Source organism: Nomascus leucogenys, chromosome 18 (genome assembly GCF_006542625.1).
Source record: "Nomascus leucogenys isolate Asia chromosome 18, Asia_NLE_v1, whole genome shotgun sequence".
In the NCBI taxonomy this organism is placed as follows: domain Eukaryota; kingdom Metazoa; phylum Chordata; class Mammalia; order Primates; family Hylobatidae; genus Nomascus; species Nomascus leucogenys.
In genome coordinates this window covers 21,993,691-22,064,381 of record NC_044398.1, presented here as the reverse complement: position 1 = coordinate 22,064,381, position 70,691 = coordinate 21,993,691, and the positions used below count along the sequence as shown (strand labels likewise).

Here is a 70,691-nt window from a genome sequence, read left to right as displayed (position 1 = left end):
CTCTGTCACCCAGGCTGGAGTGCAGTGGCTCCATCTCCGCTCACTGCAGCCTCGATGTCCTGGGCTCAAGTGATACTCCCACGTCAGCCTCCTGAGTAGCTGGGACTACAGGCATGTGCCACCATGCCTGGCTAATTTTTAAATTTTCCGTAGAAATGGGATCTCACTAGGTTGCTCAGGTTAGTCTCCAACTCCTGTCCTCAAATGATCTTCCTGCCCCGGCCTCCCAAAGTGCTGGGATTACAGGTTTGAGCTGCTGCATCCAGCCTCTTTTTAAGCTCTTTCTGCATTATGTCATTCAAATCTCACAACATTCACAACGTTCACAAGTTCTTAGGGATGAGAAAACTGAGGCTGAGAAAGGGACAATCACAAGCCCCAGGTTGCCCAGCCAGGGAACCACTGTGAGCCGGGACAGGAACTCAGCTCAAGGGAATGTCAAAACTGTGTTCTTAACCACAGTCAGCCCAAACATTGGGTCCCTAAGCCCATGGCTTCAAGCCGGCCCCTCTTTGTGGGAGAGTAGCAGCCCTCCCATCTGCTGCTGTTTCTCTCTACCAGCCCCTCAGCATCTGGCCAAGGCAGCTGACACCTTCCACGTGCCCACATACCTTGGTAGCAGAGGGACCTCTCAGCATTTTTACTGGCTTTTCGGATTAAAAAAAAAAAATTAGCCAGGTGTGGTGGTGGGCGCTGGTATTTCCAGCTGCTTGGGAGGCTGACGCCTGAGAATTGCTTGAACTCGGGAGGCGGAGGCTGCAATGAGCCGAGATCGTGCCACTACACTTCAATCTGGGCGACAGAGTGAGACTCCATCACAAAAAAACCCCAAAACAAAAACAAAAACAAAAACAAAAAAACTGGGAGAAGAAAGAAATGGGGAGGGGTTGAGCGGAGGCTCAGGAGAGTCAGGGAAATGAACCACAAGAAGCTGGGAGAGGGGCTGATCTTTCCGTCTCCTGTGAAGGCAGCCGCGACATCCTCCACTGGAAGGATGAGTACCTGGGGCTGGAAGGGGTTGCACAACTTGCTCAAAGCCACCAGCCTTGTTCCTGACAACCTGACACCCTCACAGACCCACCGTCGTCCCCCTGCCCAGAGCCCCAGCATTGAGTGGGGTGAGGCGGGAGGTGAGGCAGTGTTTGCAACAGCTCAAGGCCGCAGTCCAGGGTGACCCTCTCTCCCCTTAAGCTGCCTGCCCAAGAAAACAAACACAAGGCTGCCGCCAGAACTGTTTGTTCCAGCCAAGCCCCGAAGATAGAGCCCCTGCTCCCACTCTCCGTAGGAAGATAGGAGCCTCACTCCCATGGCGCCGGTTAGCATTGGACCAAGCTCCTTCTCCTGGGTTTTTGTAATGTTTCACTTTATCCCATCCATCCTAATACACGCACACACACACACACTCACAGGAGGCCTGGCCAGGGTTCCCTGCACATGACCCCCATATTTTGTAGGGGAAACAGGGATTCATTTCGGATCATCCACTCTTTCCTCCCTCCTAAGACCGCGTTCCTCATATTCTGCCACCTCAGAGGAGGTGGGGCTCAGGCTTTGTTCAAGCCGTATTGCTTCAGCCTCGTAACGTCAAGACCTTGAGCAAGTTACTTTATACCTCCAAACCCTGGTTTCCTCATCTGCAAAGTGGGAATAATAAAATAATCTAGTTTGCAGAGTTGCTGAGATATTGTTTTATTTTTGTTTTGTTTCTGTTTTGTTTTGCTTTTTTTGAGAAGGAATCTCGCTCTGTTGCCCAGGCTGGAATGCAATGACGCAATCTCGGCTCACTGCAACCTCTGCCTCCCGGGTTCAAGTGATTCTCCTGCCTCAGCCTCCCGAGTAGATGGGATTACAGGCGAGCACCACCAGGCTGGGCTAATTTTTGTATTTTAGTAGAGATGGGGTTTCACCATGTTGGCCAGGCTGAACTCCTGACCTCAGGTGATCCGCCCACCTCAGCCTCCCAAAGCGCTGGGATTACAGACGTGAGCCACCCTGCCCGGCCAAGATTGTTTTATGTCAACAGCGAAACAGTATCTGGTACAGAGTAGGTGTTAAACAAATAATTGCTATTGTTATTTTGTTATTATCTGGTCCTCACCTCTATCCTCAAAAATATCTCCAGTTGACTCAGTTATTCCTCTTTTATAAATCACTACCAAAACCAACACTTATCAAAACACCACTCTGTATCCCATAAATATGTACAATTACTATGTGTCAATTGAAAATAAAAGGGAAAAAAACCAATACAAACAAATAAAAAACACCCAGGTATGTTTCAGCATCTCTCGTCTCCTTGGGGCACTAACTCCTTGCCACACTTCACCTGCATGAGAGCTGAGTAAGCTTCTGGAGCTTTGGAGAAAGTCTGGGGTCAGGAAAGTGGGAGATGTTACTGGCACCTGAGAGGGGGAAGCTGTGAGGGGGAACAGGAGAGATTGCCCAGCTGCAGCTCAAGTCCAGAGTGGTTCAAGGGGCGTGGCTGGGGGACAGAAAGTATATACTCCCTTGCCTCCTCTACTAGTGCGGGAACTGTGAAATAGGCATTCAAATATGCAACTGGCAGGAATGTCATTTGTACAACCATTTCAGAACATTGGTTGGTAGGCCGGGCATAGTGGCTCAGGCCTGTAGTCTCAGTACTTTGGGAGGTTCAGGTGGAAGGCTCACTGATTGAGCCCAGGAGTCAGAGACCAGCCTGGGCAACATAGGGAGACCCCATGTCTATTATTTTTAAAAAACAAAAACAACAACAACAAAAAGAACATTAGTTGGCAGTATGTATTGAGAAATACTAAAATGTAGATTTTTGTTGTTGTTGTTTTGAGACAGAGTCTCACTCTGTCGCCCGGGGTGGAGTGCAGTGGCGCGATCTCGGCTCATTGCAGCCTCTGCCTCCTGGGTTTAAGTGATTCTCATGTCTCAGCTTCCCAAGTAGCTGGGATTACAGGCATTTACCACCACATCGGGCTAATTTTTGTATTCTTAGTAGAGACGGGGTTTCACCATGTTGGCCATGCTGGTCTCGAACTCCTGACCTCAGGTGATCCACCCGCCTTGGCCTCCCAAAGTGCTAGGATCGCAGGCGTGAGCCACCACACCCAGCCTAGATATTCTTTGATGCTAAAATTCTGTTAACAGAAATGTATCCTAGGAAGATAATAGAGTACATAAGGAAAAAAACCCCAGAGATGCAGATTGAGTTTTTTACATAAAGAGGTTCATGTTATGTTATTTAGAATAACAACAATTTGAAAGTAAATCTAATGTCCCAAATTAATGAGTAGTGGCACCAAGTGTGACACCTCTGATTTAGCAAGGATTAGATTTAGTCTTGAGTAATAGAACACCCAAAATTACAGCAACATTGTGAAACACAAACTTCACACACATTCCAGAGATAGGCTGTCCAAGGCTAGCGTGGTGCCTCCATAGTTATCAAGGACTCAGAAGACTTCTATCCAGTTCTGCTGTCCTCAGTGAGGGGCTTTTACCCCACGCTCCAATATGGTGGCTTGAGTCTTGCCATTATGTCTGCATTTGAGCTATCACGGGGTGGAAGAAGCAAAAAGGTGTACCACTCTCCCTTTATGAAATCGCACCTAATGCTTCCACTTACTTTCCATTGGTTGGACATTAGTCACATAGGTACACCTAGCTGTAAGAGATGCCAGGAAAGACGATAAGACAATAAAGAAACATCTTTCTTTTTCTTTTTCTTCTTCTTCTTTTTTTTTTTTTTGAGACAGGTTCTTGCTTTGTCGTCCAGGCTGGAGCGAGGTGATACAATCATGACTCACTGCAGCCTCCACCTCTTGGGCTCAAGTGATCCTGCCACCTTAGCCTCCCAAAGTGCTGGGATTACAGGCATGAGCCACCGCACCCAACCTAGACAGTTGTCTTCTGACCCAGAGCCCCAAGAGGTCAGGGCTTCGGCGCCTTACAGCGTTGGGGTTTCAGTCCATTTTTGTACCACAAATAGGTCTACAATGATTTTGAGTGTGACTATGCCTTTTATTTTCTGAAAGAGGGGTGCTTTTAAATTTTCCCTTTTAGAGGTGGAGGTTGCAGTGAGCCGAGATCACACCACTGCACTCCAGCCTGGGCCACAGAGCCAGACTCCATCTCAAAAATCATAAGTTAAAAAAATTAAAAAAATAAATTTTCCCTTTTAATGTTTTGCCCATTTATTGCTATTTCTGGGACCACAGGGCCTCAAAGCATGGATGTGAAACTAACCTGACTGGAAGCCCTCCTCACCTCCCTTGCCTGCATTTTACAGATGGTAAAACAGATTCAGAGAGGCTGCGGGGCTGCACAAACCCAGTCATAAAATGATTCACAGGACTATTGACACCTAGACTTTAAAACTTTCCAGCAATTTTCCTCCCATCTGAGATAAGGGGAATCCTACAACAATTCAACATTTCTCTCTCTCTCTCTCTCTTTTTTTTTTCAATTAAGCTGGGAGGCTCCCTGGGGGAGGTTATGGGCAAAGATGAAGATTTAAGAAAATGAAGATGGAATCTGTGTGCGCTGGGGCTGGGAAGACTGAGGGGTAGGAATCTGTGGGGAGAGGGCAGGAAGGTGTGCAAATCAACACACGCATGAACACAGGCACACACCCACCTGTATGCACATACATGAGCATTTACACGTGCCCTTTTGCCAGTTCCCACTCGGCTTGTTTGTATCAGACCCAAGGAGGCAGGATAGGTCAGCAGTCACGTCTTCTAGCTCAAGGTCTGACAGCACCTACTCTGGCATCATAAGGATTACTTTTTTTTAATTTTAATTTTTTTTGAGATGGGATCTTGCTCTGTTGCCCAGGCTGGAGTGCAGTGGCATGATCTCAGCTCACTGCAACCTCTGCCTCCCGGGTTCAAGCAATTCTCCTTATAGGCACTTGCCACCATGCCTGGCTAAGTTTTGTATTTTTAGTAGAGACGGGGTTTCTCCATGTTGGCCAGGCTGGTCTTGAACTCCTGACCTCCTGATCTGCCCACTTCGGACTCCCAAAGTGCTGGGATTACAGGCGTGAGCCACTGTGCCTGGCTGTCATAAGGATTAATTAGGCTATTGCCTATAAGTGCCTGGCCCAGGAGAGGTGAGATGTGCATGTCTTCCTCCCCAGTCCTCACCGTGGCTGCTTGGTCACTGGCTTGCCTGCCTAGTTTCTCTTTGAGGCTCCTCTGAGTAGGATTGGCCAGCATCCATGGGCCACTCCCTTCCTGAATGTACTGGGACCCAGTCTGCAATGAAGTCATTGTTTGAAGCATCTGCTCTTTGTTTGGTAAATCTTCCCACAGGGGGCTGGAAGCCCACAGCTCCCCTCTGCCAGGCCTCGACGGGAGGCAGGGCGCACAGTCTTGCCTTGGCATCCTTGTGATTTATGTCCATGTGGGCCTGGCCAGGCGGAGGGATAAGGGTCATAGGATATCAGCTATTCCACAGACCAAGGCGAGTCGCTTTCTATCTGCTCAGTCGTAAGGAAGGCAAGTCATTGGGGATCTCTGCACATAGACAAGATGAGGGAATGTTTCTCCCAGGACAAAGGAAAGAAGGGGAGGCACTTGAGAGAAAATCAGAGCAATAAGATGTCAAGGAAACTGCAGACTCAGCCAAGAGGTGCCACCAAGCACTCCTGCCCCAGAGCTCAGCCAGGCGGGGCCACATGGAGACGGCTCCTGCAAAGCTGCAGAGGGGCTAAGACCAGGATGTGGAAAGGGAACAGGAGTTAGATGAGGTTGAAGCAGCTGGAGCTTACCAAGTACTTAACTGAGAGCTGGATGTTTCTGCTTATTTCTACTTTTATGTTATTTATTTTTTTTAGAGTCCATGTCCTGCTGAAAGTGCTTATTTTAATAATGTGCTCTTGTAGTAGGTTCTCCATAACTGGCCTTGGTGGTGTGAACCATGGCTCTTCTGGGATACCCTGGGTGCTTTTAAACAACAGCTGCCAAAGAAACCCCACTCCAAACCAACCAAATCAGTTTCTGAGGACTGGCGGAGGGTGGTGGTTCTCAAAGCTGGACCCGGGGACCAGCAGTGTCAGCATCACCAGGGCACTTGTTAAAGTGCAAACTCTCAGGCCCCACCCTGACAACAGAATCCAAAGCTGTTAGGGTGGGGTCCAGAGATCTGTGTTTTAACAAGGCCTTCAGGAGCAGGGCGTCGCATACCCAGGAAAGTGTGAGAAATAGTGGGAGATTTTAACTTGTGTCCAGTGCTGAAAACCACTGGATTTGTTTAGTATTGAGTTTGGGGACTCTTTCTTCCCTGTAGAGGGCCAGAGTTCAGAATGAGGAAAGCTGGTCTCTTTCTACTCCCTGTTGGGGAAGGGGTATAATGACTTTACCATTCATTGAACATCTACATACATAAGTGAGAATAAGAAAAATCGATTGCCACAATTAATGTCCCTGACCACTGTTCTATCTCCAACAGAAGAGACCCACCCCACCCCCGTGCAGGGCAGCCTTGCCAACTCTCCTGTAATGCTAAGACGTCCAGGACCCTGTCCCATAGCTGCGTCATGGAGAGCTTCTCTTAAGCCAAGTTCATACCCTGCAAACACAAAGCCTTTTTCTTAGGTTTTGGCACCTCCTTCGCAACCCTGATCCCGAAGGAATTAATTTCTCATTTGGAGTAGTGGAGTTGTTGTGGGAAGTGGGTGGAGTGGGAACTTCTAGGAATCACAACTCCTTTCACTCACTTCTTTCTCTCATTTTCAACCTGATGCTCCCGTCAGCCCTTCCGACGTGCTCGCCAGCCATAGTCACTCTGCTTTGTCTCGGGTCATGAGACATCCACAAGCAGAGGAGCTACAGCATCCCTACAGGCCAGACCAACAGGAGGAGGGACTCTAGCTGAAGCTTCATGACCCTTCTGCCCTCCCAGTCTGGGAGGAGGGGGCGTGTGTATGTGCGTGTGTGTGTGTGTGTAACAACTACAAAGTGTCCCAAATCCTGTCCTCCCATATCTGGAAAATCTGTGACCTATATAAAGCCAGTTCCTGCCTAGTGAGGGACAACAGGAAAGCATAGAAACCAAGGGCAGGTGGTCACTTCTGGAGGCTGCTGCTGGCTTCAATGGGCATGCCTCTGTCTGGCCCATAATCTTGATTTCTGAACACACGGGTCTCAGCTCACCTGCCAGATGCGCCCCGGTTCCCACTTGGCTATTCACCATCCTCCTCTTTCCTGTCTGTCTCTTTGCCTCTATGGGTCCTTGCTGCAACCCCACAGGGTTTCTCCTTGGCTTCTTCTAAGTCTGCTGGGCAAAAGAAGATGTCTTGGATTTATTAAAATCAGCCCCATATTGGGGCCAGATGTTCCACAGCAAATGAGGTGGTCAGGACTGAAGTCAAGAAACTAAGTGAGGAAACAAGGAGGCCCCAGTGATGAATGATGGTCTCTCCTCAGCCCTTACTGAAAAATCTCCTTTCTGTCCTATTTTTCTCTCGGTATGAGCTCTGCTCTTCCTCTCCTCCCAAATCAAACATTTGGTGATGCATTTCTGCAAACTTCCACGTCTCGCTCTGGGGCCAGGAGACTGGTGTTTGCTGGGCTTTTTCTTCCAAGCCCTCTCTGCAGAAAAGGGCACGGAGGAGAAAACACGGGAGTTCTGGCAAGTGTGGGCTGAAGGCCTCACAGCAAGTCTGAGAGCGAGCGCCAACCTGGCGGGGAAGAGCTGGTGGGGACAGCTCTCGGGGACTCTGGGTGGCCAGAGGATATGGGCAGAGGCCAAGGTTTCTCACCTTCCTAATTGCAAAGGTTATATTAATAATTATAACAGTAATTAGTCATGGTGATAACAGTAACAGTAATGGATAACTGTGGGGCACTGTGCCAGGGGCAGCACACGGGTTGTATCATCTCACTTAGAGCCTTCCAACACCCTCCAAGCCAGGGTCTTGGCTTTATTATTATTCTCTCCATTTTGTACTTGAAGACTGCAGCTCAGAGAGGTCTCAGCTAACCCAGGATGGAATTGGGATTTGAACTAAGGCAGCCTAACTCTGAAGCCCAAGCTCTTAACTGCTATGTGATGACACAAGGAATACGTGTTTGTTAAAGAAATTGTTAACAATTCAGATAAAGAGAGGGAAAACCATAAAATACTCACCATCTACTGTCAACACTTTGGTTTCTTTTTTTTTTTTTTTGAGACAGTCTCGCTCTGTCACCCAGGCTGGAGTGCAGTGGCGCCATCTCGGCTCACTGCAAGCTCCGCCTCCCAGGTTCACGCCATTCTCCTGCCTCAGCCTCCCGAGTAGCTGGGACTACAGGTGCCCGCCACCACACCCGGCTAATTTTTTTTTTTTTATATTTTTAGTAGAGACGGGGTTTCACTGTGTTAGCCAGGATGGTCTTGATCTCCTGACCTCGTGATCCGCCCGCCTCGGCCTCCCAAAGTGCTGGGATTACAGGCGTGAGCCACCGCGCCCAGCCTTGTCTTTGTGTTTTAACTAGCATTTCACGTTTTTATCTCTCTCTGCTGCGTTCTGGGTAGTTTATGCCATGAGAATTTATTCAGCGTTCTCTTCTAGATTTATTATTTTCTTTTTAGTTGTGTTTAATCTACATTTGTTTTTTTTTTGGATGGAGTCTCACTCTGTTACCCAGGCTGGAGTGCAGTGGCGCCATCTTGGCTCACTGCAAGCTCTGCCTCCCAGGTTCACACCATTCTCCTGCCTCAGTCTCCCGAGTAGCTGGGACTACAGGTGCCCGCCACCATGCCTGGCTAATTTTTTTTTTTTTTTGTATTTTTAGTAGAGACAGGGTTTCACTGTGTTAGCCAGGATGGTCTCGATCTCCTGATCTTGTGATCCGCCTGCCTCAGCCTCCCAAAGTGCTGGGATTACAGGCGTGAGCCACCACTCCCGGCCGTCAACACTTTGGTTTCTATCGTTCCAATCATTTATCTGTGCGGATATATTCACATTAGAGATAATACTTCATTTCACAAAAATGAGGTCATATGGTGCTTGTTGTTTTACAGCCCACTTTTGTCATCTAATGAATCCTAAACATTATTAATTGTCATGAAAAAAACTGCATGATCATTTTAATGGCTGCAGAGAATCCATCATATGTGTAACCATAATTGACGTAACCAGCCCCTTGTCATTCAGCACTTGAGTGGTTTTCCAGTTTTTCACTATTATAAACAACATTTAATGTTTAATAACATTAAATATTAGCATTCAGCCACAGTTACTTCCTTAGGATAAATTCCTGTAACTGGGCCAGGTGTGGTGGCTCACGCCTGTAATCCTAGCATTTTGGGAGGCCAAGGTGGGCAGATCACTTGAGGCCAGGAGTTAGAGACCAGCCTGGCCAACACAGTAAAACTCTGTCTCTACCAAAACAAACAAACAAACAAACAAAAATTAGCCAGGCATGGTGGCATGTGCCTGTAGTCCCAGCTATTCGGGAGGCTGAGGCAGGAGAATAGCTTGAACCCGGGAGGCAGAGGTTGCAGTGAGCTGAGATCGCCCCACTGGACTCCAGCCTGGGCGACAGAGTGAGACCCTGTCTCAAAAATAAAATAAAATAAAATAAATTCCTGTAACTGGATTTGCTGGATGAAAGGGTATGAAACATGTTAAGATGTTTGATATACGTCACCAAACTGCCCTTCAGAAGTCTCCCATCAAAAGAATGAACGTTTCCTCACACCTTCACCAGCACTGGGTTTTGCTTTTCTCTTTTTTTTGAGACGGAGTCTCACTCTGTTGCTCAGGCTGGAGTGCAGTGGCACGATCTTGGCTCCCAAAGTGCTGGGATTACAGACGTGAGCCGCCTCGCCCAGCCGGGTTTTGCTATTTTTTTTAAAAAAAACATTGCCAGTGTAAGAGGTCACCGTTATTTGGGTTTGCCTTTCTTTGATCTCCACTGAGTCTGAGCTTTATTCCTGTGTTTATTTTGGGCTTGCATCTGGAGTGGAACAGGAGACTTTGTCTAGGAGCTCTTCATGTGGTGTTTCCCTGCCTTTGCACAGCATCACTGGCATCAAAAGCCAAGTTCTTTTTTTTTTAATTTTTTAAATTTTTTTTTTATTTTGAGACAGACTCTCACTCTGTCCCCCAGGCTGGAGTGCAGTGGTGCCATCTCGGCTCACTGTAACCTCCGCCTCCTGGGTTCAAGCAATTCTCCCTGCCTCAGCCTCCCGAGTAGCTGGGATTACAGGTGCCAGCTACCACGCCCAGCTAATTTTTGTAATTTTTAGTAGAGATGGGTCTTCCACCATGTTGGCTAGGCTGGTCTTGAAATCCTGACCTCAGGTGATCTGTCTGCTTTGGCCTCCCAAAGAGCCAAGATTACAGGCGTGAGCCACTGTGCCCGGCCACAATCTTGTCATTTTTGAAACAGACCCAATTATCCCATAGAACTGACATTTATGGCTTCTTTGGAATAAATATTGAAATGAAACCTCCCAGTCTTGAAACTTGGCAAAGTTACATTTGTCTTATCTGAGTTCATTTCTCAGGAAACCAACCATCAGACCTCCCAGATAGTATCAAGGAATTGAAACTCACCAGATCTGGACAATGAGATGCCAGACCTCTCACACTTCATGATTTCCTAAGCCAACACCTGCCTGTTGTTGACCAAGTCCTCTTCCTTATCCGTCTCTAATTCCTGTTTTCCTAGATGTAGTTACATTTCTTCCTTGCTATATAAACCCCTAAGTTTAGTTGGTCAGGGAGATAGAGTTGAGACTGATATCCTTGGATGTGGTACACAGTTGAAGCCTTCTTCCCTGGCAATCCTCATTGTCTTAGTGATTGGCTTTCTGTGTTGTGAGCAGCAGGACCTAGCCCGAACCCCTGTGGTTTCAGTAACAACTTCTGGAAAGAAAAACCATTAGAACTGCCTGTTTTACCCTCTTTACTTCTACCTCCGGCCAGGCTCTTAGCATAACAGTAATCATTTCTGAGTGCTTACTATGTGCCAGTTAATTTTCATGTATTAACTTAATATTTACAACAACCCCATGAGGTAGATACCAGCTTTATCCCCATTTCACAGATGAGGAAACTGCAGCAAAGACAGGCTGGGTACTTTGCCATAGGCCACACAGCCATGAAATGGGCAGAGCCAGGACTTCAGACCAGGCAGACTGGCTCCAGATTCCACACTTATCTTCCATGTCATACAGACACTGACATTTGCAAAGATAGTGCACCATTGTATATTTAAAAAGACATGGCTGGGTGTGGTGGCTCATGGCTGTAATCCTAGAACTTTGGGAACCCAAGGCAGGAGGATCACTTAAGCCCAGGAGTTCGAGACCAGCCTGGGCAACATGGCAAAACCCCTTTTCTACAAAAAAATTAGCTGGCTGTGGTGGTGTGTTCCTGTAGTCCCAGCTACCCAGGAGGCTGAGGTGGGAGGATTGCTTAAACCTGGGAGGTTGAGGCTTCAGTGAGCCACGATCATGCCACTGCACTCCAGCCTGGGCAACAGAGTGAGACCCTGTCTCAAAAAAAAGTTCTTATTCCAAATGCTTCTTGAACTTTATCACCATTAATTAATTAATTCATTCACCCACTGATCTTGCTGGGTCAGGCACAGTTGCAGGCTATGTGAATGCTGTGGTCAGGGACCGAGGCTTAAACACCCCTCAAAGAGAAAGAGAAAGGCAGTGGCATCTAGAAGTAAGATGTCAGGAGCATTCCCCTGTAATGGGCGTCTTGGATTCCTGCTTCCATGAGCAAGTCTTGATACATGTCTTCTCAACTGTTTCCCTGCTCCCCAGCCGAATAGGACACTTGTCAGGAAGTGGTGGGTCAGGCCAAGTGTGAACATGCCACTGTTTGGGCTAGCCAGACCCCTCAAGAGCCAGGGCTGGAGGGAGAAGCACTGCCCATCAGCCAATGTTTTGAGTGAACTGATTTAACCCAGGGTCTTCTTGGTTCTAAGTGTTGGTCTCTCCACTGATAGAGACAGAGGCAGAGGGCATTTTTTCTTGGAAGGGAAACTGCCTAAATAAATCAACCTCAAGTCAGGGGAAAGAGAATGTTAAAAAAACAGAAGTGGAATGAATGAACACTCCCAAAAGGAATGAGAAAACTCTCCCCTGCTCACTTGTCCAAACTCTGGGAATTGCTCCATGGGGTGTCTCAGAGTTGGTCCCTGGAACCTCCGTTCTGGTTTTCAGTATTTGTCCTGCAGTATTTGTCCTTTCAGTATTTGTCCAGGTTTACAGCCTGCCTGCCTGGGGCAGATGCCGAGGGACTCATTCTATGTGGCCCTAGGTTCCATTATAAGCTCTTCTTGGGCCTCCATTTCAGACTTCAAAGTATTTGTTGATTCAGGCTCACTGCAAATCAGGCATGCTCCATGCAGCACCCTACCCTTCCCATCGATGTTATCCCCTATTCTTCACGTGAGCCAGCCGAGGCTCAGAGAGGGCAAGTCACTGGTCCAAGGTCACACAGTTAGGACACATTGTTGCTATTCAAGCTTGGAGAAGAGCAGACTCGGGGCAGACTTTGGAAAGTTGGCACCCAGGAGACGGCTGGGGCTTGCCCTGTATGACCCCAGAGGGAAGCCTGTGATTCTGGCTTGGCTTTCATAGCATGTACACAGTGTCTTCATCCAATTGTGTTGCTATTAGGTTGGTGCAAAAAATTGCAGTTTTTTACATTAAAGTAATGGCAAAAAAACCCATGACTTTTGCACCAACTTAATATACTAAAATACCACAGACTGGGCAAGTTCTAAACAATAGAAATGTATCTCTCAAGTTCTGGAGGCTGGATGTCCAAGATCCAGGTGCTGCAGGTTTGGTGTCTGGTGAGGGATGTTCTCTGCTTCCTGTCTTATTCTGGCTTCTTCTGGAAGGGATGAGTGCTGTGCTGTCACATGGCAGAGTACAAAAAGGAGTGATTGCTAGTTTCCTCCAGCCCTTTCATAAGGTTGCTAATTCCATTCTTTTTTTTTTTTTTTTTGAGACGGAGTCAGTCTGTCTCCCAGGCTGAAGTGCAATGGTGCGATCTCGGCTCACTACTACCTCCACCTCTCAGGCTCAAGCGATTCTCCTGCCTCAGCCTCCCGAGCAGCTGGGATTACAGGGGCCCGCCACCATGCCCAGCTAATTTTTGTATTTTTAGTAGAGATGGGGTTTCACCATGCTGGCCAGGCTGGTCTCAAACTCCTGACTTCATGATCTGCCCACCTTTGCCTCCCAAAGTGCTGGGATTACAGGCGTGAGCCACCGCGCCTAGCTGCTAATTCCATTCTTGAAGGCTCTCTCCTCATGATTTACTTTCTAAACGTCTCACTTCTTGACACTATTACATTGGTGATGAAGTTTCAACACATGAATCTTGGGGGACATTCAAACCATAGCACGCAGACCATGGGGTCTTAATACATCGGGTGGGAGGCATGAGGCAAAGGATAGGACAGGAGGATCTAGGCCTGGAATCCAAGGATGAGTGGCGTGGGTTCGCGTTCTGACGCTGCTGGTCATTTCAGCTCTCCGTGCCTCACTCTTCTCTCTGTAAAATGGAATACAGTTGATCAGACCAAACCACTCTGCTTCACTCTGCCTTTCAATGGCTCTCTATAGCTCTTAGGAGCAAGTCGAACCTCTTTTCCTTAGTACATTCGGGCCCCAGTTTTCCTCTCCAGCTTCCTGTCTCGTTACCGTCTTGGCCAGAGCAAACTGCTTCTTGGTCTCCAGACTTCCCAGGTCCCCTTTATCCTCCAGGTCTTTGCATACACAGTGTCCTCTGTCACTCTGTTGAGCTTTCCTGTGTGAGAGAGAATGGAGCAGCATTTGAGCCCAGGCACTGGGAACTGCCATGCTGATCACAGTGAGCACATGCTCAAGGGGTCTGTGTGCCCCACAGAGGAGCATGCCCCACTGTGTGCACCGAGGCAGAAATGAGTTGAAAACATTCCGGGGGCAGCTCTGGCATGGACTGGATGCAGGCCTAGCCCCGTTCACCTCCAGGTGGGCAAAACCAGCTGTCCTCTTCTTCAGTGTTTATTCTGGCCACCTGCTCAGGTGGGCGGGAGAAGTCTAGGTAGGTGCCGTGAGAGATGGCCAGGGGGTGTTGAGTTCCATGGTGTGCAGACCAGGGAGAGCAACCACCTCATTCCTGAGGTCTAAGCATTAAGAAGCCTAGAGTGTATTTGTCTTTTTTAGTAGAGACACAGCTACTGGGGAGGCTGAGGCAGGAGAATGGCGTGAACCCAGGAGGCGGAGCTTGCAGTGAGCCGAGATAGCGCCACTGCTCTCCAGCCTGGCGACAGAGCGAGACTCTGTCTCAAAAAAAAAAAAAAAAAAAAGAAGCCTAGAGTGAGTATTGTCAGGAAAGCCAGCCCAGACCTTAGCATTCCAGGACTTTAAGCCAGGGCTGCAAACCCAAATGCCTGTAGTGGCTGGGGAGCTGTCACAGTGAATGGCTTGGGAGCCGTTGCCCTCTTGGCCTGACACTTTCTCACACTGGACAGACATGAATTCACAGAGAAGATACTGTGTTGGAAGTCAAACATCAGTGCAAGTGCTTGATACATGGCAAAGGGCATTGCTGCCTCAGTAATTGGGGAGATGGGGGGATGGGCAGGTGGGGACCCTGCCCTTCTCCTGTTAAAGAGGCTGCTGCTGCCTCCCACCAGAGCCTATTTTTCCTGTGGGAATGAGAGCACCCCAGGGCATAGATGTTGTCAGCCCGTGCCCTATCCCCTACACCTAACCTTTTACTGTGCTCTGGAAACTTCCAGCCACCTGTATCTTCACCTCTGAGTCTAATGGCTTGTTCCAGAGTTTGGGAATGCTGTTCTGCTGGGGCCAGCGGCTGTGCTGTGAAATTAATACTCTCCAAGAGCAGTCTCAGCCAGAGGCTGACAGGCACTGGTGTAGGAACCTTCAGACTCCCTCCCCTCACCCCAGGGTGGAGTGAGTCCAAGGCACGGGCTTTGCACCGTGGTTCGCAGAGGGATTCGGCTCCAGTTCCCCAAAGTGGCAGCTGGCTCAGTGGCACAGTTCTGCTGGCTGCCTGCCTCCTCTCCTCCCTTGCCGGACCATCCACAGCTCCTAAAGAAACCATTTTGCCTTTGTCCCAGTGTCAGCTGCCAGTGTAACCCAAACCAAGACACCTGATTTTCAAGAGGAGCCAAGTCTGCCTTTTACATAAAACCCCTTCATTTTTGAGTGTTGTCCTCGGATGCCAACTGTTTGTTTTTGAGACAGAGTCTCACTTTGTCACCCAGGCTGGAGTGCAGTGATGTGATCACAGATCACTGCAGCCTCAACCTCCTGGGCTTAGGCAATCCTCCCACCTCAGCCTCCTGAGTAGCTAGGGCTACAGGCACGCACCACCACACCTGGTGAATATTTTGTTTTGTTTCTGTAGAGACAGGGTTTCACCATGTTGCCCAGGCTGGTCTCACACTCCTGGATTCAAGTGATCCACCTGCCTTGGCCTCCCAGGGTGCTGGGGGTTATTGGTGTGAGCCACTGTACTGGACTGCCGATTGTTAAAAACAGAGACAAACGTGGTGTGAGCCACATATCCACGGGGCAAATTAGCCCCATGGCCAAAGGTGTACAGGACTGAGTGTACCTGGGCTTGGCCTGACCCTCTAAACTCTTGGGCACTGTGGCTGTGGCTATCCCCAAGGGTGTACTTTTCAACAACTTGGCTGTCTTCCTCCTCTGCATTGGCATGAAATGCATCCCACTGTCACCCTGCCTCCCTTCCTCTTTCCCTTTTTTTCCCCAACCTTCCCCTCCCTTCCTTCCTCTTTCTTTTTCTTCTTTTTAGGAGGTGGGATCTTGCCATGTTGACCAGGCTGTTTTCGAACTACTAGGTGCAAGCAATCCTCCCATCTCAGCCTCCCAAAGTGCTGGAATTATAGGTGTGAGCCACCTCACTCGGCCTCTTCTTCCCTTTTTTCCTTCTTTCCTCTTTTCTTCCCTCTCCTCCCTTCCCCTCCCTCCTTTCCTTCTAATTTTCTAGGGTGGGCCTCTCCTGCTGGGCACTTACTACCTGCTTCTTCTTCCAATAAACGGCCCACAGCATTCAGCAAAGCTTTTACTAGCTACTAGAGGATTACACCTCCAGGAAACCTATTTACTGCTGGTAACCTTTGTCCCACTGTTTCAGAAATGGCTCCTTTAAGAGCAATCTCAAACTCCTATTTCTCAGATAAATAGTATCCCGTGGTGTTTATACCTGGCCTGGTTCTCCAGAGTTCCCACTCTCTGTGGGGGGTTCCACATCTTTTGGGTCATGCCACGGAGGCCCCACAGTGTGGGTTGAGTTGAGGAAGCCAAGAACCAGGGAGGTTTGGGGACAGCAAGTCTCAGGGCCTTGAACCCTGGCCCTCAGTGCCCCTGAGGCTGCTGCAGTCTCTGAGGGCTCCTCTTAGCCTGGCAGCTCGGGGAGGATGGCGTGAAGGGGGATGGGCCTTAAACCCAACCCTAGATTTTTTTCTCCCAGCCAACTCACCCACCACCTAATGTCTGCTTAGGGTGGCTTTTGGTCCTACACACTTCCAGCTGCAGGCTGCTGGTAGCTACTAACTCTTTTGCAGAATGATGGAGTCTTGGCTGGGTGTAGTGTCTCATGCCTATAATCCCAGCACTTTGGTAGGCTGAGGCCAGCAGATTGCTTGAGTTCAGGAGTTCAAGACCAGCCTGGGCAACATGGCGAGATCCCATCTCTACAAAAAATACAAAAAAGCTAGCAGCTGTGGCACATGCCTGTAGTCCCAGCTACTTGGGAGGCTGAGGCAGGAGGATTGCTTGAGCCTGGGAGGTCCAGGCTGCAGTAAGCTGTGATTGCGTCACTGCACTCCCACTTGGGTGACAGAGTCTTAAAAAATAAAGAAGGCCAGAGTCTTGAAAAAGACTGTTGTTTGGGAAAAAGTTTTTCATGATAAAGGAATTCCATAAAAATGGGTTCTTTCTAGGAGGTAATCCTTAATGCAGGGTGAGTCAAAGGAAAGCGGCCTACCTGGAGCCTGTAATCGCAAATGTACACTGTAACTTCCCAAGAGCAATCCTGTGACCAGTTTCTCCAAACACACTTGAGGACGCTGCTGCAGGCTCCAGGGCTGGGCCAGTGCTGGGCCTGACAGGGCTCTGTGTGCAATGGCACAGGTCCCTGACCCCAGCCCCCTGCTGACCAAACTGCTTTCCAGAGAGTCCCAGCAGACTCTCCCTGTCCCAGAGAGCCCACGGGGCACTTGACTCATCTCCAGGGTTGAGTAAATTGGGGTGTAGGAAGGAAGATTGAGGATCCTGAAGGGGACTGGCGGTGGGGGAAAGGGGGAGGAGAGACGTTTCCGGCCTGGCGGCTGAGGGGTGGGTGGGTGGGGAGGCGTCCAGGCTTCTCTGCTCTGTGATTAGTGCAATTTGTTTCCCCAGGGGGTCATTTGTGGTAGGAAACACAGCTCCAAAATTAAACTAACTATATCCAGCCCCCAGCGTAGGGGAGACAGCAATAGCACCTGACTGGGGTGGGCAGCTTCTGTTCAGGTTGAGATGACAGGCACTGGCTCAAATACTTTAAAGGGTGGGAGGGAGCTGGCTTGAGTTCCCAAGCCTGGACTGGGTGAACTGGCAGAGACACAGGTTAAGATTTGGGGAGGGGAGGCCTGTTCCCTCACATTGAGCCTCTCTGAGTCTTCATTCCCTCACTCCAGGAGCCATTGTCCCCATGCTCAGCCCTCCTCTGTCTCTTCCTGCAGCTGCTGTTCCTGCTATCCCCGTGTCCTGAGACCCACAAAGCCCTACTAGCTCTGGCTTCTGTGCTCCAAAATGAGCTCTCTCCCTTCTCCCCGGGGAAACACTCATGCTCTGTAGGCAGCTCTTGGGAGACAAGCAGGGCTGAAATGTGGTAAGAACTGAAGTTGTTATGACGGATGTAACTGCAATTTGAAAGCACTCCATTCAATTTCTTAGCTGAAAGCGTCCTTGGCAATCTTCTCATGTGTTTTTGGAGATTTAGTTGAAGGCCAAATAAATCTGAAATGAAATCTGAACATGTAAAGCAGATCAAAACGCACAGCGACTCTCATTGAGAGGGTGCCGCCTGCCCTTTCAGCTGACTTTTGAATCCCTAATGGGGCTTTTTGGGAACAATGTTTGTGAACAACTGATTACACCTTCATTCTAAAAGGAAACTGGTGTCCAAGTAAGGGAAGTGACTTATCCAAGGTCACACAGCCAGACAGTGGCAAAGCTGGGACTCATCCCCAGGCCCCCTGACTGCTGGCCCAACACTCCTGTCTCTGCCCCCAGATACCTGGGTTTTCTCTCTCTCCGCCCAGTGCAGCCTGGTAACCTAAGATACATCCATCCTGCCCCATATTCCCCTAGTGCCTTTGGTCCCTTGGGAATGGGCAGGGGGATTCTCTGTCCTGCTTCATGCTGGAAGTCACCTCCCTTCTACCACTGTTAATTAAAAAAAAAAAAAAAATTATGACCCAATTGCTGCTGAGAACAAATGCAAAGGAAAAGGCAGAGACACGCTGCAGGTTTTGCTTGTTGCATGTTTTAATCTTTAATTAAATAAGTCAAGTAGGCCATCAGGAGATGGGTTCACATTCTATTCTGCAAAGCAGGCCCTGACTGCCGGTGGCTGCCAGCTCTCTGAAGGGCAGCCCCAGCGTTTCCAGGAGACGGCAGATTGTCTGTGGCCATGGCAAGGACATCTGGGACGACAGTGACAGCAGTGGGGCTGGGAGCAATGTGGAATGGTGCCAGAAGCTGAGCTGAATGAGCTACATGCTACACATACACACACGTGGATGCATATGTACATACCATGGCAGTGTATGCCATGAAGGGGTGTCTCGTACCATGCAGACATGAAATAGCACACAGGGCTGAGGTGTTGGCAAAAAGACAGTGTGCAGGATCTGGGAGGGAGCAGGGGAGCCAGGCAAATTTGGACTAGAATATAGAGCTGAGATGGACACTTCAGGGGGTGCCCAGCTCAAGCCAATGGCAGAAGACGCAGACCACATGGGTCATTGTATCCCCCCAGCAAAGTACCCGATCCATGACATGAGCTAGGCCCGTGAGGATGGCACGTCTGTAGCCTTGGAAACACGTAACAAATTTGTCCCCAGTCCAGTTATGGGGTGCCAAAGGACACCAGACCAAAGGATCTTGAAGCTCTTGAGACATGTGAAGTTGCCAATTCTGCTTTGTGCTTTTGAGGTAAAGAGCAGCTTCCACTGTCTCTGAAACTGCAGCGAGTTGAGAGGTGATGTGGCTGCATTTAGGAAGCCCTGGACCCTCTCCCTTCCATCTGGCTGCGCCTTGTCCTAGAAGCTTCACAAGCAAACCCACCAACTCAGGAGCCCTGGATTTCAGCAGATGGTCCTTCTATCAGCTTGTACAGATCAATAAATAAAACACACTTGGCTTGTGCAGGCGTCTGCTCCCACCCAGCCCCCATTTCTCTCCCCTTAGCTCTCCTTGCCTCAGGTATCAGCCCTTGAGATCTGGCTTCGCTTTCTGACTTTGGGAATGGGGATGGGACTGCCTTGAGGACACAGCCATCCAGTCTTCTGCTCCTGTCCTAGCAAGGGACAAGCCCTACAGTCAATTGGTCTCACCATGTTGCCCAGGCTGGTCTCCAACTCCTGGGCTCAAACAATCCTCCCATCTTGGCCTCCCCAAATGCTGGGATTACAGGTATGAACCACTGCACCTCGCCTCTACGGTCAATAGGCCCTAGTATAGGAGAGGATGACCCAGAGCTGGAAGACTTTAGGGTCAGGATATCTCCTCTACCACCCAGGCCAAGAATCAACCTTCTGGGAAGGACCTCCTGCTGGAGCTCCTTCCATTGCCAGACAGACAGATGACAGAGATGGGAGAGAAAGATGTCGTGTGATGCCTGGTGCCCTCCGTTCTGTGGGGTTTGGTCAGCAGCTGCCCCACTACGCCAGCCTCTGGCAGTAGCTCCCAGGCTGAGGGTGCTGGCAGACAGGAAGTTTATTTATTTTCAAGTGCATGTATTGCAGAGGGACAAAAGCCTAAATTTGCTTTATGTTCCTCAGCTTTTGGAAAATAACTTGGTGACCACCTGTGGTGTATGAGACAGAGACTGACTTCTGTGCACATCTGGCCTTCTCTTTCCCTCTCTATGGGGACCTACGAGAATCGTGCCCTCCACTAACTATTCCCAAGAACCATCTAGGGCCCTCATCCATTCCTCAATTTATAAACAGGTCCCGAGGGGAAGATGGGAACAGGCAGAGTGGGGACAGCCTGTGTGCATTGGACGCTGCCCTGTCTCACCAAGGCCTGGAACGTTCTGAGCCATTTCTATAGGCTGGGCCGCAGAACTCATCAACAAGAAAGAACATGAGTAAACACTCATTGCTGAATGGTCCTCTTGTGCTAGGGAGGCTGGCGGCCAGTGGAGAGAGGCCTCAGCTGCTCCCTCTGTCTCCCGGAAGGTGGGCACCTTGCAGGGGAAGGCTTCTGGCAGACAAGCTGGAACAGAGAAGCCAGGGCTGGCCTCGCTGGAAAAGGAGGCCCGGCCACCAGCGCTTCCATCTTCTCCATCCCAGCTCCAAGCTGAAAACCACGTCCACATGGGTGACTCCAACCATATCCACAACGTATCAAGCCAACAGTCACACCACACTGTCCTTCCCCAAACCCCAAGGGTTCCCAGAGAATTGCTGGGCCCCAGGGGAATATACTTCCAGGAAACATCCACGCACTTGTGACCTGTCTCAAACACCCGGGCAGAGGTGATACAGCGGCAAGGGCCCTGATGTGGCATCTCAGATCAACATGAGAGAAACCAAGGGATCTCAGATCTTAAACAACATCCCGGGGCCATCGTGGTGCTGGTGCTCTGGCTTATTCTCCTCTTGTGTTCTGAATCGTCTTCTGGTGTCCATGCATGAACGGAATGTGTGAATGGTTTCTATTGTTATTTTGTCTTTCTTGATTTGGGTACAGCTTTGAGTCCCTGCAGATAATAAGGTATTTTCTGTCTCTTCTTTTCACAAAATAAATAAATTAAGTCAACTTGCAGTGTGCACATTGTCAATGTCCTGAGAAGTCCCAAAGGCCCATTCTTGGTACCATCCTCAGAGAGCGGAGTGGGAGGTCTTGGCCCAGAGTAAGAAGGAGGGATAAAGTCTGCTGTCCACATTAGCAGGGTCCCTAGGAAGAGCCTTGGATGGACGTGGCTGCCCCCTCCCCAGTCCCAGCACCCCCCACCTCCACACGGGGAACAGAGGAGGGAGCGGGGGGAGGCTGGGGAAGAACAGCCAGCACTTCTGGGCCTGCCAGAAACATCCTGGCCCCACGGTCATGTTTTCAGAGCTGGTGTTCCTTTGAACTCCAAATTAGAACCATGTCTCTGCACAACTTACTCTTGGACTCTAAAACCAAGAGTGTTGGGGTGTTCAGGCAAAATAGCAAAAGAAAAGAAAAAAAAAACCCAAGAGTGGAGACCTCCTTGAATGACTGGAGTGCACAGTGACAGAGACCCAGCAGCTTAAATAGGCTGATTATAGCGAATCCCACGAGATAGTTACTGGCCTCACCTTCTCCAATGGTGGCTTCCTGCCAGGACACACTCTTCCCTCCCCCATGGCAATGTTGGACTCAGATCCTGTACTTCCATGGTGTCCGTATTACTCAACCCAAAATGCAGCCCTCTGGGTTTACAATGGGCCATACCTGACAGAGAAATTGTCCAGGAAACCAGAAACAGAGCTGGGCAGCCCTCAGCAAACTCTTGCAGCTCCTTGCAAGCTCTGGATACTGAGTTCTGCTCCTGGGTTTGAGGTGGGAATGGGGAAGGCCTTCTACTCTGAGTACACTTGCTGCTTGTCATGAGGCCCCTGCCCACCCAGGAAACATGTTAGGGCCTGTGAGGGATTTTCAAATCCAGCTTCTTCTCAGGGAGGGGCGAGGGCTGCAAATCTCTGCTGCTCTGGACACTAGGCAAGAACACTGGTGGCTTTGAGATTCATCCCACATAGGGTTCAAACAGAAAAGCCTATAGGGCACTGTGGCCTGCCACGTGGCCACCTCTCCTGTTCCTCCTGGGGAAGGCTCCTCCTCCTGTCCTCTCCCTCTGCCAGGAGCCAAGTGCTCCCTGCTGGTTTTCCCCAGCCTCCCTCAAGCCCTCAGGCCTCCTCCACTGCTTGGGAGAGGCGCTCCTGCAGAAACAAAAGCAAAAACACAGCCACGAAACAAGAAAGACACCAAGCCATAAATAACTTAAAAGCCCCAGATAAAACACCCAGCACATCCTGCTTTGAGCAATACTCTTCCCAGAGCCCTAAGGAGGAATTCCAGGCACTGGCTGTAACCACAGCAACCAACTGGCTGACTCCTGTCCACGAGGGAAAAGGCGGGCTTCTCAGGGGAGGGGGGCATCCTGGTGGGACTTCTTCCCCACGGGCACTCTGTACTTTCCTCTTGGCCTTACCCCAGATGAGGCCTGGCTGGAAATGGAAGGCCCCATGAGCTGCCTTTTGCCTCCAGGGACCACAGCTGCTTCTGCCTGCCAGGCCTGAGGCAGCCTTCAAATATGGACATGTTCGGGAGCCAGCCAAGCTGGACGGGGCCTTTGGCTGCACCATTTCAAAACATCCTGCCTGCCAGCCGCAAGGATGTGGATGGGTCAGAGGAGGTAGCCACGAGAATCTAAGGCGGGCAGGGGCTTTGAACGCTGCAGTTCTGAATCCACTGTTCAGTCCAAACCCGGCCAGGGAACCGTGTCACGTCATGGCCCTTTAACGCGTTTCCTTCCCCTGCCCTGCCCTCGAAATAATCCTACAAATGTAATCAGAGGCTCCTCTGAGGTGTGTCATACAGAAAAACCCTGTGGGCATAAGCAGCGAGGAAGCTTGTCTGCATAGATGTGTGTGCACTTGTGCCTTTATGATGCTTGTCTATGTATGGTGTACATGTACGTATGTCTATACGCATGTGGGTGTTTTGCAGCTCTATATGGGGCCCAGATTCATCAGTAACCAGCACAGCCATCCCATTCATGAAAATGCTGAATCGCTCTGTACTGGTTGGTAAACAGCCACTGTCACCTCAAACGAGCCTCAAATGCCACCTTTGCCACCCAGGGCTGTCCTGGCCCCTCCTCCAAGGACCCACCCAGATTCCAGACTTCACCATCCAGACAAGAAACGGTTAACACCAAATAAAGCAGGAGGTCTGACTGCCACTGGTCAGAGCCTTGCCCCTTCTGGTTGTTAAATATTTGGACTCTGGCCTGCAGGGTCTCCAGGCACGAATGTATGTTTCTGTGTGTGTGAGATCGAAGCTTGCCAACAGGCCCGGGCCTGCCTGGGCCCGCTCAGGAGGCTGCAACCCTTTGGGTCTGGGTGTGATGGCCCTCAAGGGGACCGGGCACTGTCCTGTTCTCCGCGATTAACCCTGGGGCCGCCGCTTTGGCAGGAGCGCTGGCTGGGGGCCCTACTGCTACAGGAGGCGCTGCCCGCTCACGGCGCTGCGCACCCGCCCTCTGCGAGGGCTGCGGCAGAAAGGCGGGGCAGGCCTTTCACGAGGAGGGGCATACGGGGCCCCGGCCCCCCTACGTGACCCAGAAGGTGCCCCTCTCCTCCAGCAGGCTGACTGAGCGGTTGGTGAGGGCGGCGGCGTCCCGCGCCAGTTTGTAGCCGAAGAGGCGCATGGCAGGGCCGCAGGCGGCCTGCACCACCTGGGCCAGCTTGAAGGGCATGCTGAAGCGCCACTTCTCGAACTGCTCCGAGGAGTTCTTCTGCGTGGAGTAGATGCCGCTGCCGTCGTGGGCCGCCTGCGTGTTCTTTTGGATCCAGTCCTCCACCTGCGGGGTCAGGGGGATGCCGGCGAAGTGGTACATCTCGCGGGCCTTCTGCAGCGGCCCGCGTGCCACGTCCTCATAGCGCACCAGCATGTAGCGGCCCCGCAGCCAGGCGGGCTGCCGCAGCCCCAGCTCCGCGGACAGGCGGATGCTCTCGCAGTTGCCCCGCAGCCGCTGCACCTCCTCTTCCCTCAGGCCGTCCTGGCCCTCGTCGTCCAGCCACTTCTTCCAGGTCTTATACTTGCCGGCGAAGGCCACCATGCGCGAGGCCAGCACGGCCCGGGGGTCGCGCACCAGCTGGATGACGCGCAGGTCCAGGCGGGGGTCCTCGGCCAGGGGCTGCAGGAACTCCAGCTGCCGGATGCGCACGGCCTTGAGGGCCATGTGCTCCTTGCGGCGGCAGGCCTCTGCGGCCAGCGTCACGTTGAGGGGGCCGCAGCGGCGGTTCTTGCAGTGGTACTTCTCGAAGACCTTCTTGACGAAGGGGGTGCAGACGGGGTCCTCGCACAGGGAGCGGCTGGAGCCCCGGCGGAACATGAACTGAGTCAGGTGGTCCTCCGGCAGCGGCGTGATGAAGTGCTCCAGCACGTACAGGTCGCACAGGAAGAGCTGCTTGAGCACGTCGCGGTACACCAGGGCAGAGCCCGCGGCGTTGGCACCCCCCGGCTCGAAGGACACTGTGCGCTCGATGTGCCACAGCGGCTCGAAGAGGTAGAAGATGTTGCCCTGCTGGTTGAAGAACTCGCCCACGAACGAGGAGCCGGTGCGCGTGGTGGCCATGAGCAGCACGTGGCGCCGGGGCCCCGCCACGGCCGGTCTGGGCGGCTCCTCCTCCTTTCTCTGCTCCTCCTCTTCCTCCCCTGCGGCCTCCACGGCTGGTTCCACGCCCAGCTGCAAGCTGAGGTTGCGGAGACGGCTCTGCAGCTGGGAGAAGGCTGAATCAAGCTCACTCAGGGACAAGAGAGATGCGTTCTCAGCTAAGATCAGGGCTGGGTCGGTGCTGTTGGCATCTGCCACAGCTTGGGGGATCTGCTTCAGCTTGTCTGAGACCCTGTGAGGACAAAGAAGATCAGGGTCAGTGGCTGACTGGGGACCCCGTCTCCTGGGCAACCCTAAGCAGTCCTCCAAGCAGATCACCAAAACCTGTCTCAATTGGGTTTCCCTAAAAGCACTTTGAGGCAAGGATTTGTGTTTAAGTAGTTTATTTGCGACACGATCAGAGGAAGAACTGGATGGGGAAGTGAGGCAGGGGAGGAAAGAGGTCCATGATGGATGTGCTGCTAGGAGCAGGTGTGGGCATCGGAGACTTAGTCTGATGGGGATCTGGGGGGGACATTTACTCCCCAGTACTTCCGGCTTGCCAGTGTGCGAGTGGAGAGAAAGCTCTCAGGTGCAGAGCTGTAGGGGCTTGCAGTAGAACCCAATAGGCACAAGCTAGAATGGTCCTTGCTCAGTGACCCAAGTGGGGCACTGACGGTGTCCACTATATTGCCCAATCCCTGACCCACCCATCTTAGCTAATGCTTTCTTGCAGGGCTTGTGCCTGGGAGGAGAACAGGCTAAGAAATCTTTCTACATCTAACAGGCCCACTGCACATAGCTGTATGCTGCCAATTCAAAGGGGTAAAGGGGCGTTCCCAGATTAGCCTATTTGAGGGACATGCCCCTGGAGTTGAGCAGTACACAACCTGGCAGCTGCACATGGCAGCCCTGCCCATCAGAGTATCCACACTAGGACCTTGCCTTTCCACAGGCTCAATGACATCAAGACTTCTATAGGGGATGTGCTGCTAATGCAAGGCCAGGAAGTAAATTAACAGTAATAGTCACAGCCAGCAAATACTGGACACCAACTATGTGCCAGGCACTGGGCTAAATGCTTTTACATTTTCTCATTTAATCTTTATAACAATGCTGGTCCCATTATTAGCCACGTTTTACAAAAGGGGAACCGAAGAGTCAAAAATGTTAAGTATCTTGCCTAACCTTTCACAGCTGTAGAGGGCCAACATGGGGGGCTCCAATCCAGGCTGTCTGAGTCCAGAGCCCAAGTCTCACCCCTGTGCAGTCATGAGGACGTGTGCAGGAGCCACAGCCTGGGACACAGGAGGGGCCTGGGGATGGCTTGTTGAAGGAATGCATTTGCAGGTCCACAGAGAGCCCTGCAGTGACCTCCCTGTCCCCACCCGCCCCACCTTGAAAGGAAGACGAAGACTTGGGCTTGCAACCCTCACCTTGATATGATTTTATTTTCCTTTTCGATGAAGACAAAAACTATCACCACAAAGACCAAGAAAACGGCGTATTTGCTTCTCATCTTCAGGCTGTGCACAAAGTCCTGGCAGTCCTGGGGCAAAGTGAGTCCTTTCTCCATGGGGAAAGGTGGGGCCGTGGGGGCTCCTCGGGCCAGCCTTGGACACTCAGCTCAGGGGCATCACTCAGGACCCAGCTTGTCGTCTTCAGGTGGGGGACACCCTCGTCCTGCGGAGAGACAGGTGGTCAGAACACCCTTGTCTGTACACGAGGAATGCAGAGGATGTCTCTCCACCAGACTTTTGAGGTTCTTAGCCCTGGTTAGCAGCCAGGACCCCAGACCCACCCTCCAGACAGACTGTGCCCCAGAGAGACTGAAGGTCTCTTTAATAGGTCGTTTAAAATGCTAATGAACCATCGGGTTCATCCATCCCACCTCCATCAGTTTCTCCCTTGACCTCACACATCAAAGGCATGTGCATGGAAAAGAATAACCCTTGTAGCATAAATGTTTATAATAGCAAAAAGAGTGCAAACGCCTAAATGAAAATGGTGGAGCATCCAGGTAATGGATTTTTATGTGGCCACAAAGAATAATGAGGTGGATCTATAAATGTGAACGATCCAGAAAATACATGAGAACACGCGCACACACACACACACACACACACACACACACACAAGGTGCAGACCCTGTGCTTATGCAGGACAGGGCTTCCCAACCTCAGCATTGTTGACATTTTCCACCAGATAAGTGGGGATTGTCCTTTGAATTATAGAATGTTTGACAGCATTCTTGGCCTCTACCCATTAATTGCCAATAATTGTTTGTTTGTTTTTGAGACAGGGTGTCACTGTGTTGCCCAGGCTGGAGTGCAGTGGCACGATCATAGTTTACTGCAGCCTCAACCTCCCAGGCTCAATTATCCTCCCACCTCAGCCTCCTTAGTCACCACAAGTGCACACCACCACACCCAGCTAATTTTTAAAATTTTTGTAGAGATGGAGTCTTGTCATGTTGCCCAGCCTGGTCTTAAACTCTTGAGTTCAAGCGATCCACCTGCCTCGGCCTCCCGAAGTGTTGGGATTACAGGCATCAGCCACCACGCCTGGCCCACACTGCTCCTCTGTATATTGCTAAGTGTCTCCTGGGGCGGGAAGGTGGGGGGTGCCAAATCATCCCAGGTGGAGAACCTCTGATGTAGCAAGATCCCATTGAGAAACAAATGCCGGGAAAAATACAGATGCGGGGTACAAATGGACTCTGGCTGCAGGAAAACGCAAGGCCTGGTAACAGTGGCTGCATCTAGAAGGTGGATGGGTAGGTGGAGAGAGAAGGTGGAGTGAGGCTTCTGTTTACTATGTAACACTGTGCCTTGTTACACATTTTACCATGTGTGTGTGTAAATTATAAAAAATTAACGAAAGAAAAAAATATGATAATGCATAAATTCTACCTAAATCCTTAACATGGCCTCAGCCTTCAGGTCTTCACTCTCTAGGCAGCCTTCCCCAGGCTATGCTGGGGTAAGGCTGTACAAAGATTATCATGAGCACCTGGGACTTTGTCATAAAGCCATAAAGCAACAACTGTTCAATACTGAACATCCCTTCAGGCAGGACAGGGAGTTTGTCTAGGCCCCTCATTATCTCTCAATTCTGGGCCAGGCAAGAGATATACAGTTGGTGAACAACAGATGGATAAAGGAAAAAATGACCCTCGACTAAAATAGTATGTATCATCATTATTATTATTATTATTTTGAGATGGAGTCTTGCTCTGTCACCCAGGCTGGAGTGCACTGTCGCAATTTCGGCTCAAAGCAACCTCTGCCTCAATCAATTCTCCTGCCTCAGCCTCCTGAGTAGCTGGGATTATAGGCATGCATCACTGTGCCCAGCTAATTTTTGTATTTTTAGTAGAGATGGGGTTTCACTATGTTGCCCAGGCTGGTCTTGAACTCCTGACCTCAAATGATCCCCCTGCCTCGGCCTCCCAAAGTACTGGGATTACAGGTCATTATTATTATCTAAATAGATAATATCTAACAGGGTCTTGCTATATTGCCCAGGCTGGCCTCAAACTCCTAGGCTCAAGCAATCCTCCCTCCTCAGCCTCCGGAGTAGCTGGGACGGCAGGTGTGCCACTGCACTTGGCTACAAAGTTGTTTACGGCTAGAGCAAATACAGGTGCAGAAAGAAGAGTCTATTCCTTTTTTTTTTTTCTGAGACGGAGTCTTGCTCTGCAACCCAGGCTGGAGTGCGGTGGTGCAATCTCAGCTCACTGCAACCTCTGCCTCCGGAGTTCAAGTGATTCTCGTGCCTCAGCCTCCTGAGTAGCTGGGATTACAGACGTGTGCCACCACTCCCAGCTAATTTTTGTATTTTTTGGTAGAGATGGGGTTTCACCATGTTGGCCAAGTTGGTCTCAAACTCCTGACCTTAGGTGATCCGCTTGCCTTGGCCTCCCAAAGTGCTGGGATTACAGGTGTGAGCTACTGCGCCTGGCCTAGGAGAGTCTATTCCTAACTGGAATAGTCCTGCCTCTTGCTAATTTTCCTGGGCCTTTTCTCATGAACTTATTAAGTTAATATTTTCTGAGCATTTACCTTGTGCTGGCCTCTGGCCTAGGCACTGAAAATACGGCGGTGAACAAGCAGGCATGGTCTGTGCCCTCCCGGGGCTTGCACTCTGGTTGGGAGGGCCAACCAATGATATGGGCAGCTGAAGTTTACTGAGTGCATATTTCTCTGTGCCAGGTGCCATGCTAAGCACTTGTGCTCATCAAATCCTCAGCAAAGCCCTGTGAGGCAGCAGCTAGCCCATTTTACAGGTGAGGAAACTGAGGTTGAGACAGGTTAAGTAACTGACTTAAGGTTCCTCCAGCAGAAGCCTCTGGCCACCCTTCCCAGGTCCAGGTCATTTGAGCTTCTTGGTGTACCTTGGGGACCCCCAACCTAGCTCCTATGGTGGGGCTTTCTGGCTGACCGTCTCCCTTCCCAGAATGCAAACTCCCCAAAGTCGTGATTCGCATCTAGAATGGCACTTTGCACAGACCAGCTGTCCAAAAATCAATGGTGAGGCTGGTGCCTGGCAGCTGTTGGCATGAATGGGTAGAATGGCCAGTGGGGCTACGTCCCCCATGCACCCTGTTTAGCCTGTGGTGGGGTGTGAGGCCACCTACCCCACTGAGAGGGTGAGAACCACCACTGAGTTTTCAGAGTACGAGGTGTTGAAATCCTGACTTTCTGTCCTCTCCAATCTCAGGTTGTCTGGGGCTGATGATGTGAGAGAAGCAGAAGGAGCTAGGGTTAGAAGTCCTGGGCTCTAGTCCTTCCTGTGTCTCTACCATGCTGTGCAACCTTGTATAAGTGACAACCTCTCTGGGCCTGTTTGTAGCATGAAAAGGGCAGTCCCTGCTGATAAAGGTACTGTGAGGAACATATCTGATGCATGGTAAATGCTCATGAAATAGGAGAGGGGTGAAAAGGCAGGTGTGGGTGGGGGAGCTGCCCTAGCTACCCCCTCCCTTCTGGGCCTGGCACCTTGGTAAGGTATAGAAGTTGGGGTGCCTAAATGACAAGCCTCTGAACCTTCTCCTTCCCTCCCTTCCAGGGACTATTTCGATTTTTAAGTTGCTGTTCCAGCCTCCTCATCCCCAGAGCAACATAGCGTTCCTAAGATCCTTCCTGACGCTGCCCTAAAAGGAAGAAGCAAAGCTGGACACTCGAACAGGAAACCCAGGCAGGCTGCTGGCTCCCTTGCCCTGCCCAGATAGCTGCCCCTCTGTTTAGCTTTGGAAACCTAGCAGGCAGGTGGGCAGGCAGGTGAGAGAGGTTTGGAACTTCCCAGAGCTGAGAATGGGGAGAGGGCATGGTGCCAGGAGGTCACAGGGCCATGAAGGAAGGGGATAGGGCCTGGATGGGGGTTACTCAGCAAAGCCCCACACAGAACTCACCATGCAGGAGGCCCTTTACAAGAAGCAGGCCTGTGACACCTGTGACATCAGATGAACCTTTGTATCACTTCTCTCCCACTTCCATGGTGCAAGGGTTAGGCCTGCCTCCCTTGCTTAGTTCAGGGGAAGAACCAAAAAATCTCTTCCTCCTTCTTGGTCCCTCCTAGCCCCTAGTACTCAATACCTTTCATCCAGCCAGGCACGGTGGTTCACGCCTGTAATCCCAGCACTTTGGGAGGCTGAGGCAGGTGGACCTGAGGTCTGGAGTTTGCGACCAGCCTGGCCAACATGGTGAAACCCTGTCTCTACTAAAAATACAAGAATTAGCCAGGTGTGGTGGTGGTCGCCTGTAATCCCAGCTATCTGGGAGGCTGAGGCAGGAGGATTGCTTGAACCTGAGAGGTGGAGGTTGCAGTGAGCCAAGATCATGCCATTGTACCCCAGCCTAGGCACCCAGAGTAAAATTCTGTCTCAAAAAAAAAAAAAAAAACCTTTCATCCCCTCAATGCCCCAGCAACTACATAACAGCCCAAGGGACAGGTGGCATCCCCTGCTTGGGCCCACTGGGGGCCTCTTTGCAGGGTGCTAGGGCCAACAGGGAAGCATGCCAGAGGCATGTGCCAGGCCAGCTCTGCTTGAGTGCAGCAGGCAGTGGGACAGCTCCCTTGGCCCAGTTTTGTCCAGCACGCTGCACGTTGACAGCAAACACCAGAGGCAGGAAAAGAGGCACGGTGCTGAGTTCTTTCAGGGCGGTGACCATCTGGTGAGTGCACACCATGTGCCAGGCCCTGGGCAGAGCCAGCCCAACCTTCTAGGTGCTGGCTGGGATGTGGACTCCTATCCCACCTATGATACAGTTCTCAAATCACTGTCCTCCCTCTGTCTCATGTCCTCACCTGCCTGCCACCTCCCAGCTGTCTCATCTGGCTTCTTCCCCCATCCCTCCACCAAATAATGCTCCCGATGGCATCCACAATCTCCTGGGGGCCTAGTGTGGCTGGTGTGGGCTTCTCATCCTCCATGCTGCATCGCCTGCTCCCTGCCTGCTGAGGCCCACACTCCTGCTGGCCTCCCCACACCCCCTCCTGCTTCCCTGGCTTCCTCAGGCCCAGCCTCTTCTATGAGATCACATGTGGGCAGCCACCCAGAGAGGGGAGCACCTGAGCACTGATTACAACTGTGCTGCCACCCAGCTTCTCAGTCACATGGAAACTTCTTGGAGGCACAGACAATAAGGCAGCTCCTGCTTCAAACACTCCATGCACTACTTGGTAAAACAAAAGCCCTGTAAGGGCCTTCGAGATCCAGACCCTGCTCACCTTTCCCACCTCTTCTCCCAACACCTCCACCCCGGCCCTTCCTGCCGCTCCCCACCTGGGGGCTTCTGCATCAGCTGGTCCCTCTGCCCGGGCCAGATCTGCTCTGGCTGGCTCATTCTAAGCAATCAGGACTCAGCTCAAATGCCCCCCCACTCTGGAGTACTTCCTGACCCCTGACCTAATGTGGGCCACCCCCATCACTTTCCCTCTCGGCACCCTGCTTTACTCCCTTCATAGATGGAAATGCGCTTGCTGATGGCCTCTCATCCCCCAGAACATTGACTCCGGGAGAGGACAGCTTCATCTGTCTGCTCCACCCTTGCATCTCCAGTGCCCAGAATTGTATCTGGCACAGAGTGGGTGCTTCATAAATACTTGCTGAATGAATGAATGAATGAATGAACGAATCAATGTCCTTCCCAAAGCATTGAGCCTAGTGCAAGATGCTTAATCGTTCTAAGTTGACAGAAGATATGAAGAGGAAGAAAAAAAGGCAGTTGCTCCATAGATGAGTGGCCCACGTGTGCACAGGCTGTGAGCATAAGCGTGTAGGCCACACGTGCATGCTAAGAGCGTGTGCTGGGAACCTGTGCTGGGAGCATGGTGTGAACCATGGCCACCGACTTTGGGCAAAACTTCACACTTGGGACTGCACATAACTTTAGTCTCTTGAATTCTTGTTTCCATCCAGCCTCTCACAGCTATGGGGTAACAAGGGGGAGGGCAGAAAACAGCCTAAGCCATCCGCAGACAAATGTGAGTGAGGGAACGCTGTGGAAAAAGGGGGCTGTGAGCTGAGGCCGGGCAAGCCCCAGCAAGTGAGGCTTCGGCTTCCCTCCCTTCTCTCCCCAAGGGGTCTTTCTGTTCAGGCCTCCCTCGTGACTTGGCAAGGTGCCTCCCAGAGAACGAGTTTTCTACTTGGATGGCCTCCAACCAGGCCCTTCCACTGAGGCCCAAAATGGACTGCAGCCCGTTCCAGTCTCCTCTGGGGAAGGTGGGGGTCCCAGCAAGTCGGCTGTGATAAGGGACGGCCCTGCCAGACATTGCATCAGGCAGCAAAACTCCACTCCCTTCGCCTGCCTGGGGCCAAGAGCACAGTGGGGTGGGGTGGGGTAGGGGGAGGTTGAGGGGGTGCTCAGCTGTTGCTGGCCCGGCCTCTTGGCCTTTCCCACCAGCTGGAGGAGGAACTGCATGGGAAAAGAGGAGCCAAGGGAGGGCAAGAGCTGGTGACAGAGGAGCTCCGAGGCAGAGTGGGAGCGCTGAAACCCACTGCGGGAAAGCTCCACATGTGCTGGGTGCTGGGAGGCTGCCCCCACCTTGTTGCCAAACACCTTGGAGTGGGCTCTTTTGTGAGTTTTCTCAGAATCTGCAGAGTGGAGAGAGGCGGCAGGGGAGCCCCCAGGCCACTGGCACAGTAGGGCAAGGAAATGGAGCTCCTATGCCAGTCTGCCCTGGTTTTTATTTGTTAATTTTGTTCTTATCATTTAGCCCAAAATGTCAACTGCCTCGGTTTTAGATGAGAAGAGCTTGTCCATCCGGTGGCCTGTCCAGCCCAGATTCCATTTCACTTGGGGACGGCCAGAGACAGCGTGGGAAGGCCAAGGCCACCCAATCAGGAGGGTGGTGTCTGACAGGAGACTAAATGCCCAGCCCAGAGGCTGCTGAATGAGCCAGTGAGCGAAAGAAGAGCAGGAATGAAAGAACAGGAAGCGAATGAATGCCTGGCTCCAGCTCCCCCACCACCTCCACCCCCCTGCACCCAGTACAGCCCCAGGGCTATGGGGCTATGTTACTCCCGAGAGCATCTGAGCACCCCAGGGCTCCAGCTTCCTCTTCCTCTCCCAAGAAAGAACCGATCTTTGATTTCCTTTTGTCCAACCGCTGCCAAGACTGAGTAGAAGCAGGCAAAGGTGTGTCACCTGCGTGTCAGTGGATGTCCATGTAGCTGTAAAGGGGCGAGTGCCATAGGTGGATCTTGGGGCTGAGGGCCAGCCTGGCAGGGGTGGGGCTGCCACAGACTCTGAGCCAGCCCGAGCCAGGACAGGCCTGGCTGCCCCTCGGCCCTTTATGCCCACGTGGGGCTGTGGGGGAGCACACTTTCTTGCTCCCTTTGGACACGATCCCTTCCAACAGCTGCAGGAAGTGCAGGACCTCAGGTTGGAGAGGTAGGAACTGACCTACACCTCCTGGCTTCACTGCACCTGCCTGGTTAGGAGCTGTGGCTGAAGCTGGTGTCCAGGATGCCCTCAACCATGTAGCCGGGCAGCCCCGGGAGGAGTCTGCTGGCTCATTCAGAACCGACCTGGACATGGACCAAGATTCATGGCCAAGGAAGTGGCCCAAGTTCAGCATGGGAGAAGCATGGTGAGCATCTTATCAGAGCCGGCAGGCTGGGTAACTGTGGTGCATTGGCACAGTGAAAGCAAGCCATGCAGGGGGCACCATCACAGATGCAGAGCTACAAAAACATAATGTTACGATTCTTTTCGCCTTATATCCTTTGATTTATTTATTTTTTGGGGGGGACAGGGTCTCACTCTGTCACCCAGGCTGGGGTACAGTGGCATGATCTTGGCTTACTGCAGCCTCGACATCCCAGACTCAGGCAATCCTCCCACCTCAGCCTCCCAAGAAGCTGGGAGCACAGGCGTGTGCCACCATGCCTGGCTACATTTTTTCTTAAATCATTTACGGAGGCTGGGTGCGGTGGCTCATGCTTGTAATCCCAGCACTTTGGGAGGCTGAAGGGGGCAGATCACGAGGTCAGGAGTTCAAGACCAGCCTGGCCAACGTGGTGAAACCCCGTCTCTACTAAAAATACAAAAATTAGCTGGGCGTGGTGGTGCATGCCTGTAATCTCAGCTACTTGGGAGGCTAAGGCAGGAGAATTGCTTGAACCAGGACCTAGGAGGCAGAGGTTGCAGTTAGCCGAGATCCCACCACCGCGAGACTCCGTTTCAAAAAAAAAAAAAAATTTATGGAGACAGGGTCTCTCTGCATTGCTCAGGCTGGTATTCTCTTTTATACTGTTTGAATTTTTGGTAACCATACACCTGTATCACTTTAATAACCAAATCTAAAATTTCAAAAGAGGAATGTATTATTACTTTGGAAGTGGTATGAAAAATACATCAGAAGAGGGCAGGACTGGAGGCCAGGAGCCCAGTCAGTCTCTTCTGCAAGGGTCCAGGAGAGAGCAGGCGGCTGAGCGAGGCAGTGGAAGAGAGGTAGAGGGGGAGGTGACACCCATGAGATGTTTGAGAAGTCAAAATGATGCTAGCACCTGCTCCACACGGATGCCCCCAGAGGACATCACGCTTGGTGAGATAAGCTGGTCACCAAAGGACAAATACTATACAATCTCATTTCTCTATGAGGTACCCAGAGCGCCAAAATCATAGAGACAGACAGAAGGGTGTCTGCCAGGGGCTAGGATGAAGGGCCGGGGGTTAATGTTTAATGGGGACGGTTTTGGTTCTGCAAGATGAAAGGAGTTCTGCAGTGGAAGAGTGGGGAGGGTTGCCCAACAGTGTGAATGTACTTAGTGCCACTGAACTGTACACTTGAAAATAGTTAAAATGGTCAATTTTATGCTATGTACATTTGACCACAATAAATAAATAAACAACGGCCAGGCATGGTGAGGCCGAGGCAGGAGATTGCTCGAGCCCAGGACTTTGAGACCATCCTGAGCAACATAGCAAGCCCCTGTCTCAAAAAACAAAACAAAACAAAACCAACCAACCAACCAACCCAGGAAAATACCCCAAGCAATGCCTGTGGGTGAGGGGAGGTTAGGGGGACAGAGGAAGCTAGGAGGAGCCCAGCTCTTGCCTCGGACAGTAGTCTTGTTCTCCACGATACCCACAGTGCCTGGCACGCGGCAGGGCTCAATGAATGTTGGTGAAGCAAATGAATGGACTTATGCGCTGCCTTAAAGAGTTAGCTGTTGTTTCCTGTAGGCTGGCCTTCCCCCAGAACCAGCAGAATATTGGGCACATACAAGATGCTTAATTAATACTCCACTGAAAAAAGAAGGCCAGCATAAAGTTAATTTATTGCCCAGAAAGATGCTTATGTTATGACGCCGCACCAAAAAATAGGACACACCAGTATCTCCAGTTGCAGTCTATTTTATAAAAAAAAAAAAGTGGGTGTATACATGCATATGCACACACACACATATACACAGAGATATATACGTTGGGGGGCGGGTAGAGAGAGAGAGAGAGGGAGAGAAAGAGAGTGAGTCTTGGCACAACGTCTGACAAAGTTAGCAATGAATCTCTCTGTAGCTATGGGTGCTTTCAGTTTCCTTGCTTTTACTTATTGTCTTTGAGGCCCTATGACCTTAGGCAAGGAACTTAAACCTCTTTGAGTACAGTTTTCTCACAGGTGAAATAGGGACATTTACAGAAACTGTTGTATACCTTTGTCCCTTGCTTGGCTTGTCTTTCATGAATGAGGGAGGAGGTGGAGGCACAGCGAGCCTGGGAAATGGCACAGAACTGCTGCCAATCCATTCCACACCACAGCTGGCAACGATCTTGACCCAGCTAATTTTATATTATTACTCACATGCCTTTATATGTTTTTGTGAATACGAACAGGCCAGATTTTATTGTGCTTTGCTTTATTACGCTTCACAGATACTGTGTTTTCTACAAATCAAAGGTTGTGGCAGCCCTGTCTTGAGCAAGTCTTTTCAGTGCCATTTCTCCAAAAGCATGAGCTCTCTGTGTGTCTCTGTGTCACATTTTGGTAATTCTCGCAATATTGCAGATGTTTTCATTATTATTATATCTGTTATGGTGATTTGTGATCAGTGATTGTTGATGTTACTATTGTAATTGTTTTGGGGTGCCACAAACCACACCCATAGAAGACGATGGATTTAATCGATAAATGTCTGTGTTCTGACTGCCCCACCAACCAGCCATTCCCTGGTCTCTCCTTGTTCCCTGAAATGCTACAATATTGAAATTAGGCCAATTAATAATCCTGCCACGGCCTCTAAGTGTTCAAGTGAAAGAAAGAGTCGCACTTTTGTTGCTTAAAATCAAAAGCTAGAAATGATGGAGCTTAGTGAGGAAGGAATGCTGAAAGCCAGAAAGGCTAAAAGTGAGGCCTCTTGCACCAGTTAGCCAAGCTGTGAGTGCGAAAGACAAATTCTTTTTTTTTTTTTTTTGAGACAGACTCTCTCTGCCCAGGCTGGAGCACAGTGGTGCGATCGCGGCTCACTGCAAACTCCACCTCCTGGGTTCAGGTGATTCTCATGCTCAGCCTCCCGAGTAACTGGGATTACAGGTGCCTGCCACCACACCAGGCTAATTTTTGTATTTTTAGTAGAGAGGGGGTTTCATCATGTTGGCCAGGCTGGTCTTGAACTCCTGACCTTAAGTGATCTGCCCACCTCAGCCTCCCAAAGTGCTGGGATTACAGGCGTGAGTCACTGTGCCCGGCTGGAAAAGTTCTTGAAGGAAATGAAAAGGGCTACTGTAGGGAACACACAAATTATAATAAAGTGAAACGGACTTGCTGCTGATACGGAGAAAGTTTGAGTGGTCTGGATAGAAAATCAAACCAACCACAACATTCCCTTAAGCCAAAGCCTAACCAGAGCACGTCCCTAACTCTCTTCAATTCTAGGAAAGCTGAGAGAGACAAGGAAGCTGCAGAAAAGTTGGAAGCTGCTAGCTTTGGTTGGTTCATGAGGTTTAAGGAAAGAAGACATCTCCAAACATAAAAATGCAAGGTAAAGCAGGAAGTGCTGATGGAGAATTGGCAGCAAGTTATCCCGAGGATCTAGCTAAGATCACTGAGGAAGGTGGCTACAATAATCAACAGGTTTTCGATATAGACCAAACAGCCTTCTATTGGAAGAAGATACCATCTAGGATTTCCATAGCTAGAAAGGAGAAGTCAATGCTTGGCTTCAAAGCTTCAAAGGACAGACTGATTCTCTTGTTAAGGGCTAAGGTAGCTGGTGACTTTAAGCTGAAGCCAATGCTCATTGACCCTTCTAAAACTCCTAGGGACCTTAAAAATTAAGCAAGATGTACTCTGTCTGTGCTCTGTAAATGGAACAGGCCTGGATGACAGCATATCTGTTTATAGTATGATTTATTCAATATTTTAAGCCCACTGTTGACACCTACTGCTTAAAATATTACTGCTCATTGACAATGCACCTGGTTTCCCAAGAGCTCTGATGGACAGGTAAGAGGAGAGTAATGTTTTCATGCCTGTTAACAGAACATTAATTCTGCAGCCCATGGATCAAGGAGTAATTTTGACTTTCAAGTCTATTTTTTAATTAATTTTGTTTTTTTTTTTTTTGAGACAGGGTCTTCTTACTCTGTCACCCAGGCTGGAATGCAGTAGCATGATTACGGCTTACTGTAGCCTCAAACTCCTGGGCTCAAGTGATCCTCCTGTGTCAGCCTCCCAAGTAGCTGGGACTACAGGTGCATGGTATTTCACCTGGCTAATTTTTGTTGTTGTTTTTGAACAGAGTCTCGCTTTGTCACCCGGGCTGGAGTATAGTAGCGTGATCTCGGCTCACTGCAACCTCTGCCTCCCGAGTTCAAGCGATTCTCCTGCCTCAGCCTCCCAAGTAGCTGGGATTACAGGTGCCCGCCACCAGTCTTGGCTAATTTTTGTATTTTTAGCAGAGACAGGGTTTCATCATGTTGGCCGGGCTGGTCTTGAACTCCTGACCTCAGGTGATCCACCCACCTCAGCCTCCCAAAGTGTTGGGATTACAGATGTGAGCTACTGCGCCCGGCCTCCTGGCTAATTTTTAAATTTTAATTTGTAGAGATGTCTCACTATGTTGCCCAGGCTGGTCTTGAACTCCTGGCCTCAAAGAATCCTCCTGCCTTGGCCTCCCAAAGTGCTGAGATTATAGACGTGAACCACCATATCTGACCCTCAAGTTACATTATTTAAGAAATACATTTCGTAAGGCTATAGCTGCAGTAGACAGTGATTCCTCTGTTGGATCTGGGCAAAGTAAACTGAAAACCTTCCATTGTAGATGCCAGTAAGAATATTTGTGACTCAGGAGAGGAGGTGAAAATATCAACATGAATAGGAATGTGGAAGAAGTGGATGCTAATTTGGAAGAAGTGGATGCTAAGAAGTGGATGGAAGAAGTGGATCCATGTGGATGATTTTGAGGGGTTTAAGACTTCAGTGGAGAAATGAACTGCAGATGTGGTGGAAGTAATAAGAGAAAACCAGAATTAGACATGAAGCCTGCAGATATGAGTGAATTGCCGCAATCTCATGATAAAATCTGAATGAATGAGTTGCTTCTTATGTATGAGTCAAGAAAGTGGTTTTTGAGATGGAAGCTACTCCTGGTGAAGATGCTGTGAATGACAACAAAGGATTTGGAGCAGGGTGTCCAGTCTTTTAGCTTTCCTGGGCCACACTGGAAGAAGAATTGTCATGTTCTACACATAAAATACACTAACAACTAACGATATGTGATGAGAAAACAAACAAACAAAAAACGCAAAGAAAATCTCATAATGTTTTAAGAAAATTTACAAATTTGTGTTGGGCCACATTCAAAGCAGTCCTGAGCTGCACGTGGCCTGCGGGTTGGACAAGCTTGATTTAGAATATTCCATAAACTGTCTGGGTGCAGTGGCTCACACCTGTAATCCCGTCACTTTGGGAGGCCCAAGCGGGCCCAGGAACTCCTTGAGCCCAGGAGTTCGAGACCAGCCTGGGAAACATAGTGAGACTGTGTCTCCCCAAATAATAAAAACATAGGCTGGGTGTGGTGGCATGCACTTGTGGTTCCAACTACTCGGGAGGCTGAGGCGGGGGCATTGCCAAGGGCTGCTGCAAGCCATGATCATGGCATTGCACTCCAGCCTGGGCAACAGAGCAAGACCCTGTCTCAAAACACAAAAAAACAAAAAACAAAAAAAAAAAAAAAGAAAGAAATTGCCACAGCCACCCTAATCTTCAGCAGTTAGTCAGCAGCCATCAACGTTGAGGCAAGACCCTCTCCAGCAAAAAGATTACAACTCGCTTGCTAAAGTCTCAGATGATTGTTAGCATTTTTTTCAGCAAATAAAGTATTTTTAAGTTATGTACTTTTTTTAGACATGCTACTGTACACTTAATAGACTACAGTATAGTATAAACATAACTTTTTTTTTTTTTTCAGACAGAGTTTTGCTCTTGTTGCCCAGGCTGGAGTGCAATGGCATGGATTTCGGCTCACTGCAACCTCTGCCTCCCGGGTTCCAGCGATTCTCCTGCCTCAGCCTCCCGAGTAGCTGGGATTACAGGTGCCTGCCACCGTGCTTGGCTAATTTTTTGTATATTTAGTAGTGACGGGGTTTCACCATGTTGGCCAGGCTGGTCTCGATCTCCTGACCTCAGGTGATCCGCCTGACTTGGCCTCCCAAAGTGCTGGTATTACAGGTGCGAGCCACTGCACCCGGCTATGTAAACGTAACTTTTATATGCACTGGGAAACAAAAAAATTTGTGTGACTTGCTTTATTGTGATATTAATTTTGTTGCAGTGGTCTGGAACTGAACCTGCAATATCTCTGAGGTATGCCTGTAACAGCCAAAATACAGAATGTCTTAGGGCTTCCCCACAAAAGGTTTTGGGGTTTTGGGAAAATTTGGGGAAGGCCACTGGAGTGTGTCTGGAGTGTGAACATAATCCCCTATGAGTATTTCAGCAGAAAAAGGCAGAGGGCAACTGCCCAAAGAAAGCACAGACGTGCAGGGCAGAACGACAGTCTACGTGACGCCATTTTTCATATATTTAATTAGCAAAGAACAAAATGCCCTGGAATATACTGTGTGGGTGAATTTCGGGGGAACTGACTGGCAGAGACGTGAGGCTCATCGAGTGGCCAGGGGCTCCTCCACATTGCCCAGACTCTTTCGCAGTCAGGCTGAGGCCATATGACTGGTTCTGACAGGTAGGATGTGGGCAAGAGTGATGTAAGCCACTTCGCTTAAAATTATCCCACACATTCATCCAGGCCTCTCTCCCTTGGCTGTGGCAACAGTGGAGGCCACATGTTCCAACTGGCTTAGTTTACAATGGAAGCAGCCTGGATCCCTGGGATGCTGCTTAGAGAGCCACCCCATCTGCATCAGATGTGACGCAGGAGAAAAAACAAGTCTTTGCTGTGTTAAATACTAAGATTTGGGGGACTAATTGTTCCTACAGCATAGCCCGTCTGGTCCTAATACATAATGTTCATAGGAGTGTCCTTTCTGAAGGATGATTTGGCCAAACCATCACAGTTTTAAATATGCATACTCTTTGCTATGGGCTGAATGTTTGTGCCCCTCTAAAATTTTTGTGTTGTAATCGAATCCCAGTGTGCTGGCATTAAGAGGTAGGGCCTTTGGGAGGTGACTAGGTCACCAATGTGGAGCCCTCATGAATGGGATTAGTGTTCTTTTTAGAGGCTGGGCATGGTGGCTCGTGCCTGTAATTCCAGCACTTTGGGAGGCGGAGGCAGGTGGATCACCTGAGGGCAGGAGTTCGAGACCAGCCTGACCAATATGGAGAAACCCCGTCTCTAATAAAAATACAAAATTAGCTGGGTGTGGAGGCATATGCCTGTAATCTCAGCTACTCAGGAGGCTGAGGCAGGAGAATTGCTTGAACGTGGGAGGTGGAGGTTTCGGTGAGCCAAGATCACACCATTGCACTCCAGCCTGGGCAACAAAAGCAAAACTCTGTGTCAAAAAAAAAAAAAAAGAAAAATTATTAGAGCCCTAAGGGAGCTTGTCTGCTCCTTCCACTAGGTAAGGATGCCACAGGTAGGCACCATCTTGGAAGCAGAGAGCAGCCCTCCCCAAATCAAATCTGCTGGCTCCTTGATTTTGGACTTCCCAGCCTCCAGAACCATGAGCAATAAATTTCTGCTATTTGTAAGTTTCTCAGTATATGGTATTTTGTTATAGCAGCCCCAAAGGACTGCTATAATGCTCTTCGACCCAGGAATTCCACTTCTAGGAACTAATTTGGCTATACACTTGCATGGATACAACAAGGACACACACAACAATAAATCAATTATAATTACAAAAGGCTAACCATGACATTAATGCATGTTAATAGGCAAAACCAAAACCAAAACAAAAAACAGCAACTTTTTAGCTCAATGTTAGGTACATTTATCAGTGCAATACTCTGTAATGATTAAAAAGAAAGAGGAAGTTCTGGAGGGCTGACATAAAATGCTGTTCAAGACATGAGTGATAAAATCAAGGGCAAGAGTATGCGTGGCATGCTACCAACTGCCTACAAACTGGACGGGATCCACGTAAATGCTGGATATCTTTGGAGATGGAAACAAGAGATTGACAAGAGTGGTTGAGAGAACTGGGGAATGGGTGGGAATTGTCACTGACTTTTAACTTCTACTTTCTTCTATTGTTTAAATTTGTTACCATGTTACTAAAATAAAACATCAATATAAGAGAAAGTTATAAAAATAATGGAAATAAAAAGCATATGGAGTTGTGTCCCAATCCATCATCCTACACACAATTAGCACTTAATATTTACTTGAATAACCAAGTCCATCTAAGCAGCTTTGTGATGAACCTAACCCAGAACAAGCAAGAGGGATCCTGACAAAGATGGTGACTGTACCAGGTTTCCAACTTTTTTTTTGTTTTGAGACAGGGTCTTGCTCCATTGCCTAGGCTGGAGTGCAGTGGTGTGATCATGGCTCACTGCAGCCTCAACCTCCTGGACTCAAGTGATCTGCCTGCTTCAGCCTCCCAAATAGCTGGGATCACAGGCATGTGTCACTACACCTGGCTATTTTTTTTTTTAAACTTTTTGGAGAATCATGGTCTTTCCCTGTTGTCCAGGCTGGTCTGGAACTCCTGGGCTCAAGCTGAGGCTGGCAAATTATTTTCTCCTCCCTTCCTCCCTTCCTCCCTCTCTCCCCCCTCCCCCCTCCCTCCTTTCCTCTTTCCCTCCCTCCCTCCTTGCCTCCCTCCCTCCCTCTCTCCCTCCCTTCCTTCCTTCCTTCCTGAGCCTCGCTCTGTCACCCAGGCTGGAATGCAGTGTCGTGATCTCAGCTCACTGCAACCTCCACCTCCTGAGTTCAAGAGATTCTCCTGCCTCAGCCTCCTGAGTAGATGGGATTTACAGGCGAGTGCCAGCATGCCCGGCTAATTTTTACATTTTTGTAGAGATGGTGTTTCACCATTTTGGTCAGGCTGGTCTCGAATTCCTGACCTTAAGTGATCCACCAGCCTCGGACTCCCAAAGTGCTGGGATTACAGGTGTGAGCCACAACACCCGGCCTGGCAAATCATTTTCATCTCATGAATAAAAGCTAATAGGTTGGTAATTGGCAGCCTGGAGCACTTTGATGAGAAGAATCCTGAGGTCAGGCTTGTTTTCTGTGGGAAAGAATGTGGCAGTTGATTAGTGATGTCTGCTGTGTGTATAGATAGGGTGTATTAGGCTGTTTTTGCACTGCTATAAAGAAATACCTGAGACTGGGTAATTTATAAAGAAAAGCAGTTTCATTGGCTCCTGGTTCTGCAGGCTGTACAGGAAGCATGGTGCTGGCATCTGCTTGGCTTCTGGTGAAGCCTCAGGGAGCTTTCAATCATGGAGGAAAGCGAAGCAGGAGCAGGCACTTCAAATGGCAAAAGCAGGAATGAGAGAGAGAGAATGGGGAGGTGCCACACAGTTTTAAATGACCTGATCTGGCAAGAACTCACTATGAGGAGGACAGCACCAAGCCATGAGGGATCCACCCCCATGACCCAAACACCTCCCACCAGGCCCCACTTCCAGCATTGGGGATTACAATTCAACATGAGATTTGGGTGCGGACAAATATCCCAACTATATCACAGGGGAAGGGCTGGCACATGTGCCATGTACTTGTTACCCCTACTTTTGGAGGAGGTGGCTAAGGAAGGCTAGGAATCTTCTGGGCCCTGGAGTCCTTTTTCTTCCCTCATCCCTCATGTGCCCTATTTTTTCCCATTTTGGTCATGCTCATTATTGCAAAACGCTGTGCTCATTTGTGGAGTTTGGAGCTTTTGTCAGTTTTATCAATCAGCAACCTTTTGACCAGAAATGTGTGCATGTACGTGTATACATGCAGTGGGTGCATCATACGTGCACATGCTCGGGAGAAGCCCATGGAAGCTGTGAGGGGACCATGGGCTAGCCTTCAATGGCTACACGATGGCCACAGCTTCCCATTTTGTTCTGCACCTCTGTAAAGACGGCTCCATTACAGGATTTCTGAGATAACCGGGTAGAGAAAAACTCTCCATGCATAAGTCTAGGATCCCTAATTCTTGCTCTATCCTCCTTCCTGACCTTCTCAGGAGACTTTCTGCTCCTGGAGAATGATCAAGTAAGGGACAGGACAGAGAGGAGAATTTCTTCTGCTTCCTGTTTTCTTCCAACCCTACTTCTATTTCTTCTGTCTTTTTTTTTTTTTTTTGGAGACAGAGTCTCACTCTGTCACCCAGGGTGGATTGCAGTGGCGCAATCTTGGCTCAACGCAACCTCCGCCTCCCGGGTTCAAGCGATTCTCCTGCCTCAGCCTCCTGAGTAGTTGGGATTACAGTTAGGCACCACCACGCCCAGCTAATTTTTTTGTATTTTTAGTACAGACAGGGTTTCACCATGCTGACCAGGCTGGTCTTGAACTCCTGACCTCAAGTGATCTGCCCCCCCTCAGCCTCACAAAGTGCTGGGATTACAGATGTGAGTCACCGCATCGGCCTCCTCTGTTTCTATACAGTGGCAACAGAATTTGAATCCTCTAGAGCTTCCTCAAACTCCCACTTAGTGGTCCCATTGACAGCAGGAAGGGGTTTTATTCCTGTGATGAAAGGAGGAACTCCGGCCTCTTTTCTTCTTATTCTTTTTTTTTCCTGCTCCCATCCTGACTTCAACCTCTTGTGTTCTGTCCAACATCTCTGCACTAGATCTGTAGGAGAAGCAGCGGTTAGGGAGAGAGGGGCCACAGGGGTCTTGGGCAGCAGGGGGCTTGGTCCGCATGTGTCTGCTGCTATCCTCTGCCTGATCTATGGCCACAGAGGAGCCCATCTACTCTCGGTCTGCCGGCGGAAACAGAGGTCAATTGTCTAACTGCTCTGAGCATTGGACAGATGGCCCTGAACTTGGACAGACTTGGAGTGGGTCCCAGCTCTCCCACTTACTCTCTGCTGACGTTGGGTGAGGAATTTAACTTCTCTGAGCTTAGGCTGGCCCCACAGGGTTGTGAGCATCAAGGAAGCTGTGTGAGCTCTGAAAACTGGGAAGATTGCACACAGGCTGGGCATTATTGCTGGTCTGAACAAATGTCAGCCAGAACCTGTCTATGCCAATGGCACTGTTGTTTGGTATTTCTTGGGTACGTCTCTCCCCATGCTGGGCTGCAGGGGAGGGACACTGGCTGATCCACTTCGGGTTTATCTTATAGAACCAGCCCAGGCGATCTCTGCCTGCTGCAACTATTCCTATCGGTCAAGGGCCCACCTTTCCAGCATTATTTACAGGGACACTCACCTAACATGTCAGGCCTTGGGCCTGGGCACACCTGGACATGGCCATGGCCAAACAGTTTCTCAGCTAAGAGGGCAAGTCAATTTCCACCCCAGGCCAAAGCTGACGGATGGGAAGGGGCTGCCTGGAGTGCTGTATTTGAAAATACAAGTGCTGCGATTGCTCCGTGACATCTATCATGGGTAGAGGATGGCGCAGCTATTGTGAATCTGCTGTGGCTGTTTTAGAGGACTGGTTTTCAACTCTGACAGCATGAGAATCATCCAGAGAAGTTTAAAAATCACTGAGGCCTGGGTGCCACCTCCAGATTCAGATTGCATTGGTGTGGGTATGGCCTGGGCATCAAGATTACTTAAAGCTCCTTAGGTGATTCTAACCTAGAATCAGCAAAGATGGAGAGCCACTACTTTTAGAGCACCCAACTTCACTACCCTGGCGCTCTTACAGACAGCGGGAGCTGCTGCCTGCACACACACTAGCTATCAGCAAGGCCGGAGTGGCAGCGGGCTGCTGAATCTCTTGCTAACCAGGGAGGGATGCCAGGAGAACAGGTCTGTGTCCCTTGTTTTACTACTTAGTAATAAAAAACAACACTGATATGCATACAATAACTTGGATGAATTTCCAGGGAACTGTGCTGAGTGAAAACAGCCAATCACAAAAGGTTACACACTGCATAATTCCATTTATAGAACATTCCTGAAATGACACAACTGTAAGAATGGAGAACAGACTAGTATTGCCAAGGGTCAAGGAAGGGGTGGGGGCAGGAGGGAAGTGAGTGTAGTTATAAAAGGGCACCACAAGGGATTCTGTATGAGGTCAATATTCTGGTTGTGACATTAGGCTAGGATTTCACAAAATGTTACCATAGGGGGAAGTGGGTAACAGATTCATGAGACCTCTCTGTACGATTTCTTAAGATTGCATGTGAATCTACTATTATGTCAAAATGAAACCATGTAATGAAAAGGAAAAAAAGAAAAGAAAACTAGCTCCCACAGCAGGAGGCAGGGTTTCAAGAGATCTTTGCAAGTTGGAACTAGAGGTGGGGCAGTAAGACTGAGCAGAAATGGCCTTTCTAGGGCAGAGGAGTGAACTAGTTGGGTTCAAACTGGACCTCAACTGGAGTTTGGCTTTTTGCAGAACCATGAGCAAGTGACCTTCCTGGGGTCTATTCATGTGTAGTAATAAGCGTGGGGACTTTCTGAGGGAAAGGCTAAATGAGGATGCTACTCCTCATGGTAAGGGGAGAAAAACAGGGGACAGGATCCTGGAGGGAATAGCGTGATATGTCATCCTCCATCAGCTGGACAACATGGTGTGGGTTCTGGTAAGGAGGGGAGCTGGGACTAGCGGCTGCAGGCAGTGAGTCCTGTGAGACCATGCAAGGCTTGGTGCCCAAGCAGTGCTGCTACAGGGCCCAAAAAGCTCTGCGCAACCTCAGCGGGTCGGCCAAGCATGGCCTTGGGGTGAGGGAGACTGGGGCAGCCGTGCCAGCTGCGCAGCACAGGCACTCTGGCTGGGAGGCTTGGGACATCTGAGTTATCTTTGAATTGCTCACTGGACTTTGCAAGGGGTAGAGCAAGCTTCAGGCTGCTCTGTGGCAATTTTGTGCCAGGAAGGAGGAGAAGAAAGATGTGAAGAACTAAGATGGAAATTTGTAAGAGTGAAAGCTTCTGGGAAAGTACCTAAAGAATCTCTGAGTGATAAAAGCTCACATGAAACAAGTATGTTCATTTGCTGAGGACTTGCTCGGGGCCAAGCATGGAACCAGGCACTAGGAACAGGAAGGAAAAGACACAGCCCCTGCCCTAGAGGAGCTGAAGAGTAACACAAGTTAACACAGGAAACAAGGAATTGTTCCAAGTACTTCATGTACATAAATGTACTTAATCTTTGGAAGAACCCTGGATAATGCTTATAGATAATGGTCACCATCCCCATCAAAGGCAAGGGGATGAGAAAACTTACCCTGAGTTAAAGGCAGACCTGGGATCTGAACCCAGGAAGCCTGGCTCCACAGTCCACAAATTCAACCACTATGCTCTATGTCTGAGCAAGCTGATTTAGCCAGAAGGGAGCAGCTGTACAGCAGTGGGCAGATCAGAGTCCTAGTCAGAAACTGATCTTTCAGGACCTGTCAACAACTTGTGGTGTGGCTTTGTGTTAAAGGTGGAGGCTGTCCAGGTTCTTGGTGTCTTGAACACAGAATTGGACAAAACGCGCAAAGCAAGGAAGGGATGAAGGGATTTACTGAGAAAGTGCGCTCCACAGTGTGGGGCAGCCGGAGCACAGGAGCTCAAAAGGCCATCAGCCGAGCGTGGTGGCTCACGCTTGTAATCCCAGCACTTTGGGAGGCTGAGGCGGGCAGATCACTTGAGGTCAGGAGTTCGAACCCAGCCTGGACAACATGATGAAACCCCATCTCTACTAAAAATACAATAATTAGCTGGGCGCGGTGGCGCATGCCTGTAATCCCAGCTACTCGAGAGGCTGAGGCAGGAGAATTGCTTGAACCTGGGAGGCGGGGGCTGCAGTGAGCTGAGATTGCGCCACTGCGCTCCAGCCTGGGTGACAGAGTGAGACTGTCTCAAAACAAACAAACAAAAGGCCCATTACAGAATTTTGAGGAGTTTAAATACCCCCTAGAGGATTCCATTTGTTATTTCGGGTATGCCCTATGTAAATGGAGAGGATGAAGTAAAGTTACAAAGTCATTTACAGAGCACGAGCTATGGAGAGGATATTTCCTGTTATAGCTGAAGTGTGAATTGGCCTTACATTCCCTGCCTCTAGACCCTATTTTCCTGCCTCATCTGGACAACTCTCTGTATTTGTTTGTATTTCATACTTTTACTCTAAAAAATATGCATGGCCTTGGGCAGGCGCAGTGGCTCACGCCTGTAATCCCAGCACTTTGGGAGGCCGAGGCAGATGAATCACTTGAGTTCAGGAGTTCGAGACCAGCCTGAACAACACGGTGAAACCCCGTCTCTACTGAAAATACAAAAAATAGCCAGGCATCGTGGCATGTGCTTATAATCTCAGCCACCCAGGAGGCTGAGGCAGGAGAATTGTTTGAACCTGGGAGGCAGAGGTTGCAGTGAGCCAAGATTGAGCCACTGCACTCTAGCCTGGACAACAGAACAAGACTCCATCTCAAAAAAAAAGGCATGGTCCCAAATACACAGTCCTAGGAGAATCTTGGAAGAAACATTTTGGAGGCACCAGGCCACTGCTGGCTTCCTGGGAAACAGGAGCTCACTGGCCATCCCAGATAAATGGCTGTCACTGGCTGTGGGTGACAAGGAGTAGAATGGTGCTTTTGGTCCCAATCCTGAGGTTATCAATGGGAGCTGGGTTGCTGCATTACGTCAGATCTCAAAGACTGAGCAGGCCTCTGGGTCTGAGGCATCATCAAGAAATACGGCAGAGGAGACCAGACCATGCCCTGTGGGCTCCATTCCTCCAAAATCAAATCCAAACTCTTCCACCTGGGGACAACCTGGCCCACCCTATCCTTCTAACTGGTCTCCACACCTCCCCTTCCTGGAGCCTCCCCCTGGCCAAACAAGCCTCACCAGCAGCACAGGACACACAGACAGAAGATGACAGAGCTGAGATTGAACCCATGTCTGTCTGACTGCCAAGAGGGGGCAGTGTGGTGAGGTGGGGCGGGCAGTGAAGAAGGGGTCGGACACCCTGGTTCTTCCAGCTCGGCCGCCCACCAGCTGGGTGAGCCCAGGTGACTGCTTGGCCCCCATGCTTCATCTGTAAAGCAGGGTTAATGACAGCCCTGTATCTGTTTCCTACTGCTGTTGTAACACATTGCCACAAACTTAGTACCTTCAAATGACACTTACTTTCTTTCCTTTTTTTTTTTTTTTTTGAGACAGGGTCATGCTCTGTTGCCCAGGCTGAGTGCAGTGGCATGATCATGGCCCACTGCAGCCTCAATCTCTTGGGTTCAAGAGATCCTCCCACCTCAGCTTCTGAATAGCTGGGGCAGGTGCATGCAACCACACTCAGCTAATTTTTTTATTTTTGTAGAGACAGGGGTTTCATCAGGTTGCCCAGGCTGGTCTCAAACTCCTGGCCTCAAAAGATCCTCCCGCTTCAGCCTCCCAAAGTGCTAGAATTATAGGCATAAGCCACCGTGCCCAGCTGGAACAACACATTGATTATCGTACAGTTCCGAATGTCAGAAGTGTGAGGTCAGTTTCACTGACTTAACATGAAGGTGCCAAAAGGCCTGGGTTCCTTCTGGAGAGTCTGCAGCCTTGCCTTTCCCAGCTTCTGGAGGCTACCTGCTTTCCATGGCTCATGCCCCCTTCCTCCATCTGCAAACCAGCAATGGCTGGTAGTTTTTCTCACCATGCATTATTCTGATACTTCTCTTCTGTAGTCCAATCTTCTGCCTCCCTCTTATAAGGATGCTTGTGATTATATTTAGGGCTCTCCTGGATAATCCAGGATAATCCCTCAACTCAAAATCCTTAACTTAATCCCATCTGGACAGTCCCTACCATGCAAGCTCACATATCCACAGGTGCTGATGGCTCATACATGGACATCTGTGGGGGCCACATTTCAGCATCCCATAAGCACCTGCTTCCTTAAATGGGGTACTCCAAGTTAAATGCTTAGCACAGCATCTGACAGACTGGAGACCAGTGATGCTGCATCCCAGCTGGGCATGAGAATCACTCTGAGAGCTTTTAAAAAATATCAGTGCCAAGGGTTCACCCCTGAAGATTCCGAGGTGGGAGGAATCTGTGCCTGGGAATTTTTATAAGTTCCCTAGAGACTACTGGGCAGCCAGGGGCGGGGTTGACAGTAAGAAGCATTGAATTTATGTCAGCAGTTATTCTTATTCCCCAAAGCTACTTAGCACCAAACCTCAGTGGCCAGGACTATTCAATAACTGACTGTTGAATTGGACGGAATGGAATCACTCCTGGGGCCTTACACTGCCCTGGGATGGGCGTTTCTTCCTGCTACACCAGGGCCTGAAGAATGAGGTTCTGTGGGCAGACAGAGGCTCAGGCCTCTGAATCAACCTCACACCCAGAAATGGCTGCCTGGGGGGGGCTGGAGTCCTTTCTCCTCCCCAAAGTCCAGTTGAGGGAGCTGACCTGGGCAGAATCTAGTCATCAACGGGCCATTGTTACTGGAACAGAGGTGCTCTGTGCCCATTGAACACTCCCCTCCCTCACAAAGCTGCTCCCAGCTGAGGGCTGGCTTCTGGAGGGCTGCGAGGCTGGGGAGGGGCCCATGGAAGCCCCAAGGCTACAGAGGAGGAGGCTTAGGGGTGGGGGCTGACAGTCCCTGGTTGGAGAGCAGAAGCAGTTTGGGATATAGGCCAGTCTCCAAAGCTGGCAGGCTGCAAGGCCGAGGTGCTGCTGCGTGCTACAATGCCAGGAAAATTTCCGGTTAAAGCTGGGAAACTGGGGACCGCCAGTGAAACCCACCAGATCCCTACCAGAGCCAGTGGGGACAGCCTTCCCCATAGGGCAGTCACGCTTGACCTACCTTCTTCCCTTTAAAAAAACAGAAAGGTGAAACCCACATGCTAAATAGCGCCTTTCATTGCCTTTAGAAGAACAGTGTTTTCAGAAAGACTGGGAGGGTTTTATGTTCTGCGGGTCGGGGATTTGAGAGGCAGGGAATTCAACTAGGGCTAGGCATAAATGTCTCTTTGCTTAGCAGACCTTTTCTACATTCAACACTTTATATTAATAGTGTGAGCTGGATTTTAGGAGGGTGGTGTTAAAGATCCCAACGACGATGCCTGACCAGCACCCTCAAGTATCTCAGAGCTCCACCGTTCGGATGTTAGCGATCAGCAATTCTCATCCATTCAATAAAGCAAATCCCCTGATGGTCTTTGCCAAGGGAGCATGTTGCCTTAAAAACACCCTAGGAAGGTGGGTCTCAAAGTGGGGTCCCCAGACTGGTAGTATCGGCTCCTCTTGGGAACTTGGTGGAAATGCGAATCCTCAGGTCCCACTCCAGACCTAATGACTCAGAACCTCAGGAGAGGGGAGCAAATTGTTTTAGCACACTCTGCAGTTGAGTCTGATGCACACGAACATTTGAAAATCGCTGGTCAACAGTGACATTTCTCAAACTGCAGGCTGTGCCAACAATTTGGTAGGTTAAGATAAGCTTTTTTTTTCTTTTTTAAACACAACAGCATTGTGTAGATTAGAAAATATCAGAATGACTCTGTATCATAATGATAAGCATGAGTTGATAAGCATGAGTTTCTTTTTTTCACTCTGTTGCCCGGGTTGGAGTACAACGCTGCAAACGCTGCAGCCTCGATCCCCTGGGCTCAAGTGATCTTCCTACCTCGGCCTCCCAAAAGTGTTTGGAATTACAGGCATGAGCCACTGTGCCCAGCCAAAATACAGGTTTCATAAGGCTTTTGTTTCAGTTATGTGTGGGTGTCTGTGTCTGAGGTTTTAGTCTAAAAGTTGGAAAGCCGCCGTTCTAGAGCTGGAATATGCTCACTGAGACTGGCTCCTTTTCTGTAATTTGTCTGAATGGGGCAGTTTTGAAGGCCATGGCCTGAGAGTTCCCCATTCCCTCTTTCCCCATCTGATGGAGTCATGCAGGCAGCGGACAGAAGGGAAGGGCTGTTTCAAGTGAGACAATCTTTACAACTCTGGCCTGAAGGTAAATTTAAACTGTGCATTTTCCCTGTGCTTATAAAACTTTCTGGCCCTCCAGCCCCCGTGCTACCACTCCCACCGGGTAGGCCTATTGAGGTGTCTATACGCATACTGACCAAATAACTAAACAGTTCTATCTGGGTGATGGGATTGGTGGTGATTTGCTGCATTCTTCTCTGTATTTACCCATTGTACTTGAATTTTACATACTAAGCATCTAGCATTATCACAAAAATAATATTCTGACTACCTTAGATAGAGAAAAAATAAAAACAATAAAGTCACTTCCTAAAAAGAATTCAAAGCTGAGAGTCCATCTCTGGGTGGAAATGCAGAAAAGGGAAGGCAGTGCCCGAAGGGAGGGTGGCAACCATGAGCCTAGGGCTGGTGATGCCCAAAGCACCACCCCTGCCCCATCTGTGCTTGGCCAAATTCCACCCATCCCTTAAGGCTGAGCCCAAACCCCACACGTCCCCAGAGCCTCCCTCCGACCTCCCCCATAGCCATAACCAATCCCCCAGGGGACTAGTCTAACCCCTCTCCTGCCATCTAACCCCTCTACCGAGACTCCCTCTAAAAAAATAAAAAAGAAAGCCCTTTTACACCTCCAATTCTCACAAGAGCTTGGCAGGCAACCTGGGTCCTCACCACCCTCTCCTTCATTATCCAGATGAGAAACAGAGGTCCAGAGACGCTGAGCCACCTGCCCAAGGCCACCTGGCTGGAGGTTTGAGGCCAGGATGTGAAGGGAGGGCCTCCTACCACACGTTCCTCTCCCAGCACCATTCCTCTCTCTACCTTGCACCATTCATATCACTTTTCACCTTGTATTAGAGGTAACACGTGTGCGCTATCACTGTATGGCACTGAATAAATATGTAAGGAAAGAAGGAAGAAAGGAAGGAAGGATGCAAGGAGGAGGGAAGGAAAAGGAAGGAACCTGTCCCAGGGCCAAGGAGAAACCTGGTATGTTATTGAACTTCCCCCTTGGCACTGGGGCCCCCAAGGTCAGACATGGGGAGGCATCCTGGGGAGGGGTCCAGACATCGTCTATCTGTGCCTCAAACACTCCTGCTCTTAGCCCACAGAGCTGTGCTGAGCAGGGGCCCCCCGGAGGCCATTTCCAAAGGCTCAACAGAGAAGAGGCAGGGCGCCTCCCCTCTGGGTACAAGAGGAGCCCTGCATTCCCTAAAGGCTGGTTCCTCGCTGCCCTTTAAACACGGGCTGCTCACCAGGCAGGCTCCTGTGCCTTGGGCTTCTTATCTGCAAAAAGGGTATAAGGACAGCGCCTACCACATGGGAGTGCTGTGAGGACTAAATGATCGATGTGTGCGCTTCTAGAACAATGCTTTGCACACAGTAAAGGGTAAAGAAGGTGAACTATGATTACTACCCTTGTTATTAAATGAGCTCTGGTGAATGACAGGTTGCCCTGCAGAGGAAGGGAGCGGATCGTTGAGTTCATGATATCCTCCGGGGAAGCCTGGCAGCACGGGGTTAGGAACCTGGTGACTGCGGCCCAGCATGTTGGAGATCCAAGCCCAGCTGAGCCACTTTGTTTTTTTTTTATTTCAAGACAGAGTCTCAGTCTATCGCCTAGGCTGGAGTGCAATGGCGTGATCTCGGCTCACTGTAACCTCCGTCTCCCAGGTTCAAGAGATTCTCCTGCTTCAGCCTCCCAAGTAGCTGGATTACAGGCGCCTGCCACCACGCCCAGCTAATTAGAGATGGGGTATCACCCTATTGGTCAGGCTGGTCTCAAACTCCTGACCTCAAGTGATCTGCCCGCCTTGGCCTCCCAGAGTGTTGGGATTACAGGGATAAGCCAGCGAGTCCAGCCCTGAGCCACTTCGTACAGTGTGACCGGGCAAGTGACTGGCTTCTCCAGAAGTCAGCATAGAGGCATAGGAAGGCATAGGAAGAAGCACAGAGGCAGGCTCAATATGAGGAGGTGGTGGTGCTGTTACTATTGCTGAATGCTTCATGGACTTCACTTCTCAGCCAGTGGCTCAGAGCCAGCTGGTGGGAGACCTTCTTAAAAAAAAAAAAAAATCAGCCTGGCCAACATGATGAAACCCTGTCTCTACTAAAAACACAAAAATTAACTGGGTGTGGTGGTGCACACCTGTAATCCCAGCTACTCAGGAGGCTGGGGCAGGAGAATCACTTGAATCTGGGAGGCAGAGGTTGTGGTGAGCCGAGATCGCGCCACTGCACTCAAACCTGGGCAACTGAGCAAGACCCTGTCTTCAAACAAACAAACAAACAATCAAGCTCCAGCCTAGGCAACATAGAAAGACCCCCTCTCTAAAAAAAAATTTAAAAATTAGGTGGAGCACCCCTGTAGTCCCACCTACTTGGGAGGCTGAGGTGGGAGGATCACTTGAGCTTGGGAGGTCAAGGCTGCAGTGAGCTATGGCTGTACCAATGTACTCCAGCCTGGGTGACAGAGTGAGACCCTGTCTCAAAAAAAAAAAAATTCGAGCTTAGGGGACTCCGAATATACAGTCTGGCTAAGAGGCAGCATAGTTTGGTCAGATCGCCCTTGCCATGCCCTGACCCCACAGCCCCAGCCGTGGCTACTGCCCTGCAAGACAAGAGGGGACAATGTTGAAGGGGCAGCTGGGAGGCCAGGGTTAGCCCAGAGCCTGAGACTGCTAGGCTTGGAAGCTGAGCGGGCAGGCTGGGGCTGGCCCTATTCATGTTGTGTGGGTGACTGCTCAGGTCTTGGGGCTGGGACTGTAGGCAGCAACACTTTCTGGGAAGGGACAGCCTTAGCGATGATCATTATCATAATAGCAGTCCTCGGGAAGAGCTGGACGCTGCAGGGGGCTCGATGCTATTTCCAGGTTATTTTTCAGGTTGTGCCTCGGTCGACCCAATTGTGAAACAGGGAAGGGTTTTGTTTTAAAGCTGGACAATTTAAATGCAGCTTACACACACACAAAACTAACAATACTGAGTGTCTGAGTCCGGCATGGGAAAGAGACCGCACATAGACTGTTTTGTGCCTCTTCAACTTTGCACCATGGACATGTATTATTGATTTTATAAAATTTAATAAAACTAAAACCAAAATAAAAGTAGGTTCCAGTTTTCTATCTGTAGAGGCAAAGTTCTTTTGAGGTTAGCCTCTTGTTTGAGAAAAGTCATTTTAACAAGTCTTTGAATTCAAGCAGAGACAAAGGACAAATCCTGTCACAGAAAGGAAAATTCGGGGGCAACTGGAAGCAAAACGGCCCCTCCAGTCTGACTTCAAAGCCTGCCTTCTCTGCAAGAACAAAGACAGCTCCCCAGAAATGATTACTGCAATGACTGGGCCTGAGCCTGAGGAGGGGTAGTTACTGGTTTGAGTTCTCTCTCTCCTGGAGGGGAGGAATGGCCACCCCTGAAGCCTGATGAGACTGGGGCTGGGGAGGGCAGACTGCGGACTTATCAGCATTCCTGGGGGCTTCCCAGAAATCCTTGGGGTAGGGGCCAGAGTTGTACAAACTACACAGAACTGAGGCTTGGGGTACATTGATATACGCGTTAAAAGGCATGGGGGACCCCTGAAGACGGCAGGCCCGCAGACCCGTGTCCCCACAGCACCCGCCCATTGAGAGCAATGGCAATGTGCTGCATGCTGGGTAATTGGTTACCACAGTGAGGCCCTTCCAGGGACAGGTACTGCCAGGACTAGGGTGGTGTTGGCATCTGGGTGGAGAAGGAACATTTCCCAAAGCCTGGAAAGGGCCTCTATGGCTTCAAAAGTGCTCCAAGAGCTTTTCTCCTACCCTAGAGGATCATTTTCCCGAATCACAAACAGCCGGTGACTGCAGAATGAATCAGAAGTGCAAGCCCCGAACAGAGAACCGACAGGGCTGTGCCACCCGGTGTCAGAGGGCAGGCTGGCTCCTCTCTCCTCCAGGAAGAAACTGGCCATCTGCCTGCAGAAAGAAGACTTAAGTCTCAGTTCTACCGAGGGAGCTCAGGTAGCCAGAAAACTTCTCTTAGCCTCAGTGTCCTCACCTGGAAAGCAAGGATAATCACACTTCCCTTGCGAAGGTGAGAGGATGTCATTCTGCACAGGGCCTGGCCACTGGCCCCTCCACTCCAGCTGGCCTGACTGAAGGGGGCACCGGGAGAGAGCTGTGAGTTGCAGCAGCAGCTGCAAAGGCTGGCATCTGTGCCCACAGACAGGCCAAGGAAGCTGGCACTGGGCCCCTGGCTTGACTCATAGCCCATTTCCAGGTGTGGCCACCAACGCCCGGACAGGCGCCCCCTGAGTCCCCGTGCTCCTTCCAGAGAGGAGAGTCAACAGACATTTAAAGAAACTTCTCACCCCAAACAGCCGCATGGGTGGGATTTGCACAGCTAGTGAAGCTGGATGTTCTCCTAAACGGATCTACAGACTTCAAGCCACTCTGGGGAGTGACCTACACTCTGAGATGAAAACTCCCTGTACTTCCCGTCTGCACTATACAATTTATCGGGCAAATGTTGGGTACATTCCACCTTCTATGGTTCTCTGGTGGCTTCATTTGTGGCCAGATGGCAGAGTGGCTAAGAGCACAACTGAAGGTGGACAGTTATGGGTGTGAATCCTGGCAGTGTGGCCTTGGACAAGTTGCCTAACCTCTCTGGGCCTCAGGGATGGCATCTGTAAAATGAGACTACCTCGTGCAATCAGATGGATGAAAATAAAGCACTCAGCTCAAAGATGCTTAGTACAGAAAGAACTCTCAGACACTCAACTGTATTCTCCAGGAAGGCGAGGCCTGCCCGTCAGTCTGAATCTCCTCTAGGTCATGGCATAGTGCTGGTCACATAGCTCTACCAGGCTCTACTTTTTAAAAGTGATCCCACCCAAACAGCAGGCACCATTCTCAAGGAAAAGCAACTCTAAAAGCTAGACACAGGCTTCTGAGCTGTCCCCTCCCTGCCCAGAAGTCCAATCAAGGGCTTGGCATGGAAGCCCTCTGGAAGATCTTCATGCCCATCACCACTTCCAGAAGCTTCTGCCTCAGCAGTGTGTATGAGTGGGGCTGGGGCAGGGGCCCAGGGCAGGGAGGGGAGTGGTGGGAAGGTGGGAGACAGTGGCTGGGGAGGGGAACCCAGGGTGCTGACCTGGCCCTGCTACATGGGGTGTGCGGGTCCCCTTGCAGCACTTGGGGCACTGAGGTCATCAGGAGAACCAGAGGGCAGACAGCAGGTGGGCGGCAGACAGTGAGACTCAGTGATGTCATTTTTTCCCCAAATGACTCAATGGTTTGCCCTGGGCTATGAATGGTGAGCTGTATGCTGTGGCCTCCAGTCCTCCGTACCCTCCAGGCCCGCCTGGCATCTCTCCCCGTCTCCACCCTGCCCCAGGGATCCACAGTTGCCACATTCCTGCTCTGCTCCTGGCTGCGGCCCCAGCCCAGGGCTCATCCCTGTGACGCCCCTGCCATGTCTCTCCAATCTTCACTTTGAGGAAAGACTCAAGCGACAGCAGACCTGGGTGTTATTACTGGCTCTGACTCTCCCTGACTGAGTGACCTTGGGCAGGTTACTCAACCTCTCTGAGCCCCAGTTTCCTCATCTGCGAAATGGAGACATTGCTAACAACCTTGCCGGGTTGTAGGAGGCTTGGTGAGAATGACTGTGAAGAATGTGGCACATGGCAGGTGCTTAGTGAATGGAAAGAATGACATTCAAGGGCTTCTATGGTCTGACCTCGATTTCCTTTTCTAGCTGCATTAAAACATATACCTATATAATAATAGCTCACCCTTCTTGATGCTCAGTGTGCCAGGCACAACTTTCAATACTTGTATAGAAATACATTTTATTCCCATATCATCCCCATGTGGTGGGTACCAGTAGTGAGAAAACTGAACTCAGAGAAGGTAAGCAACTTGGCCACGCCCACATAGCCAGTAAGTGGGGAGTTGGGGTTCCTGTGAAGGCAGCCCGGCTCTAGAGCCTGTGTGTGTAACCACAATTCCATCCTGCCTGTCTCTCTCTCCTCGTGCATCCTATACATTAAAGTTCAGTCCAGCCAGACTCCTCACCAGTCCCTGTCTTCAATCTGAACTTTCCCATCCTCGTGCCTTTGCCTAGCTTCCCTCATGCACTGGAATGCCTGCCTCCTCCAGGAAGCCTTCCCCAAGTCTTCCCTCATGTCCCCCTTTGTGGGCTCATCACAGTGGGACTCAAAGGTGGTTACTGGGGCACCCAGGTCTCCTCTTTTCCAGCCTGAAAGTCCCTCCTGTTATCCCACCATCTTGCAGTGTCAGCATGAGCATAGGCGCGCAGTAACTGAACAGATGATGCCCAAGAACCCAGCACTCTGCGCCCCACTACTTTTGCAAGGACAGACAGATTGAGGGCTGGAGCTGGGGCCACAGAACACTTCCACCCACCCCTGGGGAGGCAGCCGGCCAGCAGGGCTTCCTTCTCCCTGCTCAGGGAAATGACTCAGCCACGGGAGACCTTGTTACTTGGGGATGGGAACTGGACCCTGGGGCTTTTGAACGGCTGTCCACTTGCTGGTGGGGTTGAGCAGTGGGCCCAGAGTGCAGCCAGCCACCAGCCCAAAAAGGGGCATCCAGGGCAGGCAGGCAGACAAGGGGCGGGACTGGAGGGGCTTCTGGAAGGGTTTCAGGCTCATCCTCAGTATACCAGCCCAGTACCCACGGGGTAATGACCTCAAGAGGCCATGTGCCAGGGTCCCACTCTTCCTGTTCGTTCCTTGGCCCACGTTAGCCACCACCCCTCCTGCTCACCATGACTCCTGCCACCCTCCCCAGACAGGAAGCGCTCCCTCACAGAAGCATCCTGGACTGGGCCTGCCCCACCCTCCCAGCCAGCAGCCCCCTGAGGATCCTGTGCCGCATCTGTCACTCATTCCTTCCATAATCAGGTAGTGGCCCTGACTGACAAGTTGGGGGCTACAAGGATGGACAAGGCAGATAGCTGTCCTGCCCTTGCAGATCCCATTGCCTGGTGCAGACCACAGATCACTGAACCAGCAATCATAATACTGTGGGCAAAGTGCAGCGAGGGGGACCCGTGGGCAGCCATGGGGAGGGCCACCACCCAGGCTTCCTGGAGAAGGTGGCATCCAAGCCAAGGCAAAAAGGGGGAAGGAGGGAATGTCCTTGGCAGCTGGGAAGGCTACAGAGAGCAGGGTGTGCGTGTCTGGGAAATGAGGACAATTTGGAACGTGGGATACAGAGTCCAGGTGAGGCTGGGGAAGAAATATTTGCTGAAAGGTCACAGGGCCAGACATCACTTGGGGTGGGGTTTCTGTCTTGCTGGAATGGCCACTAGGGAGGCAGAAGTCCCTGATCTGCCAGCTCCCCCTTGCTGAGACCACACCTGCTGCCATCTGCACCCTTCCTGTGACCAGGTCAGGGCACAGGGGAGCAGCATCAGCAGAGCGGGCAAAAGACCCTGATGCAGGATCCAAAATGCCCCGCCCAGGGCAGCTGGTAGGTACCGGAGTCAGACCTGGAGAAGGCTGAGGCTCACTGGTAGTGCCCACAATGGGCCATGCAACGCCAACATTTCCAGAGCTTCCCAGTCAGAACGCAATGACATACACTGGCCACGGTTTGAAAATGAATGCCTGTGTGCTGTTTCTCCTCTCGGTGCAACCACAACGGGACAGACGCACACACAGGTGGTACTGAGAGCACAGACTCTGGAGTCAGCTGTGGGGCTCAGGCCCGGCTTTGCCCCTCACCAGCTGTGGCATGTAGGCAACTTATCCAGCTGTCTGCTTCTGTTTTCCCATCTGTAAAATGGTGGGAATAACCGGAGCCACCTCTGGAGCTTCCGGTGAGAACTCGGTGAGGACTCCCTGTAGGTGCTCAGGGCAGTACTAGGCATGCCACCTGCTCTTACTATTGTTTCCTGTGAATGCTACCCCCAGGCACCTACACCAGATGCAAAAGAAGGAAGAAAAGTGAAAGAGAAATAGCATATCTCGGTAAAAACAGGGCAAGTGCGTGACCTGTGAAATCACAGTCAGTTCTTCATCCTCTAGTGGGTGACACTGCTTTGTGACTGGCAGGTTCTAGGTTTCTATTCTTGGGGCCTCTTCAGACACATCTGTTCTCAACCCTGCAGGACAGGCCCTCAGCTTGTCTTCATGTCCCTGACAAGCTTCTGGAAGTCTCCAGAGGAAAGCCAGGCACCTGCAGACCAGCCCTGTGGCTGGAGTTGTGAAATTCCTTGCTGAAAATCAGCGTAGTCAGTGTGGGGATGGGGGTGTCCCAGTGTGTTTTCAAAATATTTCCTCAGATAGCACTGTTTGGCTCAGACACGTTAGCACTTTCCAGAATCCTGCAGATGGCGAGGCAGCTGGAGAGGAAGGGAGGAGAGGAGGGGGAAGCGGGAAAGGGTGGGGGAGACGCCCAGGGCTAAATCTCAGGTAGCTGTGTGGGCTGGGGCTGGCACAGGCACAGGCGGGCATCGGCGCAGCATGTGTGAACAGGAACAGCACGCACATGGCAGAAAGCTGATCAACCTGCAGACTGGTCTGCAGACGGCTAAGCTGTGAAGCCATCTTATGAACCAGAACTTTCTTTGGAAGCCCAATACGTGGAATAGGAACATGTGGACGTGTGGAATGCAGGACTCACCCCACAACCACCCTCTCCAGAAGCCTGGCAGCAGCAGAACAAAGCAGGAACCAGAACCTTCCGGCAGTGCCCCACTCCCCAAATCCCAGAGGCTTCAGGGCTTGCAGGCTCAGCTCAACACAGCCACAGAGAACGAGAAGGGCCCTCAGCCACTCCCTGGATGCAAGGTGAGGACCCTCCGCTGCCAAGCCCTGGCTCTCCCCCTTCTCACCGGGTGCTTGGTTTTAAAGTTGGTCACTAAGTAAATTGAAGTTATTAAGAGATGGAAAATGTGCTTCCTATCCCACAGACTTAGTCACTCAGAACAGTGCTTGAGTTTCTGGAAATCATTGGTATGACCTTACACCACCACCCCTGAGCTGATAGGACTCTAGCCCAAAGCAAAGAAACCTGACATTTTTGTCCAGGTAGCCTCCAAAGTAAATGAATGTATGAAGGTTTGCTCACAGGTAGGCCCCGCCTTGGAGAGACATAACGGGAAAATTAGCCTTGGTCTATCCACCCTAAAGCAATGTTTAAGAAGCAAAGCTTCTCAGATGCCACAAAACGGAGAAAAGTCTCATCATTCTGCACCATCAAAGTTAAAACTCACCAACCAACCAAGAGGTCACCGTCTGCCTGCTGGGGAGGGTCCAGGCTTGGGACTGACTCAGAGGGAGCAGGGCTGAGCTGGGACCCCCCGCTGTCTTCTCTCCCATATACATGTTCCTCCTGTGCCCGGCCACCAGCGTCCCTGCAGCACAAGGACTGGCCAGCGGAGGGTGTGCTCCCTGACTTTTGAGGCTCTCAAAGTTAAGGAGGAGGGACTGGGCGGGGAGGGGGCAGGTGTAACCACAGAGGCCAAATAAGAACATCCCGGGCTGGCCTCCGAGGTGGTTGTTTACTTTCGGCATTCAGGAGAGGCTGAGCTGGGAACTGGCTTGTTTATTTGCCACACTTTTTCTCCAAATCCTTTTCATAGAGTCCTCTGAAACCTCAGTGATAAATTTCCCAGGACCCAGGGAAGCCACAGTCCCTCAGCACACAGCCATCTTTGTGAGGAGGTGGCGGAGGGTGGGGGGGGGATCAAGAGGAAGGAGGGTGGCTGGAGACAAAAAGTCACTGGTGGTCAGGGGCTCCTGGGGCCCACCCTGCCCTCCAAGCCGGTGGGGGCCCAGGAGCCACAGGCCAGATTTGGGGCAGTGGAGACAGAGGGCTGAAGCGTGTCCACCGGCAAGCATAGAACAAATCGTCCAGGCTTGTCAGGGGCCACCCCACACCCCGCTGTGGAGTCCACGTGCTCAGGGTAGGACCAGTAGCATTCTGTCATCTCTTTAGGCCTTAGAGAAGAAAAGGTGACAAATATCATTTCTGTTTAACGAATGAAAAGGAGAAGTGTCTCCTCTCCTGAGGCATGACCTCACGAAAGCCAGAGAATCTCTGAGCGTTCCTTCGCAGCAAAGACCCTCTCTGTGCCGCTGCTCTAGGAGTTCCCAGCAGAAGCATTCACAGCCCCTCCTGGGGCTTCACCCAGCATCTGACTACATTTCCAAGAACCTCCCATGCCTCAGGCACTGGGATGGAACCAGCGGTACAAAGATGGATAGCCCCGGCCCCTGCAGTGGGGTGGCTTCTCCCCACACCCAGTCCCCCAACTTCCATCCTGGTCAGCGTGTCCCCTCTGCAGTGGAGGGGGAGAGGGCTCCAGTTTCCTTGCAGCTTAGCACTAGGAAGGCTCTAAGAACTCACCCAGGGACCAGCTGGGCAGTGCTCATCCAATGCTCCTTGCGTCCTTTGAAGGGTGCCAGCCTTTCGCATTCTATGGACACCTGTATTGGGGGCTCTCAGGGCAGAGATGAGGGTGGGTGGAGCAGTGAGGACCCTGCCCCAGCAGGGATAACCACTCTCAGCCCTTGGGGGCGGGGATAGAAAATACCACCTCGACTGAAAACATGGCTGTCCCAGGCCTTTGCAGCTCCCTGGCTTCATGACCTTGGGCATCCACTGCACCTCTCTGAGCCTCATGTCCTCATCTGTAAAGTGGGGCCAACAGATAATTGCTGTCTCCCCGTGGGGCGTGGGTGTAAAAGCAAGAGCTGGGGACCAGATGAGCATGTGGTTATCACCTCCCTTGGCTGCCCAGGCACTGCCCTATCCTCTTCTGTGGACCAGGCGCTTCTGAGGAGTCCAGCTCTCCAGAGCATGTGGCGGGGGTGGGAAGGACAGCTGTGACATGGCCCCTTACGTTCACTAGGTAAATAACAATAGGAGGTGTCAGGTGAAGGCTGATTTCCCCAGGTAATAGATCACCCTGGAGAGGACCAAAAAGGGGAAAAAAATACAGTAACCCATTTGAGGATGTTTGGTCTACCTGGCAATTTCTTCCCTACTCACGGTATGGTCACAAGTGGCAGCTTTGTCCCAACCTCTCAGATAAGCAGTGAGTCATGTCTCACTGGAACTAATGCAACATCTCCTTGTGTGCCCCTTCCAAATCTCCACAGTTTTCTGACTCCAGAGCCACACAGAAGGCTCCAGCAGCCTGGTACCACCCAGCCTTTGATTCCCACAGCCTAAGGTATAATCCAGGCTCGGCAGAGTGTGTGGAAAAAGAAGAATGCAAGCAGAGGCCCTGGGACTACGTTAGTAAGAAGCATCAGGGCTGTTTTCCTGTTGCCGTGGAGAACCAATAAGGACCTTGCAGACAGCCTGACATGGTGGAGACAGAGTGGGTTCTGGAGTTAGACAATCCAGGTTCAAATACTGGCTTTGCAATTGCAGCAAAAACAAAAATTGACAAATGGGACCCAATTAAACTAAAGAGCTTCTGCACAGCAAAAGAAACTATCAACAGAGTAAACAGACAACCTATAGAATGGGAGAAAATATTTGCAAACTATGCATCCGACAAAAGTCTAATATCCAGAATCTATAAGGAACTTGAACAAGTTAACAAGCAAAAAACAACCCCATTAAAAAGTGGGCAAAGGACACAAACAGATACTTTTCAAAAGAAGACATACATGTGTCCAACAAGCATATGAAAAAATGGTCAACATCACTAATCATTAGAAAAATGCAAATCAAAACCACAATGAGATACCATCTCATACCAGTCAGAATAGCTATTATTAAAAAGTCAAACATTAACAGATGCTGGCCAGGTTGAGGAGAAAAGGGAGTGCTGGCCGAGCAAGGTGGCTCATGCCTGTAATCCCAGCACTTTGTGGGGCTGAGGTGAGCAGATCACGAGGTCAGGAGATCGAGACCATTCTGGCCAACATGGTGAAACCTCGTCTCTACTAAAATACAAAAAAAAAAAAAAAGTTAGCCGCGCATGGTGGTGCGCGCCTATCAGGAGGCTGAGGCAGGGGAATCACTTGAACCTGGGAGGTGGAGGTTGCAGTGAGCCAAGATTGCGCCACTGTACTCCAGTCTGGCGACAGAGCAAGACTCCATCTCCCCCCGCCCCCCCAAAAAAAACAAAAAACAAAAAACAGAGTGCTTATACACTGCGGTGGGAATGTGAATTAGTTCAGCCATTGTGGAAAGCAGTTTGGAGATTTCTGAAAGAACTCAAAGTAGGATTACCATTCTACCAAGCAATCTCATCATTGGGTACATACCCAAAATAATATAAATTGTTCTACCATAAAGATACATGCACACATATGTTTATCATAGCACTAGTCACAATAGCAAAAACATGAAATCAGCCTAAATGCCCATCAACGGTAGACCAGATAAAGAAATGTGATACATATATACCATGAAATACTATGCAGCCATAAAAGAGAATGAGATCATGTCTTTTGCAGCAACATGGATGGAGTTAGAGGCTATTATCCTAAGCAAACTAACACAGAAACAGAAAATCAAATGCCGCGTGTTCTCACTTGTAAGTGGGAGCTAAACATTGAGTACATCTGAACACAAAGAAGGGAACAACAGACACCAGGGCCTACTTGAGGGTGGAGACAGTGGGAAGGGTGAGGATCAAAATCTCGGGCCTGTGCGGTGTGTCAGACCTGTAATCCCAGCACTTTGGGAGGCGGAGGCAGGCAGATCACTAGAGCTCCAGAGTTTTGAGACCAGCCTGGGCAACATGGTGAAACCCTGTCTCTACAAAAAATACAAAAAAATTAGTCAGGCATGGTGGTGCCAGCTACTTGGGAGGCTGGGGCAGGAGGATCACCTGAGTCCAGGAGGTCGAGGCTATGGTGAGTGGCAGTGATCATGCCACTGCACTCCTGCCTGAGCAATAGAGACCCTGTCTCAAAACAAACCCAAGAACTACCTATTGGGTACTATGCTTACTACCTAGGTAATGAAATAATCTGTACACCAAACCCCCATGACATGCAATTTACCTGTGCAACAAACCTGTATATGTACCTCTGAACCTAACATAAAGTTAAAAAAAACCAAATACACAAACACTGGCTTTATCTCTCACTACCTGTGTGACATTGAAAAAGTTACTTAACTTTTCTGGTCCTCAGTTTCCTAATCTGCAAAATGGAGATGAAATGCTAACCTCATAGGGATATAATGACTTAATTAGAAAATGTATACAGAACTCTCGATTCACAGAGGGCATAATGAAGGTGGAAAGGTGATATAGGGAAGGAACTGGCTGCAGGGTTCCACCTGAAATTGGGAGTGCCCAAGCCCAGATCACCTCCTCTTTCATCTGAGGCCAGTCCTTGATGCCGCCCACATGCCTTCTTAATTTCAGCATTTAGAAGTTCGAAATGCACACTGAACCTAGTCAGAGCCCTTCACAAGGGGGCAGTGGTGGGGAATGACACATTTCTTTTGGATGACATGCCCAGGCCACCCCCACATCTTTGTGCACTCTCAATCCCAAGACTACTGGCAATCCAGTTCCAGGAACACGAATGTTTCTGCTCTTCTGGGAAACTCATGCAAGCTGGCACAGAAGAACCCACAGCAATACTCAGTACAGGGACTGTGACCACCGCTCTACCTGCTGCCACCACAGAGCCAAGCCACTACTGCAGAATACAGCTCCTAGACCCTTTATGAGACCCATCTCCAGCCAGGCCATCAGGAGCCAGGAAGAAAAATGGCTGCCCCCAAATTCTACATGTTCCCATGTTCCTCCTGCCCCCAGCATATGCCCAGCAGTATGGCCCATCTCTTTCTCCACTTACCCACCCCTCTTCCCCTGCAGCCAGGAGATGGGAGGGTTGATGGAACCAACCCCTCTCTCTGGTACAGATCTAAAGTTATTCTTCAATTGAGACCCCACAGAATCTGCCAAACAGCCTGCCATCTACCAAAACCCACATCAACCCCATCTTAGCCAGATACAGAAATAAAGCTTTTCCTGCTGCCCTCTTAGAGGGGCAGAGGCCAATGATGAGCTCAGGTCTCCCAAGGCCAGCCCACGGGACATAGTGGAACACACAGTGCCTGGGCCACCGGCCTGAACAGATCAGGCAGGGCTCCTAGGAGCTACTCAGGCCCCCTTCTCTGCTGGAAAACCAATTTCAACCCAGCAGAGGCCCACTGGCCTTGCCTCACAGTGAATCCATAATGAATGTATAATTACCGGTGTCATTATTCATCAAGCAAGTACTGACTGAGTGCCCACTGTGCCAGGCATTATGCTAGGCCCAGGACAATCCCCTGTACATCCTGGGGCCCAGCAACACCACGCATCAGAAACCAAACACAACTTCAGGTGCAAGGAAAATAATTAAGACTTCAGGCCTGCCTTGGTTTCTCCCTAACCTTCTAGGCTTAAATCCCCCCACCTCCCCTTACCCCGTCCACACCCAGGACTGGAATCTTCTCACCCGGTTCCCTTGGAAGTCCCTGGAGGAAGCACATCCGCTGGGGGGAAGGGTCCCTGCTTCCCTGGAAGACTCTGTCACGGCCAGTACCCTTCTGTCTAGCGCAGCAAAGGCCTGCCAGCCTCTTCCACTCTGCTCACAGGCCCTGGCACGCCGGCTCTGAGTTTATGAATCACTCCCTCCTCTCTCCGGGCCTCGCCTTCCGAAGGGCTTCGCACACCCAGACACATCACCCAGACACCGAGTTTCCACACCAAATTCGCTCCTGCAGAACTCCGAGAACCGACTGCAACGTCTGCTCCCCTTGGTCTCGGGGTTCTGGACACGAGTTTTCAAAACCCAGGCAGCCTCTCTCCTGCCCGCTGCGCTTTGGGGGCTCCCTCTCCTTGGGGGCTGCGGGGGCAGCAGACAAAGGCCGTGGATGTGACGGAGGGGTGTGAGGACGTGTCTGCTATAGAGGCCAAATCCCCCGCGCTCCCAGGAATGTGCATTTCGGTGTGTGGCATGTGCCTGGCCGGTGTGGGTGTGAGCAGATCAGCCTGCGCGGTGTGCGGGGTATGAGTGGCGATGAGCTGTGTGTACCTGGCAGGTGTGATCCGGCTGCAGCGGGTTGTGGGTGCCTGCCTGGGCTTTTCCCCGAGCTGGGAACTCCACCTCCCACTCTCCGCTTCGCCCCCTTCTCCCTCCAAAGTTTGGCGCGCGCGCCTGGACGCGGAAGGCGGGGGGCTCCCAGCTGGGCGGCCTCCCCCGGGCCGGGCGGCGGTTCCGGGACGCCGGCGCCCCACTTACCCCGGCCGCCGAGGCTCCACCGGCACGGGCGGCCCCGACCCTCCGCGGCTGGGGTCCGGCGCGGGCAGCATCCGCTCGCAACTTCGCTTTCCTGCTGGAAGATCCCGGCAGAAGCGGTTCCGCGGCCCCGGCGCCCGCGCGGCCCGGGCTGTGCGTTTTCTCCGGGGCAGGCCGGAGGGATGGAGGCGCGGCCGGGCCGGTCAGCACGCTGGAAGGGAAGCGGCGCCAGGCGGGCGCCGTCCTGCGCAGCGAGCCTGCGAGAGGTCCTGGCTGGCGCCCTCCCCGCTCCGGCCCGAGCCGGCTAGCGGCGGCGGATTCCTGAACCGCGTCCAAGGCGTCCGGGAGCCCTTCTCCTCCTCCTCCTCCTCTTCCTCACCCCACCCAGCTCCCACCCCTGCGCGCCCGGCAACTTGGGAACCGTTGGTGAAGTTGTAGCTGCTCGGGCCGCGAGCCGGCCGGGCCTCTAGGGGAGGAAGGGGAGGAGGAGGAGGAGCTGGCGGGAGAGGAGGGGGGAGGAGGGGAGAGAGGGGAGCCGCCCCCGGGGAGCCGCTCTCTCCAGGACCCCTCTGCGGGCCTTTGTTCCCGGCGCTGCCCCTCGGCCCTCCAGTCCCCGGGGACTCGCTTGGGGCCGCTCGGGTATCCACGCTCTCCTGCGAGGCTGGTGGGTGGAGGCTGCTTGGAGAACCCCATTGGCTTCTCCGTGCCGGAGCCCCCCGGCCGTTACCGCCCCCCCTTCCCCGACCTTTGCCAGGGAGACCCTCTGGCTGCACGAGTTCCCCATCATCTCTGCCCCCATCATCTCTGTCACTTGCTCCTCCCTGGGGCAAGTGGGCTGGAGGACCGTTTCCCTGGTTTCCAAACACCACAGCACCGTCTCCCTGGGCGGCAGCAGTTCCCCCTCCCGCCCTTCCTCACTTTCCTGCGCCACCAGCCGGTCCAGGGCTCCCTTAATTCAAGAACCGGGAAACGGGAGGGACAGAGGGTCTTCCCGGCCTGCCAGGGCTGCCTGGCATTATCTTCGGACCCTCCCAGGCAGCTGGGTCTCCGGCCGGGCTGCCAGGCAAGTGGGATCCCAGTCGCCTCCCGTGCATGGCGTGGTCTGCTGGGCAGCACCGGCTGCGGGGTGCAAAGGCCAGCTTCTTGAGGGATGAGGTAAAGGGCCCAGAACTGGAACACAAACCGAACCTCCCTGTTCCTTGTCCGAATCCTGGTGATGGCCCTGTCCCCGAGAAGGCGAGAACGTCTTGGATTCTACTTGCTGAGCATTCCTCCTGGGACTTCCAGTACTTAACGTCATGAGCTAATTCAGGCCTCTCTAAGACAGCACTCCTGACATTTAATGGGATAGTATGGGGTTTAGACAATAAGTTATTTCTTGTACAGAAGAAGTAGGGAAATCCAAAAAAGCTAAAACCTGATCATCTACACTTGGCCTCCCTCTGCCATTCTCAGCATTTACAGATGGACAGCAAATAGAGAACCAGATAGAACTGATCCTGACCCTGTTAGGGACAAGCTACCCTAGGACTCCCCCCACACACAAAATGCAGCTAACCCTTACCCTGAATACTCTGAAGCTGCATTCCTGGACCCTTATCTAGGTGCTACAGTAAGGTCACCAGACTTGCTTACAGCCCAACAGGCAGCATCGGGAAGGTCACAAGAAATGTGGATAAAACTGTTACACCCTCTTGTAAATTCCTATATTGTAAGCAGATCACGAGATGATATGGGGTAAGGTTAATCGACAACCCCAGGGTCTCTCCCCCATATGAACCCCTCATTTTGTAAGCTCCAGGGCTGCCTCCTCTGACTGTGGTGGAGCAGCCCAGCAGGATAAACTTACTCGCCTAACTTTGGGTCTCTCTTCTTGTCCTTTCTCTCAGCTAACGTTACATTTTGGTGCCGAAACCCAGGAAGGGGACAGGCTCTGGCTGGGTGTCCTTAGAGGTCTCTCTCTCTCCCTCTCCCTCCTCCCCTCTCTCTCTCCTATCACCCCTCAGCCGAGGGCCTTGTCCAGAATAGAGGAGACCTGGAGGACACCTGACTCGGTGGCTGCCTCTTCTATTCCAGACAAGGCCTGCAGGACAGGGGACACCCTCTCTCGCCATCCTTGTCATCTGCAGCCTCTTCTTCCTCTACCCCCCACCCTCCATTCACTATGGGAGCCTCTCAGTCTACCCATCCCAAGACCACCCCCCTTGGCTGTCTCCTCTGCAATCTCAAGGCTCTCAGCCTCCATTCAGAGGTCCGTTCTAAGAGGCTTATCTTTTACTGCCATACTGCATGGCCTCAATACCAATTGGATAATGGCTCCCAATGGCCTGAAAATGGTGCTTTTGATTTCAATATACTTAAAGACTTAGATGACTTTTGCCATCGCAATGGGAAACGGTCTAAGATTCCTTACGTTCAGGCTTTCTTCACTCTCTGTAACTGCCCTTCCCTCTGCCAGTACTGCTCTACTTTCCAAATCCTACTCACTGGACTCGTCTCCCACCACCCCCGCAACAGCCCCAGCAGACAACTCCTCTTTGTTTGACCCCGCCAATTTTGCCCTTCCCTGACAGCATCTTGATCTTCCACCAGAGCATCATGATCCTTCACTGTATGTCCCTGCTCTGGCTCTACCCATCTGTCCCCCTCTCTCCAACCACCCCGCTTCTGACTCTGAGTCCTCTCCATCTCCGCCCCTCACCTGCTCTTGGGCCCAACATGCTCGGCAACCAGTTCCCTTGCTTCCTCTCTGGGAAGCAGCAGGAGCCAGGGGGATCATCCGTGTCCATTTCCCTTTCTCCCTCTCCGATCTCTCACAGATTGAAAAACGTCTCAGGTCCTTCTCCTCCCATCCTGGTACTTATATCAAAGAATTTAAATATCTTACCCAATCTTATGAACTCACTTGGCATGATCTCTACATTATCCTCTCTTCTATACTCTCCTTCCAGAAGAGAAGGAAAGAGTGTGGCTTGTAGCACAGGCACACACTGACGATCTTCATGGGCAAGATCCTGCTAAGCCCATAGGAGCCGCTGCTGTTCCCCGGGAAGAGCCTTCCTGGGAGTACAAACCCACAGACCCCAGCCGGGCGTCTGTAACCATATGACTACTTGCCTCATTGCAGGACTTAACAAAGCTGCCAGGTAATGGCTGGGCGCTATGGCTCACACCTGTAATCCCAAAACTTTGGGAGGTTGAGGTGGGCGGATCACGAGGTCAGGAAGTCAAGACCATCCTGGCTAACACGGTGAAACCACGTCTCTACTAAAAATACAAAAAATTAGCTGGGCGTGGTGGCAGGCACCTGTAGTCCCAGCTACTCGGGAGGCTGAGGCAGGAGAATAGTGTGAACCCGGGAGGTGGAGCTTGCAGTGAGCCGAGATCGTGCCACTGCACTCCAGCCTGGGTGACAGAGTGAGACTCTGTCTCAAAACAAAAACAAAAACAAAAAACAAAACAAAACAAAAACAAAGCTGCCCATAGGCTGTAAATTTTGAAAAACTTAAAGAAATTTCCCAAAAGGCAGATGAAAATCCTGCCCAATTCCTTTCCCGACTTACAGAGGCTCTTCAAAAATATACCTGCGTTGACCCTACCTCCCAAGAAGGAGCTATTGTTCTTTTTTTTTTTTTAATACTTTAAGTTCTAGGGTACATGTGCACAACCTGCAGGTTCGTTACATATGTATACATGTGCCATGTTGGTGTGCTGCAGTCATTAACTCGTCATTTACATTAGGTGTATCTCCTAATGCTATCCCTCCCCCCTCCCCCCACCCCACGACAGGCCCCAGTGTGTGATGTTCCCCATCCTGTGTCCAAGTGTTCTCATTGTTCAATTCCCACCTATGAGTGAGAACATGCAGTGTTTGGTTTTCTGTCCTTGCATATAGTTTGCTCAGAATGAT

The 70,691-nt window shown here is 50.8% G+C and overlaps 1 protein-coding gene and 1 pseudogene across 3 annotated transcripts; both read right to left on the bottom strand.

Moving 5' to 3' along the window:
* Positions 1-18,507: 18,507 nt before the first annotated feature.
* LOC115831231 lies at positions 18,508-21,300 on the bottom strand (annotated as a pseudogene). Its single transcript, XR_004026761.1, has one exon. The product of XR_004026761.1 is annotated as an uncharacterized LOC115831231 (transcript).
* CHST3 (carbohydrate sulfotransferase 3) lies at positions 18,508-67,123 on the bottom strand. 2 transcript variants are annotated; one of them, XR_004026760.1, is made up of 4 exons: positions 66,785-67,040; positions 26,050-26,296; positions 23,128-24,866; positions 18,508-22,172 (listed from the first exon to the last, which is right to left on the bottom strand). XR_004026760.1 is itself a non-coding variant. In XM_003271216.3 (3 exons), the coding sequence occupies exons 2-3, from the start codon at positions 26,187-26,189 to the stop codon at positions 23,567-23,569; spliced, it is 1,440 nt and encodes a 479-aa protein (XP_003271264.1). In that variant the 5' UTR covers positions 26,190-26,296; positions 66,785-67,123; the 3' UTR covers positions 18,508-23,566. The 2 variants fall into 2 exon arrangements, 1 of the variants encoding a protein (XP_003271264.1); XM_003271216.3 differs by having other exon boundaries at positions 18,508-24,866; positions 66,785-67,123.
* Positions 67,124-70,691: the final 3,568 nt, after the last annotated feature.

Coding starts and splice junctions, on each gene's coding strand:
- CHST3 (XM_003271216.3), bottom strand. CDS start 26,189: ATGGAGAAAGGACTCACTTTGCCCCAGGACTGCCAGGACTTTGTGCAC. Junction 24,867..26,049: donor GAAAATAAAATCATATCAAG/GTGAGGGTTGCA, acceptor TTGTCCTCACAG/GGTCTCAGACAAGCTGAAGC.